The sequence below is a fragment of the Dermacentor andersoni genome, chromosome 8, assembly GCF_023375885.2.
Source record: "Dermacentor andersoni chromosome 8, qqDerAnde1_hic_scaffold, whole genome shotgun sequence".
In the NCBI taxonomy this organism is placed as follows: Eukaryota; Metazoa; Arthropoda; class Arachnida; order Ixodida; family Ixodidae; genus Dermacentor; species Dermacentor andersoni.
This window is the reverse complement of record NC_092821.1, coordinates 69,959,291-70,031,379: the sequence shown is the minus strand read 5'-3', so window position 1 is coordinate 70,031,379 and position 72,089 is coordinate 69,959,291. Positions and strand designations below refer to the sequence as shown.

General features: G+C 48.6%; 2 long non-coding RNA genes across 2 annotated transcripts; one reads left to right on the top strand and one right to left on the bottom strand.

Annotated features, from left to right (window-relative positions):
- Positions 1–13,985: 13,985 nt before the first annotated feature.
- On the bottom strand, positions 13,986–14,870 carry LOC126538870 (uncharacterized). Its single transcript, XR_008614107.2, has 3 exons — positions 14,592–14,870; positions 14,382–14,510; positions 13,986–14,070 (listed from the first exon to the last, which is right to left on the bottom strand). It is a non-coding gene; the product is annotated as an uncharacterized lncRNA (long non-coding RNA).
- A 23,579-nt stretch (positions 14,871–38,449) lies between these two features.
- LOC129386825 (uncharacterized) lies at positions 38,450–55,147 on the top strand. The gene is made up of 3 exons (XR_008614108.1): positions 38,450–38,552; positions 46,744–46,873; positions 54,949–55,147. It is a non-coding gene; the product is annotated as an uncharacterized lncRNA (long non-coding RNA).
- The last annotated feature ends 16,942 nt before the right edge of the window (positions 55,148–72,089 follow it).

Here is a 72,089-nt window from a genome sequence, read left to right as displayed (position 1 = left end):
GTTGATGCTGATCTATTTCCAGCGGAAACATTAGAGAGGTCATGGATTCACCTCCCGTCGCTCTGCAAGATGCTTTGCCACCAAGGGAAGCCTTCAAGGCGAATTCTACTACCGTGACTCAAGCGAACACTGCCTCGTCGGCGGACGCCGTCCATAACCCCCAGACTGCAGCCTCCAGCGACACAGCTATGGTCACATAGGCCATATCAGGGATGTGCAAGCGCCTGGAAGACGTCACGGTATCCTTCACTATCGTCCTTGGAAGTTCCAGAGTTTCATGACTTCGAGGACGATGCAATGTTGTCGGTACGCACAGTAAATTCATTGGTCCGTCGACACAACTGTGCTGCAGCGGCTCGTCTGCAGACTCCACTCCCTGCCGAACTCGGGAATGGGCAAGAGCGCCACCGAGTTCTCAAAGCTCATCGGGTCGTCGCCACAGTTTGTCTCCCTGCCGTACTACTCCAGTCTGCTCGACGTAAACATCGCGGTGCCTGGCGTCGCATCAAAGCGCCGAACTGCGGTGTGCGCCATGAGACAGGAGACCGCCTCCCTACTGCATGAGCGACTGGCAGGACGACTACTCATCTACACCGATGGCTCGGTGACACCGGACGGGTCTGGTGCTGCGGCTTGCACGGCACCGGACATCTCGGAAACGCGCTAGTGCCGACTGCGCTTTGCCGCGTCATCGACAGTGGCCGAACTCGCCGCCATCGATCTCGCTGCCGACCTTCTTTTGGAACATCCGAACATTGTGTCAGCGGCCATTCTCACTGACTCTCGTGCGGCGCTTTGCATGCTGGCCAGGTACTACGCCGGAGTGCCCCTTGTTGTTCGAGTTGGCTGCAAGCTGCGACACATCGTGAATCAAGGCTGCGACCTGGCGCTTCAATGGATACCCGCACACATCGGATTGCCAGGCAATGAGGAGGCTGACTCCCTCGCCAAGTCGGCGCACGGTGAGCGCTTTCCCCTCACCCGCTTGGTGACGAGCGTCGACGCGGCCAAGACAGCGGTTCTGCGGAGCGTCACTGCGCAACACACCGATCGGCGCGTCGCGGCGGGAACGCCCCCGCGCCTGCTCCCACGTGTGGGCCTCTCTCGGGCTGACTGCGCCTTCCTTCTCCGCCTGCGCATCGGCTGCTACAAAACAGCGGCGCGCACACACAGGCTCACGGGAACCGGCAGCCCCGTGTGTGGTAACTGCGACGACGTGGAGACACTGGAGCATCTTCTGCGTCACTGCCCGGCCTTCGGGACCGAGAGGGAGGCTCTGTACGCCTCCTACCGCCGATGTGGCTTGCCATCCACCACCCTGCAGTGCCTACTCTTCCCCAATGCTCCCAGTTCCATCACCAAGCGTGCATTTTCGGCACTGATAGAATTCTGTGAAGCAACACACCTCAGAGCGCGGCTGTAGGCCCCGCAAACGCTTAGCTACATTGTCGTTTTCTTTTTTTTTTTTGCTATTCCGGTCTCTCTCTGCTTTTTACTTCCGGTCACTATCTCCATCTTTTTCTCCCCATACCCCTTCCCCGTGCAGTGCTGTTGAGGTGTCCTCCTGTGAGAGACAGTTACGGCACTGCACTTATCTCTTCCATTTCTCTTTAAAAATCACTTCACACACACACACATGAAGATTTTTGCCGTTTGCCGAAAGCCGGCTTCATGATGGCGCCAAAGCATGCCACAGATATGACGGCTTTGCGTACCCTTCCTGGGACGAATGGAGTGCAGCTTTAGTGATTGCTTTAGGCCAGGTCCCTTCAGCCTATGACCTTCGCTTCTTGCGCATGCGCTCGCGCCGGTAGTCACCAAACGAAGAGATAATTCGCTACGTGTATGAAACGGTCAGGATTCTCGAAGACTGCAACAGCACCTGGTTCTATCCTACTGCTCGCCAGTATGTGGTCGATGGATTGCTCGGCTGTACGCATGCTGCCATCCTCTCTGCTCAGCTTCCGAGAGCTTACCCTATGTTTTCGCTCGGAAGGCAGCTGAACTGCAGCAGAGCATTCGCCGCCGTATTGCTGTTGGTGTGCTGAAGACTGGACGTTCACCGACGTTCTCCACACGACGCGGCTGCCACTCTTGTGGTCGTATTGGTCACAATGCCAAGAATTTCCCTCAGTCGCCCAATACCCGGCTTCGTTACCAGGGTTGCTAATCTCCCGTGTTACCATTCTTTGTGGAAGGGATAGGCGACCTGTTCGTGCTTGTGGATACTGGCGCTGAGCGGACGGCGCTACAAAAACATCCTTCTCCCAACACAATCCGCTCACGGACGCAACCGCCACTCCACGGAGTAGGAGTCAGTGCTATGCCATTGGGCGTTGCTCGACATTCATGTGCGGACGTCGTCCGGGATAAAATTTATCCCAGCAGTTCCCGTATTCGAGGGCCTCCCCGCGGACATATTTCTGGGGACGGCTTTCATGCCGTCCGACGACATTCCAGACACCATCGACCACAGTCGTGTTGAGTTCCACCCTTCTAAATCTTCGGCCTACGCCGCCACGGTCACATCCATGCCCGTTCCGGGACCGACAGTTGCGCTTCCTAATTTATCTGCCTTCTCCTCGGTACTCGCTCGCCACGCTGCATTACACCCGTAGTACGGCAGACCTTAATGAGAGCAGCATTCCGGGCAAGTTGGTAATCCATTACTGAAGTATTCATCATCACCATCATCATCAGCAGCAGCAGCATCATCATCCTGTTTTATGTCCACTGCAGGACGAAGGCTCTCTCCCTGATATCACCAATTACCCCTGTCCTGCGCCAACCGGTTTCAACTAGCGCCCGCGAATTCCCTAATTTCATCGCTCCACCTAGTAATGGTCCAACGGTTATCTAACCGGTGCATTACATGACCTGCCCCGTTCCATTTATGATCATGTGAGCTGAAGCGCAGATGATTGCAAAAGTGGGGGATAAGTGTGTTAGTTTCCCTTCACTGGCTCTCACAGAAAAATAACTAAGTTTCTTGGAGGCGGCATCACGCGACTCATAACTATGTTACACGAATGCGCGGTTCGTTTTCATGTAAGCGCATGCGCAGTCTATACTGCTTCACATGCATAAACCGCTTCAGTGGTACAATAAATGTAGTCGAAAGTTTGTGCTTGGTGTGTCTTCTTCTCTTACGTCCGTGTCCTTTTTGTTGCTCAATATTACTTCAGTAACGGCCGACCTCCCAATCGCAAATGTGCTGCTGTATCATATACCCACAGGTGACCACTCGCCGATGTGCGTGCCACTGTGGAGGCACGTAGAATGGGAGCGTACAGTGATCACGGAACGCGTGCGTGAAATGCTCGACGCGGCCATCATTCGGCCCTTTTCAAGCCCGTGAGCAGCGTCTGTCGTGCAGCGCCTGTCGTGTTAAAAAAGAATGGCCGTTGAGATATTGTGTCGACTACGGGCAGCCCAACATCTGTACGACGGCCGACGCGTACTCACTAACATGAATGGATGGCGCTATCAATTTAAGCGCGCGATACTTGGAAGTCAGCGTCGCGGAAAAAGGCAAGCGCAAGACAGCCTTTCGGGCTCCTTCATGATCGTACGAATTTAACCGCATGCCGTTTAGGTTGCGCACTGCTCCTAGTACCTTCCGCTGCGCCACGAATTGCGTGCTAGGACCTCTGAAGAACCAATCTTGTGTAGTATATTTGGACAACATCCTGGTCGTTGGCGCCATGCGGGAAGGACATCTGCGCAATTTGAACTAAGTACTACACAAGCTCTATGCGGCTGGTTTCCGGTTCAACAGGGCAAAGTGCCAGTTTGGTCTCTCCAAGATCTCATACCTTGTACACACTATCTCTCCAAATGGCATCCAGCGGATTCCGGAGAGCATTGATGCTGTGGCGCAGTATCCAACACCAACATGCCTGAAACAAGTTCAGTCGTTTGTGTATATGACTTCGTATTTACGCAGATTTATTCCCCACTTCGCATCGACCGCCATTCCCCTGACCGATTTACTGAAGAAGAGACTGCTTTGAATGGGGCACTCCACAAGAAATCGCTTTTCGAACGGCGAACTCACTGTCCTGCACTCAGTCACTTCAATGACGACTCGGCTACTGATGTGCACACCTATGCCAGCCAGATGGGTCTCGAGGCACTGCAAGTGCAACGTAACCTCGATGGCATCGAACGTATTGTCGCATATGCTGAGCCGGAAACTTTCAGATACCGAGCGCCACAACCACACCAATGAGCTGGAATGCCTAGCGGTGGCATGAAGTGTGGATAATGAATTCCGTCGCTATCTCTTTGCGTGCAAGTTCACAGTCGTGACCAGTACTGCATTAACATGGGTGTCTTCCAAGTAGCAGCACAAGCATAAGGTAGTCCGATGGATTATGACGCGGCGAGATTACGATATTTACGTGCCTCGCCGTGAAGAAGCACTAAACAATTACGCTGATGCTATCTCACAGAAACCCCTTCACCGCGTGTCCCAAAACGGAGAGAGTCGCATTTACTTCTCTCAACAGGGCTTCTCGAAAGCCCAACTGCAGGAGAAATACTTATAATCAATCTTTACCGCCTTATAATGCACTTAACGCAGAACCAACTAGCCGAACTTTCAGCTCTAAATGCAGCACTTTCGCATACTTGGGGCCCCTTTCGCCCTTATGATTTTTCTGTTAACCAGCGTCTTTGTGTCTACCTCGATTATGCGAGAGATGAGAGTGACGGAAAAACATCGACGCTTTTCTGCGCTCAGTGAAAGATCTACATTTAGCTTGTAGCATTCTGCCGGTTTCGCTCAGACTGGTGTATGTAACACGTATGTATTCAACTACTCATCAGGGACGTTAGAATGCGTTCTGACAGCACTCATGCAGAAAGCCAAAAGCCAGAACGGCGCGCCACTTCGCTCAGGTATTTGTGGAGGGACTTGACGGTACGTCTACTTGCCTTTGCTGTTTTTGCAGTAAAACGTATTAGGCGTCTCTGTAGGCCTTCCACTGATACCTGCCAGCCGGCCACGTGTGGATGCTCACGCGCGTAGATGACTTTAATATCGCATAAAACAGTATTCGCGACATGACATACAGTTTGTTCTGTGTGCTAATTAGGTGCAGCTTTATTGCACACTTTCGCACAACGAGCAGTATAAACCAAGATGTGGGTGGCGTGCTCCATGATGACCTCAATGGTCGTGTGGTCTACAAGAGATACGGGACGAAGGAGCAAACCAACAGATAAATAATTGAATGTTGCCTGTCGGTGTTATGCTGCACAAGTGAAGGACATGCTGCTCCAGATTGTTGATGCGTAACATAAAATAACAAAAATCAACGTATATAACATGAAATAAGCTACGTAAAAAAGATGAAGAGAAAGAAATGAGAGTATTTACGAACGAAAAGCACAAACGTGCCATAACTTAAAGGAAGGAAGGAAGGAAGAAGAAAGAAAGTAATAAGAAGTCCAGTTTTCTCTGTTTATCGATAGGAGCTGACATTACAAAACAGGTCGCTGAAGCATTAAAGAATTACGACGGCTTTCTGAACTGCCAGCCAGAAATAGAGACAAGGGTTTGTAAAGGAGAACATACTATTGGATTGTTGGGCCGAATGGGTAATAAAGGTACTGGAATTTAAGAAGCCTTATTGCTGATTATCGGTAAACCTTATACGAGCCGTATTCTTGAATCCCGTTGTGTTCATTTTAAAGAAAAGACCCAGTTTCATCCTAAAGGCGAAGCACCGTTTGCGATAGCAAATTAGTGGCCAGCTACACGAAGTAAGAATAGTAGGTTTATCGGCCGTATCAACTTGCAAACATAGGCATACTAACTAAATTAACAAGCATGGTGTCACGCGCGCACATGCACATATGAACACATCTCAATCGATGACCGCGGATGCTCGCTGTCAAAACACTACAGTGAGGAAGCGCGGCAGCAGCAGCGAGCTAGCGCATTGACCTTCGTGCTGCGTCTCCCATCGACGCGAAATAAGCCGCGAAAACGCAACAGGCGGCGGACTCTGTCCCCGTCACAGATGGTTTTAAAGATACGGCTGCCCGGAGCAGAACCACTTCCCCCTCCCTTTCCTTCCCGCGGAGCATTGCGCTCGACAGAAGACAGCGCGCTTCTTCCCCGCTTTCCTCCCTTGTGTGTGCGAGATTGAGCCGCGATCACCGTGCCATCCTCGCACGCTTTTACTCGCACATTCAGCGTACGCCCCGTAGTGACCACGTTATCGCCCTTCGACCTTATACGGAACATCATGGCGCAATGTCGTAATGGTTCCAGGACTTACATCTGGAAACGCGGTTGTTTGCTTGAAGTCAGGGGTACAATCAGGACTCGACGGCAACCAAAGGTCAGTGGAACGCCTCGCATTGGGCGCTCACGGGAAGACTACATTTGAAGCTGTGCAGGATGATATTGGCTGGACAATTTTTGAAGTGAGGGAAGCACAGACTATAACTGATCTCGAAGAACGACCGAGGAATACGAAAAAAAAGCTAATGGGCTGCTAGAGTGTCCAGGTATTTGTACAGGAAAACATTGACTCGCAGGGGAGGAAAGTAGCTAGGAAGCTTTACCAATAAGTACCAACAAGTAGGCGACCTAGTAAGCAACATGGCAACAAAGAACGTCAAACGCAAAGTCAGAGCGCGAGACAATCTCCTGGGTGGCGACAATGGAAAGGAAACCTGTTATGAGCAACTACCTAAGAGTTAAAAACGAAATAGCGAAAGCAGCAATTTAGGATAACACAAATGGCATATTTTTAATTTTTGAAGCGAGATAAGTACACTTTATAACGCGTAGTTGAAGAGCGAGGTACACCAAGGAAGAAGAAGCCTATGCTTGCGGCGGCAAAGCTACGGAAACGATGGAACATGTATTAGAATGTGAAGATATCTACCCATCTGTCTATTTAGCCTCCTCTGGCCTCCTTAAAGCTCTTGGGTTCAGCGACAGCAGGGAGAAAGTAAACATGTCCACCCATGATTGGTAAAAGGTGACTGGAAATTTGGTCGTAGAAAAGTAGGGAGACCACAAAAAAAGGAGACGTACATAAACAATATCCCAATAATGGTTCAGAAAGATTATTGCTGACAATGTTTTATGGATGTGCTTTTTTTTTAAAGATAGCTAGGACATCAGGCAAAGTAAGAACAAGAGCTTGGTGGCGCAGCCCACCGCCCCGTTCCAATAGGGACGCTTATTCGCACTTTCCAGCGACTATAGGGGGCGCGGAGAACGTTTCAATATGGCGGGGATAGAGGTGATCGAGCCGACCCGAAAGCGTGCGCGTCTCCAGGTGCAGGCGGCTCACGGGCCTCTAGTATCTCTAAGCGCGATCCTTGACCTTGTTAAGGAAACGCAGAGATGTGTTGTAGAAGGAGAGGCTGCGTTTAACGCTGGCCATATAATAGCTGCGGTATACAAGCGACGACAAGCGCGGCTGTCGAGGTCGAGTCACTATGCCTGCAGACAAGCGCCGTGAGAGGCCCCCCGCATACTATAAAAGTTCAAGTCTGCAATGAAACCGGCGCAGAAAGGTCAGTATTTCACCTTACGTTTCTTTAAGATATACGTGATGTACGAGAATAGACACCAAGCAGTTAATTGGTTGCGCTCGGATGTAAACAAAGCGCAGTACCCCTCATGCTGCTGCATAAAATAAACGTTGTGTGCATTGATGACGTTATGTGCATTCATGGCTCCCTGCATGGCTTATTTGTGGAATGCTTGTTAAAAATGCCAGGTAACACGGAAACATTTCAGTAGTGCCGATTTAGAAGCTATGAGCGAGACAATGAGGTGTGCCAGCGCGCCCCGTTTCCAGCATGATTAGCGTTTTCGCGTGCTCTACGGCGATTTTGCCAAAGTGCAACGCGTTAAATGCAATTTTTTTTTTTACTTACTTCTCGGGCTTAAACGCGCAACTTCGTCGTTCTAGTGTCATAAAAGCACCAATGTGTTGTTTTCGGCTTCCAGAATTCAATGTGCATGTGGGAGCCTACGCATTTACCCTGTAAATAATTAGCGCTGTTTTAAGGCCGTTTGCGTGCTTAACATTGGTTTGATTGTTTTCAGGGAGAATGCACGTGCAAGGCCGGTCTCTCTGGTGAATGCAAACATTTGTTTGCCACTTTGATATATTTGAACAGGTAAAACTTTATACATCATGTGTTTATTTATTTTCATTAGTTGGCTTGCCTGTAATGTGCACCAAGTGACAGTGAATGTGTTTACCTTATGTCGAACTAAGAGCCACATTGTAAAAGGCGAACATAGAAGTCAGTGGCAATGATGCCTTTTCAATGCCATCTGGGGCTTGTTGTTGCACTCGGAACTGAGTTTCAAGAACATGTTTCTACATAGCAATCAATTGAGTATGTGTTGCTTCAGTCACTTCAGGCGGGCATAGGCTGTATTAATAACCACAGAATGCCCAGAAATGTTTTAAACGTTCTGGGCTTTTTTATTTGTTTACTGTAGGATTTTGATTCTGAATCTGCTGTAAAATATTGTTGATGTAACTTACTAACACGGAAACAAAGGATGAAACAAAATGAAACCAATGTACACAAGCGCTAACTCAAAACTGAAATGGTTCCCGTCTGTCTCATTTTATTTCCGCACTACCAAGTTACATCATAGAATTCCAACTAGCCCCATCGCGACACTGTTAGGAAACATTTTCTTGAATCATATGAAAGATGCAGAAAAAAGCCAAAACGCAGAGTATTTCATCAAGGTATGTTTATTTTGATGTGCAGGACAAGTGCCACTTCCCTGGATTCATTGTCATGCACGGATGTGCAACAACAGTGGGGACGTGCCAGTGCCGCCAGCATCTACAAACCAAGGCCAATTAGTTTGTTTTGCCACGTCGAGCAGCTTCAACCAATAAGTGTCCCTGAAGATGTTCAAGCCCTGATTAGGAAAGAACGTATTGATGCAGTACCAAATTCTGCACTGGCAAAACACAAAACTCGTGCAAGAAAGTCAATCCCTTTCACTAGCAATTTGTACATAGTCCGCGCCATCGACACAATTTTCACACAAGGTTGCTACTTGAGAGAGCACACAAAATTTTCATTTTTTGAATCGGTGCTAGATGGTGAAAAAACAGTACTGAAAAGGTTTGCTCTTGAACATCTCAATGAAAATGAAAAGAGTTTCTATCTTCAAAATGTGTGCCTCTCCTATGCCAAAGCTAGGGAAATATGCCGCGAGACAACTGATCAGTCATCCACTCTGTGGCACAGCGAAAGAAAAAAAATAATTACTGGAAGCATCTGCAGAGAACTCTACACGTTTGAAGAAAGAGCTACACGCAGTTGGGAAGCAAAGCTGGACAGGCTGTACTGCAGGGAGCCTTTCAAGGGAAATGAAGCCACAATGTATGGAAAAGACAACGAGCCTCTTGCACTTGAAGAGTACGAGAAGACTCATAACGAAAGCGTGAGCAAGCTGGGACTCGTCGTCATTCCAGATGTTCCTTGACTTGGCTACAGCCCGGATGGAATAAGTGAGCAGAGGGGAACGAACATCTTGCTGGAAGTGAAGTGTCCTGTTCTAGGCAAGCACTCTAGCATACAAGGCCTTGTAAATGCTAAGAAGCTGGCATTTATTGTGTGTGATGGAGAAAATTATGCATTGAGACGTGCTCACAAGTATTATTCCCAGGTTCAACTGGGCATGCTCCTCCTTAACATGAATCTGTGTCGATTTATAGTATATTCGAAAGTCGAGAGCCTTGTCATTCATGTGCCGAAAGACACCGAGCATGTTCAGGCACTTGTAGACAGGCTGCAGTATGTCTACTTCAAAAGGGTACTACTTAAGCTTGTGCAGATTAGCAAGGCTTGAAAGTATGTTGGTGTTCATAGGTTTTTTTCCTTGTTGATCACTTCCATTCAGTGGGAGGGGGGATACATAGAAGGAAAGCTATTCAGTACTTTGTAATATTTACGAATTGCAATATATTAAAAATTAAATTATGGGGTTTTACGTGTCAAAACCACTTTCTGATTACGAGGCACGCCGTAGTGGAGGACTCAGGAAATTTCAACCACCTGGGGTTCTTTAACGTGCACGTAAATCTAAGTACACGGGTGCTTTCGCATTTCGCTTCCATCGAAATGCGGCCGCCGTGAATTGCAATATATGTAGCAGCAATTAAGCAATTGTTAATTTATATTTACTGTTCAATGTCTGCTAAGGAAAGTATAGCAAATTGTGAGAACTGAAATGGCAAGAGTTTTTGAAGCATCGAAGAAGCAAAATGAGGAGTTCAAGTTTGGTTCTAGGTTTTGCAGCATATGCATAAATGGCCACCTGCAAATTTTGCTTGTATTCTGTCATTTAGTGCTTTTGGATGTCTAGTCATGGAGTTTCGTTTTTTACTCTACAACCTGTGATGTTTTCTCTGCAAATGACACCTTTACAAGTGTCTACAGTGCACATGTTGCAAAAAAGAGAAGAAAGCTGTTGATCTTTCTTTTTTTTAAGCAACTATTTATTTTGCATTCTTCGGAAAGCTTGTCACACAGCAGCTCATAATTCCTGAAGAGCTTGTTTGCAGTCACTCTAAAGTACTTGAGCGAATATAAGTAGTTTCTTACTTGAAAATTAGTGCTTCTGTGTTTAGAACTGGTCCTTTGTACCTGATATATTTGGCTGCTTTTTTTTTTTACTTGTCAGTACACGCATCACACCTATAAACATACCACAATAAACATTCCTCCTGTAAATGTGTGTCTGTGTTTTGCTATCTGATATTCAATATTTACTATTTATTAGAAAATGTTGATATTCGCCCTCCTCTCAACTTTCATATGTCTCTTAACTGAATGTGTACACATCACTTCCATTTGTATAGGTTGTCTGAAAATAAATGTATGCCACACGCGAGGCTCTCGCATGCTCGTATATTTGCCACCTGCTCTCGGTTCACATTCTTCACGTCTTTGTGGTTGCAATGCCCACAAGTTCACAGCTGTGCTTAGTCACACATTGCAATGTACACGACAAAGTGATGAAAAAATAAAAAGAAATAACCATCACGCCTATTTGACCCAACAGCGCATACTATAGACAGTATGTATAATTGAACAGCTGATGATGTTGCACAAATTAAGTGGAAAATACACCAAAAGAGATTGTTCTGTTAAAGTAACATTAACATTCGCCAGTTTGTGTTCCGTTAACCATAGCAATATGTGTCTGATCAACACTGATAGGTTAGTGAGGGCTAGGATTCACCTCAATTTGAACAGGGAAAGATTAAAATTGGTCAAGAAGAAACAAGCCAATCTAGATGCAGTAAGGGTAAAAGCAGACCAATTCAGGCTGGTAGTTGCAAACAAATATGCAGCTTTAGAACAGAGATGAAGATGACATAGAGGTAATGAATGAAACCGTAACGAGGATGGCTTCAGAGGCAGCAATTGAAGTGGGAGGCAAGGCACCAAGGCAACCAGTAGGCAAGCTCTCCCAAGTAACAAAGGATCTAATAAAGAAGCGACAAAGAATGAAAGTGTCCCAAGAGATAAGATAGAATTTGCGAAACTGTCAAAACTGATCAACAAGGCGAAAATAAGTGATTCGAAATTATAACGCGATAAAGACTGAAAAAAGCCGTAAAAGATGGACGCAGCATGAAATCAGTGAAGGAAGCTTGGCGTAGGTCAAACCAAGATGTATGCACTAAAAGATAAGCAGGGTAATAGCACCAGCAATCTCGAAGTTAGAGTAAAAGCAGCAAAAGAATACAAATGGGTTGGAGCACATGTCAGATCCTGGCTAGAAGCTTACCATTATCATTAAAAAGAAAGGTGTACAATCAGCGCATTCTACCGGTGCTAACATAGGGGCAGAAACGTGAAGTCTGACAAAGAAGCTTGCGAACAAGTTGAGGAACGCGCAAAGAGCGATGGAACGAAGAATGTTAGGCATATAGTTAAGAGACAGGAAGATAGTGGTGTGGATCAGAGAGCAAACAGAGATACCGAATATACTTATTGACATTATTAGAAAAAATGGAGCTGGGCACATCATGTAATGCGTAGGTTAGAAAACCGGTAGACCATTAGGGTTGCAGAATGGGTGCGAAGAGAAAGGAAGCGCAGTCGAGTACGGGAGAAGTCTAGCTGGGGTGATGAAATTAAGAAATTCGCAGGCACTAGTTAAAATCGGCTGGCACAGGACAGGGATAATTGGAGGCCGCAGGGATAGACCTTCGTCCTGCAGTGGACATAAAATAGGATTGCAATGATGATGATGAATTGTGTCAGCTTTGCCAGCGTGCTTACTGAAATTTATCATCAGCCAGTATTAATGCGCACAAGTTAGTTAGCCCACACGCAACTGTGAACAGCTCATTGATATAAGGCAGCATTTCCCAGGACAGAGTTGAGTTGAAGAGCTTAAATATTTTAGCTCGTTGTATTGCTCGTTCTACATGAACCCGTGCCCTAGCAATATCAGCTGTCCTAAGGGCATCATTGCGGTCAAACTGGCAGTCATTTTTAGCAAAAGGTGGCCGAATTACGCCAATTGCACGGGCAGTGCACAAGTCATCAATGAAAAAACCCCTATCGACCATAATGTCATCTGTGAATGACTCGAACTTCTCCAATATTGCATACTCAGCTGTAATGGCTTTGTCTGAGGCTCGTCCACCAAATGCTTCACTGATGAATGTTATTGTGCCAGCTGGACTTACACATATGAGAAATTTTACAGTGTAAGTCGACTTGTATTGTGAATATGTCAGTAGCTGACATTTCACACAGCGAGACCTTTAAACTGGGATTTCTGTGCAATCTACAACACCTCGCACTCTCGGATACTGTTTAAAGTGCGAAGGCATATTGTTTAAAATTTCCTCCTTTGAAGGCCACTCAATGGCAGCTTACAGCACTGCAGCAACAAGAGGCAGTATGTGCACAAAATATCTGTGTATGGACGAAATGCTGCATTGAAAAAGTACACTGAGACAGGAAAATGACATAGCCTGTTTCAGAACTATGAACACCAAAATAACTCTGTCCCTCACAGAAGCTTCCATCCTATTTGCCGCCCCATACTTCTCTACGAGTGAAACAATCTTGTTTAGAAGTGCATGAGAAGGTACGCCAGTCAAAGGGTTTAGGTGAGCATCAGAAAGAAGCACGTCCGAAATCCTTAATTTTTTTGTGAAGTCCAGTGAGTTCACTTGAACGGATTTGTTTAGCTCAGGTGTGTGGCCCAGCTCTTGAAGTTCAACAAGTGCCCTTGCAGCGCCTTGTTCTGTAACGCAAGAAAAAATTTAGAGCGAAATTGGTACAGTTTTAAGCAAAAAGTTACCTGCTGTTGTTCGTGAGCAAGAGCTTGAAAGGGGGGGAAGCCAATCCTGCACAGGTGGGTCTGCAATACAATGATGGTGAACTAAATCCTTCATAAAACCATGTGAAGTGTCCTACAACACGGTGTATTCAGTCCTACGGCAAAATAAAACAAGATGCATTGCACTGGCTTGCCTTTGCTCTAAAATTCAAGAGCAGAGAGAGAAAGAATCAGATGCGAAAGGCGGGGAGGCTGGCAGGGAGGTTACCTGGAAGGTAAACATCCACTTTGCTAACCTGGTGCACAGGTGAAAGGGTAAGGGGGGTGCCGAAATATCACAAAGAAAAGCACAAAAAGTGAGAAAGATCATAGAAAAAAACACATTCACACACACAGAACACTATTGCATCAAAGTCACTCCAGTAGGTTACTTGCCTAAGGTGACATTAGAAAAGCCTTAGTCTCTTAAGAGTAGAACGTGTATTTATCTAGGTGCCCAAAATCTTTCGGCGATACCACTCTCGATATATTGCCCTTTACAGTTGCACAACCGGACTCGCCTTGTTTGGGTGAAACGGCAAACTTAAACCTGCGGTAACGCCTATGCATCATCAAAACTTGGGCGCGAGGGTCGGAAAAAAAATTATCACCATCGTATTCACTTTCTTCCAAATTATCAGGAAGCTCGCATGCGCAATCTTCATTAATGACCACTTCAGATACGTCGTCCTGTTGGCCCTCGTTTCCTGCAACATTGTTAGGTCAATAGAAGAGATGCTTTAAGACCAAGCAAAACAAATACAAAATCACAAACGCTTGCGCAGTACCTCCGATCGGTACGCAACTTTCACTACAGCCAAAAAAAGTAGCGAACGCCTTGCGCATTGACCGCCTGTTTGATTTTCACACAGAACGACTAAGAACAGATGCAGAATACGTTCCCTAGTGTGAAATGCTCACTACGCAGCGTCAGGCACCGTCGAGGAATATTTACCGAAACAGCGCGAGTGCAGGCAGAACATTTAATAAACGGTGACACTTGCGTACTTAAACTTACCTTGAGAATCTGTGGGGGGCTTTCTTCGGGGAGCCCTAGGCCTCACACTTGCTTCGTGGGAGCGCAGAGGGATCTTTTGCGAAGGCACGGCGTTTCTTTTCAGCCGCTTTCGTAAGGGCTTCAACCCGTCTTTAAGGCAAAATTTCACAATCAGCTCGCCACAAGAATACAATGAAATCATTGAGAGCATCGCAACAGTCAAGTACTCACCAAGGTGGCCCCAAAAGAAGTCGTCTTTGTTAAAATGATCGCTACATACGACCATTTCTTCGCTTACTTCCTTCCCGATGCGGAGCTTGATCGCCCACAACTTCCTCCGTTTTTTATCTTTTGGAAAGTGGTGCAGGCTCACTTTTCCGGAAATTGCACGATTTGTGCATTGCGGCACACTGCACATGCGGTTGCTCTTCGCTCGTCGACTGTTTTCTTCCATAACGAAGAGCACAAGTACGCCAACGCAGCTGCAGAAACCGCGTGAGCGAGAAATCCATCACCCCCTCCCGGCTTCCGAAAAGATCCGCGCGGCGGCGCTAGCGTTTCTGGAAAGCGCGAATAGCATCCATCCATCCAGCGCAGGGTGTTACGTTCGACCTGTGGGGGCTGACAATGTTCGGGGAAGCGATCGTCGAACTCTGCGCGACCCGCTGCGATGACTCACTTTGTGAAAACAAGAATGCGCCTCGTCAACAACCCGTTGGCGCCGGCATGTCTGCTGCGGCGACTCGCTTTGCATGGACGACAATACGCCGAGGCCCCAAGCGAGCGGTGCCGGGATGTCTGGACGCAGTCGGCAGACCAAGTATTGTTAGTGGATTCGCCGTCACCGTCACGCTTTATTTGAAGTGGTGGAACTCCTGGAGGAAGGTGTTTTGCGGCGCGGTCTCACGGGTCTTAGAAGTCGTCAGTCAATGGACAGCCGCGGAGGCCACTGTCTGCGGGGTCAACTCTGGGACCAAGAGGCGCCTGCTCAGGGCAAGACCCGTGTCTGCGAAAACCCTCTCATCTTGGTGTGGTCAGTGAAACCTGTGCGGAAGTGAGTGTGTAAACCCTCCCCCTTAAAGGCGGGTTGGCTACGATGACGTTGGACGCTCCGAATTGGTCGATGGTTGAACGGCCGTTCTCCCTCACATATGGATCTAGGGAGGACAGAGTGTTTATAAGCAGCCGTGGCGCGGCTGCTGAGTGTGCATTCTCTTTCAGTCACGCTAGACTGATGAACTGTAAAGTTTTCATGTAGATACTGTAAATAAATCCTATAGTCCTCGTTCTCGATGAGAACAAGTCCTTCCCCTTCAACAACGTCCTCAGCGTGGATGAGTTGGAAGAAGGCATGGGCCAGCTACCATCTATTTCATTCCCGACCCCAACCATTACAAGGGTCCCTCGATGCCACATGACGGCGACGCTGCTACAGTGGATTGATGGGTGGATGGATGGATGTAAAAGCGTCCCCTCTGGAACAGGGCGGTGGGTTGCGCCACCAAGCTCTTATTATACTGCCTAATGTCCTACCTACGTTATAAAAGAAAACAAAGCGCACGATGAATTCCCATAACCAAATTTTCTGAGCCCATATTGTGAACTTTGTTTCTGTGCGTCCCCGCTTTTTTTTTGTCCCTACTTTTCTTCCACCAATCTTCCGATCGCCTCTTACTAATCTCTATTGCGGACATGATTACTTCCCCCTACTCTCGCTGAACCCAATCGCTTCAAGGGGTCCAGTGGTGCATAAATCGAAAGCTGGGCAGATATCTTCACATTCCAATAAAACATGCTCCATCGTTTCCCTAGCTTTACCACAGCAAGCACATGCTTCTTCTTCGTTCTTATATCTGGCTTTGTAGGTGCGTGTTCTAAGGCATCTTTATCTCGCTTCGAAAAGTACAGAGCTTCCCTTTGAGTTATCATAAATTGTTTCTTCCCTGATTTCGTTTTTTCCTCCTAATTAGTTACTCATGGCAGGTTTCTTTTCCATTGACGCCACTCACGAGATTATTCCAGTTTCTCTGACTTTCCGCTTGACGTTTTTTGTTACTGTGTTGCTCGCCCTACAGGCCGCATAGTTGCTGGTAAGCGTCCTAGTTATTTTCCTCCACTCTGAATGAATGTTTTTTGTACAAATACCTTAACACTCTCCCCACACATTTACTTTTTTCATATTCCTGAGTCGTTCTTCTTAATCAATTTTATTGTGAGCTTCCCTCACTTCAAAATATGTCCAGCCCATGTCACCCTGCACAGCTTCATTTGTAGTCTTCCCGCGAGCGCCCAATGCCAGGCGTCCTACTGACCTTTCGTTGCCATCGAGTCCTGATTGTACCCCTGATTTCAAGCAAACAGCCGCACTTCCAAAAGTGAGTCCTGGAACCATTACACCTTTCCACATACCTCCGAGCACGTCGTGCCTATATTGTATCCCCATAGCGCCCTGTGCTTCATTATGGCTGCGCCTCACTTTCCCTTTACTGTTATTGTTCTTTCCTGTGTTTTATTATATCTATTACCTTCCTTTATCCATATACCAAGATACTTATAATCTTTTGCGCGAGGTATTTCTTGGCCCTGCATGGCCACTGTCTGTTCACTGTTCTCATTGAATACCATAACACCTGATTTTCTAATACTAAATTTCGAACCTAAATTGTTGCTTTCCCGTCCACAGATATTAGCCAGACGTTGCAAATCCCTTTGCTTGTTAGGTAGCAACACAATGTCGTCTGCATCAAATAAAATTTGTAGGTGCTAAATGGCTAGATGAGTAGGTGTGCCATCTGCCGGGCGTGAAGCGTAGGTCAGCGCTTTTCCGCTTGACGACGACAAACTGGGCGCTGCTGTCAGAGGACTGTCACACGCGGCGCGTGTCTTGTGCTGCTGCGTCCGTACTGCAGAGGGAATTCGGCCTGTTTATCACTGCATGTGAGCTAGAAAGCGAGAAACCGTCTTCACAGTAATAGTAGAGACAGTTACAGATGTACGATTGCAGCGGAGCTCCGTCACTTGGCGAAGGTAATGTGCTTGCCTTGTCCCTCAGCTGCTTGCTTCCCGGTTTGATAGGCAGAAATATGGAGCTCTTAACGCTTTTGGTGGGCGGGGGGGGGGGTGGCACGTTAAGGCTGAGTTTGAGTCCACGAAGACGATCATAAATTCTGCACTGAGGAAATATCGAATCATCAGTTCTTGCAAAAGGAGAACTAGAGTCGAAATTTGTTTTACGATTCTGTATGTTGGTGCTGTATGCGAACGCAATTCGCGCAGGGAGTATTGTTATATCACAAATTGCCTAACGAAAATGACTTGGTCTGAAGGAAAGTAAATTAGAATAGAATAAATGTTGAAGTAAAGTTTCGTTCGTTCTCTGTCCTCGCTTCACCGTTGGAACTTGAAGCTTCTCGGACGATGATCGGCAGTTGATCAAACGCAGGCAGGAAGCGATGAGGTCAGATGTACAAGAAATACTTATAGTTGAACTTTTCTATATACATGGCAGGTAAAACAAATACATTACAAACTTGAACAATTGAGGAACAAAGTCTCACTCTTCGACTGTCTCAATGACTGTTAGAGCCCAGACTCGTTTTAACGTACATAGTACGGAGCCTCACTGATCTATCAGCAATCCTGATTTCAGCCAAGTCTGAGGGACAGCATGTCGTCCCAATTTTTATAGCCCAAATATACAAAGAAAAAAAAGGCGGTAGGGCCGTTGGCCCGTCCCACAGGTTCAGTTGCCAATCAGAGTCAACCGTTTGTTAAGCCACAACCCACAGGGATGGGCTTATTCTTAAAAATAAACATATTGGAAAACAAAGCTCTTTTCCTTCTTCCCCAAAACTCCGTTGCCCTCTCGTTTCTACGTAGTTAGTGACGGGCTCAGCAAAACACGCCAGGCCCGACCAAGTTATCGCTAGACCGCCTCAAATCCCAACGGCGTCTAGGCCGCAAATGTCTCGGAAGCAGGGGCATCGACACCACGTAGTGCCGCTGTACTCAAAGTTTGGCCGTGTGGGAGACGGATGGCCCTCCTTGTCCTTCAAACTTATTGTCTACAAGACAAAGTTCTCCGAGTGCGTGTTTACAAGACGCCGCCGTCCGAATGCACTCTTCACGCGTGCACCGCATCCCTACAGCGTGCACTGTAAGCTGGCCTTCGACACCACACAGGCAGTCGCACCCAACAACAAGGCTGGCGATTGCGTTCCGGACGCGCGGCACGGGGTCAAGTGTGCTAAGCCCTTCTTAACCTCGGCGGCGCCTCCAATTAGTCAGGTACTCGGGCGCCATGCCCACAATACCGTATACAGCGGTCCCTTTCAAGGCTGGTCTGTGTGGACTCGTGTGACCGTCGACGGACTGCCAACACCCTGCGCACAATACCGACTTCCCGGAATCGGCGCTCGCCCTCCTGGCGCCTGCCGCGACGCGTCACCCAACACCGCGCGGTCCGTGACCCCACATAACACAGAAACGGTTGCCCCGCTGACATGGGGGGGGGAGTGCACCCCCTCTCTATACACACAGCACGTGGCCGATTCGGGACACTTAAGAACACGAACAATCAGAGCGACCTTACAGTTGATATTCGCACAACTAAACTACCTGGCTTTATTTTTTTGCCCTTATGGTTGCTATTTTAAATTAGACCTATTTTATTTTGCGTCGATCTGTATGCGTTTGGAACATAAATGAACAACTTCCTTTTGCCGATAGAAATAAACTTCTCTTTTAAAAATATTTCTTACCTTGTTTGATGATCTAAGATTAGCTCTGTGATCTGGGATGGGAGTAGCAGCTTGTAGCATACAAAATAAAAGTTTGGACTCATGATGGTCGTATAACCATATTCGAATGTAACAGGGTAATTCTGAGGTCGCACGTCTAAACCAGCAACGTGCAAAGCGTTTACACCGAACTATAGCCTGGAATTAAACAAGGCACTGCTCAAAGCGCTCACAATACATGCAGCGTAGCGTAAGCCAAGTTGTTCTTCACAAGGCAATGCAGGCGAGAAATGGATTAGCTTGACGATGCTGTTCGTAAGGTAAAGTTTGCGCTGCTCACAAGCCACCAGTTGAGAAGGCTTGAGGAGGACGAAGGAAGAAACTGCCAGTTCGAGCGCATGCTGCCGTAGTTTTTCTTCTCAACTGCGTCCGCTGCACTTGAAGCTGAAATTTATTCGGCTATGTGGCTGTTGATATTTGTCGGTGTACATGACAAAACATCTTCAAGTTTTTCACACAGAATAATTTTTTCGACCGTCTGCTCACTTCGGCGACCGTCGGTTCACCTTCTCATTTGTGTGCAAATACTCATTATTCCCCTGTTCAACACCCGTCATTTTCATTCACATCTTATCAGCTTGAAGCGCATGTGCATGTTTGGCTCACTGTGTCTTCAGGATTATTTCAGATACCAGAATCTCGTCGAAGTCTTACTCTTTCTTTTTGCATTAGTTTTCTTCACCTGAAGCGTCGGGTGCGAACAGTGCGATTATTAGCCGCAGATGCGCCTTCGTAATCTACACAATACGTTCAATGAAATGCTCCTCGAAGTTGCGCTCGCACGCGACTAGTGCAGTTCAAACATTTTCTCAGCACGGCGATGTGCAAGCTCACATTTCTCGGAAGGTTGTTGGGTCTCGTGGCGACATAATCGGTGATATCTGAGCGCCGCTCTTATTAAGGCTCAACCAGACGTACGCGTTCCAATGCGTCCGCACACGCCGCGCTGACTCGACGTCGCGTGGCGCCCGACGGAGGAAGAGGGCGCGCACCCAAACGATGCACGAGTGGCCGCGCGTAGCCGCGCGTCTCGTCGCGGCGGCGCAGTGCTGCTAGCTTGCCATGTTCAAGGCAGTCTAGCCTTCGCTTAACGGCCACGTTAAGCAATGTGTTACATATTAGACAGTTTTAGTTTAGCGTCAGCAACTATAGCGTACGCTATACGCTATAATATAGCGTACGCTAAGCAGCGCACGTTTTCTACAATTTTAGTTGACCGGCAATATCTTCGAATCTCGGAGGCCATATGCCGTTTTTGCGGCTATTTTGCGCCATTAGCGACAGGTGGCGCTGACATCTCGAATGTTTGTTTCGTTAGGCTTCGACTCGTTCGAAACGAGAAGCGATCTCGAAAACACCACGAGGTTATCCATAATACTCTGTCGTCGAAGCGGCCTGAGACTAAGCGAAAGCCGTTTACACAGTCATTTGCTACGAACGAAGTGCATTTTATAAAAGCAACGCCAAATTCAATTCGAAGCGGGCAGCCGGGACCGCCGCCATGTTTCCCGCAAGCTCCGCAAACCCCGCAACAACGCTAGGGTGACCCGGGCTTCCCTGAACGTCGCGCGAAGAGTCGTTTCGGAAGTGACGTTGGCTTGCCGTGGTCATGTGAGGTGTGTCATGCTACTGACGCGAGCGGCAGCTTCCGGCGCGGGCGCAAAAATTCTAGCGGTTGTAGGTCTCCACGCCGCCGCGCGCCGACACGCGAAACAGCCTCCGCGCCTGACGCCGTACGCGCCCAGGCGTGGTGCGGCGCGTGCGGGCGCATTGGAACGCGTACGTCTGGTTGAGCCTTTAGGCGCCCGTTCCTGCTTTGAGCTTCAGCGTCCCTAGGCGTCCCTCGTAACCAAGCGAACGAGTGGAGCGAAGGATGAAAGCGCTAACTCGGAGCGCAGCGGCATATAAAAGGCGGCGAGAGCAAAGACAGCGCGAGAAGGCAATAGGAGGAGGAGGGAGCAGCAAGAGCATGAGGAGGAAAACGGAAGCAGAGAATATATATGACGAAAGTGTGAGGAGGAAAGCGGAGTGCCGCACGAGACATGCTCAACGGCGACATCCGGGCATGCGGCGAGCGCTATATGGAAACAAAGCGCTGGCGTGGGCTTCGGACCCACTGCGCCGGCGCCGCTAGAGAATGCGCTCCGCGCGTGGCACGCGTTCCCGTGTTCGCGCTTTCTTGCTGAACAATGAGCGACGCAACCGGTGGAAATGCTTCGTCTGCCGCTGCTGCTAAACGAGGTGCCGGAGCAGAGGCTCAGCATCGCCACCGACCTGGACCCTGTCGTTCAGAATCAAATTCTTCGCCACAGTAAATCGCGAATGAAAAGCAACTAAAAAGCTGCGTTCAAAATTCCCATTCGCAACAGTTTTCTTCAGGTAAAGCGTCGGGTAGCACGGAAGAAACAGTGTGATCATTAGCCGCAGATGCACCTTCAAAATCTGCACAATACGCTCAATCAAATGTTCTTCGAAGTGGCGCAATCGTCGGTGAATTTATTTTAGCGCGTGGCTTGCGTGTTTGTACCCGAACTTAGAATTCGACGCAACGTAACGGTTCTCCTTCCGGCTAGTTTTATTTTGTGCAGGAACACTTTCTCTCTGTTTCCACACCTAAAACACTTCGTATTCACGGACATTACCCACAGTATTCACTGCGCTCCTTAAACAAGTAAATTACAGGAACTGAGAAAACTATCGCGACTGCGAGCACAGCGCACCGTGCCGTCAGCGTGTTAAGAGACGATATAAATGACCGCATTTGAATATGACTCATTGCCGCAAGAATTGCCACACTTCTACGCAATCTCTTAACATAATTTAACAACTTTCTTTCAGGTTTTATTGTTAAAACGAATTATTTTAAAAATTATGCAGATGCCACGCACTGTGGGAATCGATGTAAGCGAAGGTTTCTGTCTTGGTTGCTTTGATTGACCATAACTAGCGGTGATGTTAATGGCGAAAGCTTATCTCCTTCAACGTTTAATCTAACACGAGAGTGGTGATTTGATGTCAAACGTTACCTTGCGTGCACCACTGTTGTTTGTCTGCGCAGCACACAGAACACACAGGGAGAGGTGTTTTCTTGAGCCGTTGTTGTGCGCCATATTTCATAACCTCTGAGAGGGTTTACCATTGTCATTGCATCGCATGGCACATCGCATCGTGACAGAAGTATTAAACTTGAATAGGATTATGGGCCTATACGTGGCAAAACCACAATCGGATAATGAGGCACGCTGTAGTGGCGGACTCCGGATTAATTTTGACACCGCGATGTTCTATGACGTGTGCCAGAATCTTAAGTGCACGTGCGTTTTCTATTTTCACCCCTTCGAAATGCGACTGGCACGGTTGGGATTAAATCCGCGACTTCTAGTAATGCCATAGCCGCAAAGCTTGCGCGGCGGGCACAGAAGTGTTGAATTAACGGTTGACCACTTCCGTAGTGTCCCCGGACCCTGCGGTTCGCTTTAATTAATGCAGCTCTGCTTCTGCACGCCTTGCGTAATTTGTCCGCTTAACATCTTTGCATGTTGCTTATTTTCAGAAATAGCAGGAACGTACGGTACCGTACCTTGAACTTAAGCTTATCCAATTTCCACGCAACCGCTGTCGTATGGTAGTAGGGTTTCCTTGCCTTATCACATCACCTCTCCCCGCCCCCACCTTGTATGGCAACTGACTCTTCTCCTTCCTCTTTTCTACAGTTCTATTTACGTCCCCTCTGGACTCTCACGTTAGTAGAAAGGAAAGCGCTGCACATTCTGCAGCGCATAGAATTTCTTTCTCACGGACCAATGTCCTTTATTGATCAGATATTAACCTTTACAGAAATACTGTATGATATTTAATTGCCTCTCATCAAGCATTCTATTATTACATATATTATAATGTGTATGGCATTATTTCATAACATTATATAATCATTTGTGTAAAGGAATTGTCTTTTGCAGGAACGCTATTCTTTGAGATAAATCTCTAATGAACAGATGCGGCAGTTTCAGCTGCATTCCGTTTAGGAACACTTGGGTGCTGTTTAGGCGGCGCACTCCTGCGTGACATTCTCGCTGTCCCTCAGAAGTCGTGCCAATGAGGAAGTTCAATGCCAGGCATCGTGTTTCCGACATCACATTGTACGTTTGGCGTCTTCAGGATGTCTTCCTCTTTTGCGTCGTTGAGCTGGTCAGGCGAAATAAAAGTTTTAAAATACATGTAATAGAAGTTGTGCAGAACTAATAATGCCTTGCCGATGGATTCGAACCCTTCTGCGCGTACGTTGGCTTACCGTGGCAAACATTGCCCCTCGTGTATGTTGCGCATCGCGAGCCAAGAAGCCGTTGCCATTTAACCGCTAGGACGTACAACAAAGCGAATTTTCGTAAAAGAGAATTAGCTAAAGGCGGATCGAATACTTTTCATATATACACTGCATACATATACAAGTTGTCCCAACGATCATGCACGAAGATTTAAAAATATGCTAATGCCACGTAGCTGTACAGAAGCAATGCAGTGTTTGCCGTCGCTTGGAGATACTCAGATTATTTTTTGTATTCCGCCTAACTGCATAATTAGGCATATTTATTGAACTTCTTAAATATTATAATTAAATGAAAAGTGTCAGTGAGGAAATTGTAAACATGAAAAATTCCCGATACAACTTTCTGTTGCTGAATACGGGCTGCATAAGTGTTTTTCCGAGCGTGAAAGAGGCCCGCGAATACACAGAAAATTGCCGTGCTACTGGCCGCTTGAGGCACATCGTGTGTATTCGCGGGCTTCTTTCACGCTCGGAAAAACGCTTTTATGTAGCACGTATTCAGCAACAAAAAGCTGTGTCGGGCGTTTTCGATGTGGGCTCTACAATTTTTTCATTGAAACTGTTCAGGTAATTATAGTACTTGAGAAGGTGATCAATTAGTTAAGACTCAATATGTATTTCGGCGGAATGCAAAAGTAATCTTAATTAGTGAAGACTAAATATATATTACGGCGGAATGCAAAAATAATCTCAGTATGTCCAAGCGACGGCAAGCAATACCTTGGTTCTGTCCAGTTGCGTGGTATTTGAATATTTTTGAATATTGATGCATGATAGTTGGGACACCCAGAAATACATATTCCAGGCGGGGACAGGCCACTTGAAGCTTACCAGCTCATTTTGTTCGGCCTTGCGGAGAATACCTATGGATTGCCTGCTAAATACAATAAATATACTTGCAATATTTCCTTTTAATTATTCTGAGATTTGATTGCCAATTTATATATAGATCAGTTCCCAAGACCAGACAAATATTGCGATAGTAGGCGTATCTCAACGCATATGACCATATCTGTCCTAGTCCTTAAAAGAGCGCGACTGACTCTCCAAGCTTGATGCAAGCAGTCGGCCGCGCTATTTTCTTAGTCGTGCAAGTAGCACTTATTATTTCACACCTTAACCCGAGGACAAAAGTATGGTGGCGACAAATGCCATGATCAGATCAGCTCGTGATTGTTTTTCTCGTGAGAAAAGTAATTTCGTACTTCTGTTCCCGTAGTTTCGATTGCAGGGCTTCCAACATTCCAGCGCATTTGACGAGAGCACGAGATGGTACAAATACATGAACTATCAGCGTGGTGCCTTTTTTATATCTTTCTGCATCGGTGTCGCGTTGGCCGCAATCATTTTCTATGTTTTATCAAGACGTCTAACAGGCAGGGTTGTGGCTTGTATGTAGTTTTGGTTATCTCGGTATTCTGTGAGAAAAATATCGCGTTAGTCCTAATGCTTAGGTATTTACATAGCTGTTCGTCGTAATGCGAAATTATGGTAATGCGGACCACCAATTCTGCATGTGAACCTGTAGTGGACAGCAACCACTGTCGTTTTAAGTCGTTTTTTTTATACTAACCTTGACAAGTACGGTACTTTGTTTATTTTTCTGTTGCTGGCTATATTCACACCGTAACTGCATACGCCACCCAGAATTCCTCAGTCAATTTCACATGGCTTTGGGTGTAAGAGCACATGACATGTGTAGTCGCTTGCATACGGTGTTTGTTCTGTTGTTATACTCAAATATTTCGCGTTTTGAGTACAAACTTACTTGAAATGCTCGTCGAAGGAACTTGAAGCGATACCAGAGTACCAAGAAAGCCGGGCTTGTAAGTTTCAAATTCCTTTGTGCTTTCCTAGCGCCACCTGCAAGGGTAATATCAGACTAATAGAACCCGTTTATGATATGATTGTTGCAAGATATGATTGTCACTTCGAGCATTGAGGGATCTTAGTCGGATGCACTAATTCTACCCATGCTATCGACTGCCCAAATTTACAATTGACAGGTAAAATATCCAGAGCTACCGAGGTAAATATAAACTTGGCAATTTATTCAGACTCCACTAAAGCTAAAATATTAATGAGTGATTTTCTACTATAAAACGACGTAGCTTTCTGGTCAACCAATAAGAATGGACTTACTTGAACGTATTCCGTGCACAGAAACGAAGAGCGAAAACAGCGGATTAGCTGCGTCTGCAATGTATGGTTTTATAGATGCCATTTACCTACAACATATTTGATGTATGGGGCATCATAGGGAAATTCGGGGCCTTCGGTAATAGCCTGTAGCATACTTCTGACATGTATGGCACAAAATGCAATGGAACTACAAGAGAGCTGTATGAATGGATTGTTAATCCATGCAGATGGAGGCTGAGCTAACGATTATGATTTAGTTAGCGCGCTTGAGACAGCTCCGAAGCGCTGGTTAAACGAAGTCAACTTGGACAGAAAATGCATGTTTAAACAAAACTCCCGATCGAGTTACAGAGGTCCGGAAGACACAACGCACAATTTCTTAAATCGCGCTGTACGGTTGTTTTTCAAGCTTAATACTGCTATCCTCAGTTACTATTTCTTGGGCTCTTAGGTTATTTCTTAGGGCTTTGCGTTGAACTGTGTATCTAGCGACAGTACACGATCACTGACGCAAGACCTCTTGGCAAAACCAAGTCTATCTTAATCACCTTCATCAATGTGCAAGCGTTCCCGAAGCAGCTGAACTTCTATGGGTCTCTATATGCCTGCCACCATTTCAAGGCCAAAGTGGAGGCATGCCACAACTGCTGGAGGGCAGGGCACAGAGTGGACGTGTGTCCGCACCCCAAGAGCAACCGCTGCCCGTGGTGCGGAGCAGAGCATCAACTCGTCGAACCACCCACCTGTAACGTCAAGTGCATCCTCTGTGGAGAGGCGCACATCACGGGGTGCAAAAAGTGTAAGGTGCGGTTTGACCGCACCGGCAAGACCAAGTGTCCACCCGCCACCGGCAAGGTGGCTTTGATCGAGAAGAAGGCTACCCCTGACTCCACCCAACAACGCAACTCCCGCAGTCGCACGAGGCTGCTCACGGACCCCCAGAAGAAGTTGGCCAGGGCCTCTCGCTCCAGGACGCGGTCCAGGTCCCGATCCACCACCGGGCGCGGGCGGACCCGGAGCCGCTCTACCTCCTACCCTCCTCTACCTGGGGCGGAGATTCAGTCCACGAAACAGGCGAGCTGGGGGCCGCGGTCTCCGTCTCTCGAGCGGGAAAATAAGGAGCTCAGGGCCCAGCTTCAGAAACAAAGTGCCGAAATCGCCGAACTACGTGAACAAATTCAATCACTGCTTAAGCGCGACATGCATACGCGCAGAACCGACTCTCCTAATCCCCCACCCGCTGCTAGGGTCCCTCTGTCAGACCCCCTCTGCGGCGCAGGCATCTAACCTTCCGTCACAAGCAACGTCCCCCACCAGGAATCCTCCCCAGAATCGCCGTGCGCAGACTAACGGTAGCGGAGAAAATTCCCAAAACAGCACCATTTTCATGACAGACTTTGCAAACGCTATCCAAAGCATGCAACAAAGCCTCATGGCCATGCAGAAAGACAATGTTGCCTCGATGGCAAATATAGCTAATAGACTCACGGCGCTCGAGAAACGGCAGGGCACCCAGGAAGCAACCGTTTCTCAGATACAAACTTAGCTCAATGGGCTGCTAGCTTTAAATTCTACAACCTCGGCCTCCGTAGCCGAGTCCCTCCACAGTCATCATCATGGCAGCACGGCCTAACGGGGCCGTGGTATGGCAGTGGAACTGCCGGAGTTACAGGGCTAAGCGCAGCAACCACCAACTCCACCTACAGTCCCTGCCCACACATCACACGCCCACAATCATAGCACTTCAAGAAACACAAGGGCCCGCAAAACTCCTTAATTATACACCTTTCGACATAGCCAATGCCACCTCCAGCAGGGTAGCCACATTGGTACACCGAAATTATACAGCTACGCTCCATCCACTTGATATTCCGGACATTGATGGAGTGCTCATAGAACTCCTTCCCCAACACAGACACGACACCAGTCTGTTTGTGCTCAACATCTACAGCCCCCCCAAGGGCCCTGCCTCCCCACTAGTAACGGCGATACGTAAAACCTTAGACATTTGCGGAAGGAAACCATTAGTAATAGTGGGCGACTTCAACGCAAACCACAATGCCTGGGGATACAGAAAGAACTGCCGGAAGGGTACCACGCTATGGACGCTCATCCAAAATGAGGGGCTCTCGCTCCTCAACGATCTTAATTTTCCCACAAGGATAGGCAACAGTGTCCAACATAACACAAACCCGGACCTTACTCTCACTAAGCACATACCCAATGGTACATGGCTCAATACGCTAAACTCATTGGGCAGTGACCACTTCATCCTTAGCACCTACATCCCTACCCGTACGCTCTCCAAGACACAACGCCGCCAAGTCGCCATCACTGACTGGGACAGGTTTCGAAGGATTAGAGCAGCCGCACCTGAAACCATCGATAACCTGGACACGTGGGTGGAGCAACTAATGGCAGATACCACAAGGGCCACATCCCAGGTACCAACCGCGTCAGACTCAGAACTCGCAGACAGTAGGCCATTACACATGTGGGAGGCACACAACAGTTTACAGAAACGCTGGCTAGCCAATAAGCACAATCGCAAACTCAAAACCCGAATCGCAGCTCTTGTCAAGGAAATAGAAGAGCACGCAACACACCTAACACGCCAACAGTGGGGGCAGCTCTGCGACCGCATGAGTGCGAATTTAGGCCTAAAGGACACGTGGTCATTCCTGCGATGTCTGCTAAACCCCGAAAATAACAAGATCCAACAGCGCAAGAGTCTTTCACGGCTGCTGCACAGCAACCCAGCGGAAGACAAAGCACCACTGGACTCTCTGCAAACCCTATATCTGACGGACAGCACAAAGGTCCCCTTACCTCCTTACAACGGCCAGGACAATCCAGAACTAGATGCAGACATCACTGTCTGGGAAGTCCGCCCAGCCTTACATAAGCTCAGAACCACATCCGCTCCAGGGGAGGATAAAATCACGAACAAAGCCCTTCGAAACCTTGATGACAGGTCGATACAGGCGATAACCCAACTCTTTAACTCGCACTGGGCCGCAGGAACCCTCCCACCACAGTGGACCCATGCAAAGATAACCTTTATTCCCAAGCCAGGCAAGCCACTCGATCTAAAAAACCTACGTCCGATTTCACTCACTTCATGTCTAGGTAAGCTCTTCGAACATGTCATACTAGAAAGACTCCAACAGCATATGCAAACACATAATCTCTTCCCTCACACAATGATTGGCTTCCGCGGGCATCTATCCACGCGAGACGTCATGCTTCAGCTCTCTGAAGAAGTCCTGCACCCCCGGCATGCCAAACGCACAAGAGCCATACTAGCACTCGACCTGACCAAGGCCTTTGACAATGTGGAACATACCGCAGTGCTGAACGCCTTATCCGATCTACACGTAGGCGGGAGAACTCATGCCTATGTCACAGCCTTCCTACAGGCCACGACTGCGGTCCTTACTGTGGGAGAACTGACAACATCATCATCATCATCATCATCATCAGCCTGATTACGCCCACTGCAGGGCAAAGGCCTCTCCCATACTCCTCCAACTACCCCGGTCATGTACTAATTGTGGCCATGTTGATCCTCCAAACTTCCTAATCTCATCTGCCCACCTAACTTTCTGTCGCCCCCTGCTACGCTTCCCTTCCCTCGGAATCCAGTCGGTAACCCTTAATGACCATCGGTTATCTTCCCTCCTCATTACATGTCCTGCCCATGCCCATTTCTTTTTCTTGATTTCAACTAAGATGTCATTAACGCGCGTTTGTTCCCTCACCCAATCTGCTCTTTTCTTATCCCTTAACGTTACACCTATCATTCTTCTTTCCATAGCTCGTTGCGTCGTCCTCAATTTAAGTAGAACCCTTTTCGTAAGCCTCCAGGTTTCTGCCCCATACGTGAGTACTGGTAACTGACAACAGACAAGGTCCAACTGGGTAGCAGAGGCACACCGCAAGGGTAAGTGCTCTCGCCACTCCTCTTCAACCTTACTCTCATTCCCATGGCCAGAGACCTGGCAAATATTCCTAACCTCTCGCACTCCCTGTATGCAGATGATATTACCTTGTGGACCACTACAGGCAGCATAGGCGACATGGAGGCGACCTTACAAGCAGGGGCCGATGTGGTGGTGGAGCGGGCTATGGCAATAGGTCTCGCGTGCTCCCCCACCAAGTCGGAACTTCTTGTTCTTCACCCCCCGAAGAGTCGCACAGACCCAACTCCAAACCCCAGCATCCGTAATCCACATGAGGGCGTACTCCATTCCAGAGGTCACACAGCTACGAGTGCTTGGCATGGTCATGCAGAACAACGGCAGACATACGGCGACCTTGAACAAGCTCACCACCACAGTACATCACACTATGCGCCTGATTAAGCGGATAGCCAACAGGCACAATGGGATGAGAGAGCATGACTTGAGAAAGTTAGTACAGGCCTTTGTCATAAGCAGAGTACTATACTCGCTCCCATACCTACATCTCAACCGGGCGGAAATGGAAAAAGTGGATGCCCTTATACGTCAAGCGTATAAGACAGCACTTAACCTCCCCAGGCACACGCCAAACGAGCACCTCCTTCGCATGGGGGTACATAACACATTTGATGAGCTCACGGAAGCCCATCGCACAGCCCAAATTGAGAGGCTGTCCTCTACCACTACAGGTCGGCACATCCTGGACAAACTAGGACTAATCCCGACTTCCAAGGCCCATCAGACATGCCCTTTACCATCGGACATACAAAACTGCATCACTATTCTCCCCCTGCCTAAATATATGCACCCCATGCATCACGAGGCACGCAGGCAGACCAGGGCAAAAGCCCTCTACAAACAACACCAACACGACCACCTCACTGTGTGTGTCGACGCCGCTAGCTACCCACAGAAACCAGCCTATGCCGTAAGTGCAGTGTCACACCAACTTGGTTACATCACAGCTGCCACAATACAGGCGCGCACGTCCATAGAGGCGGAGGAGGCTGCCATAGCGCTGGCCATCACAACCACCGCTGCCGAGGTTATCCTTAGCGATTCCAAAACAGCAATCCGCAACTACTCGAAAGGCCGAGTTCATGAACCGGCACTGAAAATTCTCAATCATCAGACCCCCCTCAGACCAATTAAGCTCATCTGTGTGCCCGCACACGCAGGCCATCCAGGCAATAAGATGGCCCATTCTATCGCTCGAGTAGCCGTCAACCGAGCCACGCCGTCCGATGACCTGGATAACGCCAGAGACCGATTGGTCGAATATCACGAGATCACCCTCCAGTACCGCGAAATGCGGTTGAGATATCCTCCCCCAGATAAATGCTTAACAAAATTTCAACAAAGTACCTGGCGCCAGCTTCAGGCACAAACTTTTCTTTCTCCAGCTTTTCTCGCCGTGGTTCATCCAGGCCTATATCGACAGGAATGTACGCTCTGCGGTGCGCCTAGAGCTAACTTCCATCGCATAATGTTCTTATGCCCTGAGCTCCAGCCACCCTCTGAGGGGCAACTCGCCGACGTCGAGGGATAGGAGACCGCGGTGTCTAGCTCCAACCCAGCCGACCAAATGCGGCTGGTGGACTGGGCTCTGAGGGTCGCCGAGGGCCACAATCTCCCGGACACCCTACGCGCTCCTGAGCCCCCTCACAAGTAATGTTGTAAAAGGCTCAAGTAATAAATGTTTACCACCACCACCACTCGTTACGCCGGAGCTGGCACGCTAGCGAGGCAGTAGGTGTTCGTTTCCACCCGTTCTGCGCCGTCGAGACGCGCTCGTGACATGGCGTCGTGGCCAATGGCAAATTAGGTGTCATTTTGCACCTGCAGATGACAGACGCCGGCTTTTACGCTCAGTGGGTCATTTGATGCTTATCGCATCAAAATACTTGGGTGCCGTGTACTGGCCGCACTTTAAGGAAAAGCTGGAAGTCAAAATTAATCTGGATTCACCCACCACGGTGGTCCTCGTAATCAGATTCAGGTCTTGGCTCACAAAGCCCGCGAATTTTATATTTCGTTTTAGCAAATGAAATGTCATATATGCTCGCGATCTACTGCTCACACTTTTAAACAATGAGCGTTGCAGTCTGGCTTACCATATTCATTTCACCGCTGACGTTTTATTAAAGATCATACACACTAAAGAAGAATTAGAGGTAGAGTTTTGAAATTCAGCCGATATAATCCAGATAAGCGAACAAGTCGAGGGCCTGTTGTTGCTTGGCTGGAAATGCCTTGAGCTTTCTGGCGTCAACAAGTGCCAAAAGTTCACGATGCTCTAAGCTGAAAGTTTCCCTTTTGTGTAGTTCAACCTTTTCAGACGTCTTGAACGACGTCATAAAGTTTTTGAACGTCAGGAAGCTGCTTTATTTATTCAATTATAAACCTCGGCTGTGATGAAGACATTGCCAAAGAATGCACACACACTCGAGATACGTGACAATGTTCGCGCATTGATCTGCGATAGAGTTTTGGGGCATATTTGAGCCCATATGGCAATATCCAAAAGAGAAAGCGCAGCGAATACGAAGTCTTTAGCTTTTGTCATTCCGAGTGTAATGGCATAATGCCAGTTCAGTATCGAACAGGGTAAAATGTTTCCAAATATTGAGATTTGCAAACTTGTATTTCTTGTTTTTGTTAGAATGCGGTCGCGGTTTCGCGAAGGACTTTCTTCTGAATGTTTAGTCTTCGGTATGAAGTATAAGCATAAACACGGCGATCCGTCTTTCTTAGTAACGTAGCCAAAGGTTGTACCTATTCCGCCTAGATTTTTTCTCGATAGTTTAATTATTCTTCGTTTTCTTCCACAACACCTTAGCGTTAGCTTGGAGAGGCAGCGCAATTTCAAAGTGAATAGCTCTGATTAGCTCTTTCGGTTGTTTTCGTGTAGGTCGGTGGTACGAGGGCGTTGAGGGGAAGGGCGCGTGCTCACGCACAACCGAGTAGGGGGGAGGAACCGTAGGGGGAAGGAGGGGAATTTGTCGCTCGCTGCCTCGCTCGCTTGCTTGTTCGTCGCCCGTCTTGCGGGCCGACCAGCAAGTGTTCCATCGAACGCTGACGGCGTTGACGCCAACGCACCAAGTTGCACCAATAGACGTGTTCGTTCTCCAGGGCTGCCACGAAGGAACTTGGGGTTAGTAAGGGAAGGCGCCGAGGAAAAGGGTGCATATGCTCTCGGGTAACCGAGTTGCGGGGACAGGCGGCAGGAAGAATGGGGGTGAGGGGGGGTGGGGGGGCGGGGAGTGCTGTCGCTCGCTCATTCATTCGTCCGTTCGTTCGATCGTTTGGGCTATTCGCTCATGTTGATAATCATCGCCGATGGTTTCTGCACATTCTTTTATGGAAGTGGTATTATTAGCTTGGGGTTATCTTTGATTTCTCTGTTTACGCTTCAAGTGGACTGCTTCGCTCAAGCGCGTCCGAAAATTAGTTCACTATACCGTGACGCCTACAGGCCGCAGGCTGTTTTTGCCGAGCTTTTTTGGAATGACCTTTCACTGACCTCACGCCGTGCACCCGACGCGTTAGCTCAAGATTTAGACATGCTCTTTGGCCATGCAATGACGGAACATGCGAGTCGGTCACGATATATACCAAACTGAGAGTGCGGTTAGTAAGGGCAGAAGAAAGTCTGCACTCACTTATTAGTGGAAGTCCTGTGCCATCGGAAGTTGAGATATTTGCGTTGCCTTTTCTCTTTCCATTGTGAAAGGCAGACCAACGACTTCACCTAAAGGAGAATGACAACAGTTCGCGTGTCAACTTTAAAGGTGATGGCTTTGCCATGGCTGCTTTTCTCTTACACTCCTGAAATGTGCTGGAGCAATGTGAACTGAGATTGCTCAGAGCAACCGCCTAGTTTCGTGCAATGCCGAAACGTAGCCCGTTTGCTATCGTTCATTTTGCCGGAAGACGTAGACGATATGGTCAAACTGGTGAGTGGTTCTGCATGACTTAAATTTGTTCGGTGTTGGATGCTGTGGTGCTTTTGTGAAGGGCTACCCTCTTTGCATGCGAGATTGCGGTGGTCGAGCTCGCGCGCTTTTCGGTGCTTCCGTTTCTTTATAAATATTGCATTTCTTACGATGCGCGTTAGGTCTCAAAACTGGATCCACCATCCTGGTGTCCGCTGGTTCTCGTACATAACTAACTGTTGTTTGCAAATTTCAGACACCTTCCATGAACATATTTTTTCTTGCGGAAGCTTGGATTCACGAAAGAGTCGTTTGCGTAGCGTGTTGTCAAACGATGCGGTCTTCGATAGGTCAGTTTTCATACACATCAAGCTTTCATTTTGTGCTTAGAGTTTCAAGCCCGTCAAGAAGTCGCTGACCAGCTGTTTTGCTTGGAGTTGGACGGTCTTGGATAGAGCCGTCTCTTGGACGACATTGAATACACAGTAATTAGCGTCATTAGCGTCACCGGAACTTTGTCGGTTCACCACCGCGCGGCGCCTCGGGGGTTTCATTATTTGGAATTGATGATGATGCAAACAGTGAAGTACGCCGCAATGTGAGGCGCACATGTAAACTAGGATCACCTATGGCGAAAAAAAAAAAAAACAATACAGCAGCGCCTAACTCAAACCAGTAAGTTAACTTTTCCCTTGCACACAGGACATGCCGTTCCCTGAAGCCGCTAGGCCACGGCTCCGAAGCAATGCACCCGTGTAACAGCATGGGGATGCCCAGAATTTTTCATTTAATTCAGTAACTACGTTATGATGACAAGAATGTCGGCATATATATTCGGTCGTATGACAATAGGATATTACGATAGACTGAAAGTGGAAGCTTTTGTTGTTTGTATAAAGGCCGGAACTTTTCATATCACACGTAGTTTCTTAGCAAGTGCTTTTATCTGCGCAGAACTGCCTCTTATATCGGACGCTTTCCATTGACTTTCATACTTAAAAGTTTGCACGCCAACAAAATAAGCGCTCAACCCGAAAAACAGTAGCTCTGTATGTGAGACGTGCGGCTATGCGCGTAGAAACTTTTTCTTAATAGCTTTTTTCAATGATGTCCTTTGTGATTAATAATTGGCTGTAAAGACCGATGGCCCATAAAGATTGCGTCTTGCCGCCCCCTCACTGCAGGGGGGGGGGGGGGGGGGCGGGCTCTTCACACAACTGGCATATGTGTCATCGGCATTCTTATTATCATTACCAGGTATTCAACGTCCCCTGCAAAGCTAACCGAGCACTTTTCCATTCATCTCCAATTATCTCTGCCCTGTACGGGTCCGGTGACCCCATCCTGTGTCTACAAATTCCATAAACTCATCAACCGATTAATTACACTGCCGTCCCTGATTGCATTAATTGTCCCTTTTCCCAAGTTCGTCACTCTTACTAACCGTTATCTGATCTAGGCATTACACTACCTTCAAAGCTTCGCGTGTCTCCCGTATCCGCAATTATTCTATATCCTACATTAATTTCGTCTCTGATGAATTTCGCACTGCAGATAATTTTTGCCTGCCAGGGGTTATTTAACGAGGACCCAATGTATGCTACAACAGCATTTCTCCGTAGACGTAGACCATTTTCAAATGCTCTTTTTAACGATAACTGGTGATAACATGCGGGATGCAGTTTTGGTTGCATGATTTTGTACGTTGGGCCCTAGGCTCGTTTTGGCAGAATCAAAAGTGGTTGGAGTGTCTAGGCAGGCATTAAGAGATCACGAGCGGGAAATGACCGCATCCTTGAAGTGTACATTCATTGCATTTAGTCGTTACTAACATTAGCGGTAGAAAGTTCCTGGTTAACAAAGAAGCTGGAGAATAGGTTAAGGATCATGTAGCCAGCTATGGAACGAAGAATGTTGGTCTTACCATTATGAATCAAGAAGACGGCGGCGTGGATTACATAGAAAACTAGGGCAGCCGATATTTGAGTTGACATTAGAAGAGAGAAATCGTGCTACGCAGGTTATGTAATGCGCACGGTGGATACACAGTCGTTGACTAGAGTTGAAGAATGGGCGCCAAGCAAAGGAACGTGCAGTCGAAGACGGCAGATATTTAGTTGGTGGGATGAAATTAGGAAATGTGCAGGCGTAAGGGGGGGGGGGGGGGGGGGGGAGGGCGGCGTCAGTTGGAGCAAGGCAAAAATAGTTGGAGATCGCTGACATAGCCATTTGTCCTGCAGCGTACATTGTTGGATCAGGAGGACAATCCCAATTGCGTTCCCCCAGATATTGAATCTTGCTGTTGGGTGCGGGAGTTGGCCGAGGCTAAAGAGGATTTTCAGATGAAAACTGGAGGTTTATTTAGGTTATTTACAGTGAGAGTACAAAGAAATTAACAGTCATAAAGTCATTACGGGCCGGCAGCAACTCGGACGCTGCGGCCTGTGGCAAGAAGCTCGAAAGAGATTAATGAATGAATGCTCCGTTGCTGCTACCAGTCTCTGGCTTTTAACCCCCTCGATGTCAAGAAGTCACGTCACGTTCGGCCAATCGGCGAGCCCGCTCAGGTGGCGTCATTTTCGACCAATGGTAGGCGCCCGTGCGAATGTAAGTCACACCCGGCGCAGAGGGTCGCTCCTTGGGCTCCAATTGTCCGAGGGATTACTTGTCCGCGGTATTGCCTTCCTGGTCTGCAACTGCCGTCACAAAGGCGGACGTGGGGGGGGAGGATTGCTCCCAGGGTTTCAGGGTGAATTACGGCGGTCGTCGCCTCGCGGCTTGCAAGCGCTGTCACAATAGGCGGATGGGGGGAGACGGGTTGTCTTCGAGCGACCTTTCAGAGCTGCAAAGCAGCTTGGCTCAGGACCCACGTTACCTGGAACCGTGCCAGGCTCCCGCTACACTTTCGGGAAGAGTCAAGCAGTGGGATAATAGCCCCACATGTGGTGCACGAGGTGGGGCATGCCAACTTGTTTGGATGTGCCGTTCCTCGGGAACGTGGTAGATGTGCTTCTGCGCTCCTTAATTAGGTGTGACGCGATTCAATGTGGCCTGATGAACTCGAAGGAGGCTCAGGAAGAGGTCCCGTATCTAACAACATGTATAGGCTGATAATAATGTGATGCTCTATATAAAGACTTAATTTCCGCAAACCCTTCACTGATCTCGGTGTGCTTGCTGAGAAGCCGCGGCGTTAGGTACTCGCATTTACGAGGTACTGGCTGAAGTTACTCGCGGTGTGCTACTCGTAGCGCCCTGTTTAGGATCGCTCATTGCAATTGCCAGAAGAATATCGTAAGTGCGAGATATATCTCAAGGTTGTTTGGAGCAGTGTTACCTGAGTGTGGTAACTTCAAAAATTTCAGGCAAAAATGGCATATCTTCGGATATGTGTGCCCGTGCACAATTTACAATGGAAAGTCTTAAGACGCTCAGAGCTCGCGATGAAAAAGTAATGATCGCAAGTACGCAAGGTTGCGCGCGTCGCTGTGACTCCGTCTCTTCGCTTGTAGCACAATGCAACTGCTTTTGATGCGAAAGCGTCAAATGGCCCTTTGAACGAAAAAGCCGGCTCTGTCGTCTGTAGCAGCAAAACGGCACCTAAGCTGGCATTGCTGTTGAGTGCGACGCCTAGTCACGAGTGCATCTTGACGGAGTTCCCAAATGCTGCGACGCCACTTGACGAGCTGCGCCTCGTCGGAGTAGAGTGAGTGAAAGGGAACACTTGCTGGCCGCGCTAGCGCACCAGCTGTTGTGTGAGGGGAGGGGGCATCGCCGCGACGCCACGTAGCCCTCGCTCCCGGCAAGAGCGCTGCTGGACGGAGCAGAGCCAACGCCTCCTAGATAGCAGGCCAGTGCAGTGATTTATGGCGTGATGATACACTTTCAGCAAAATTGTACTATCAAGCGCGGCGTAACGAAAGCGGTGGCGTCAAAATCACCGCGGCTCCCTTAGGAGCATTCCCATTATATTCTATAGCAGCCAAGCAAGGTAGCATGGCGTCCTGGATTGATGTGCACATGCCTTGTGTGCTATATAGGTGGCGTTGACAGAGGGGGCAAAAGAGAACAGCTGTTGCGTGAGGGGAGAGGGCGTCGCCTCGTCGGTGACACGCGGTGTTGGCACCGCAGGCTTCTTCTGCTGTTTGCTGGCTCGGGCAGCAGGCTATGGTACCTTACTCGTAGCGTAAAACTCGAAGGAGCGCTGAGCGCCGCTCAAGAGGATATTAATGCTTTCGCATTCACAACTCATCAAAAGTGCTTTAGGTGCCCTCGGATTTTTCTTGAATACGAGAAGAGCTTGAATGAAAGTAACGGCGTTGATCTTTTAGAGGGCATCATTCATTCTTTAGGCGAAATAACCATGGTCAAGGGGAAACCAATATGAAATCTATAGAACTACGTTGCGTCGAACTGGCACGTGCTCGCCATGCACTGACAAAAAATAAATTTCGTTAAAAGACTGAACCACCTCTAGGGTGGTGTTCCACGAATAGAGACGCTTAGCTTGTGCACGGTCCAGCATGCGAGGCGACTGATGATAATTTATTAACTTTTTTGCGCAAGCGCCAGACATGACCAAGGAGCGCTAGGCAACATCTGCCCTGCAGATGAAACAGCACGCTGGTGACTATGAGGCGTCTAAGATTGCTGACGTGATGAAAAGCGCTGTCAATGGAATGGCAGAGGCGTTCAAATTTAATGATGGACGCGTTGAGACCGCCGGACAACCGTTGGGGTTGGTCAGGACGCTTACCCTCTGCTGTAGGTTCTGAAATTTCGCAAGAGTGGATGTTTTGTGGTGTTCCCACATTTTGCCACAAAGTCACTGCTACAAGAAAAAAAAAAATGCTACATTTCCCTAATCAGCTGTTGATGCAATGTAACCCGTTTCGTTTTGTCTGCATCTTTTTTCCTAGAAACCATTGTCAAGATGAAGTTGGCAGCAGCTATCGTGATCATCACGCTACACCATTCTTTTGCTACAGCTGTTTTCAGTAAAGTCGGCAAGCTCAAATTTCGAAATAGTAAGTCTGCTTCTAATGCTTCTCAACATGGCTGCATCAGCGTTAATTTGATTTCTATTTCAGGAGCGACGTGCCGGGTTACATAATTTCATTCAAAAACGTAGCGACATAAAAGTGTCTGGTCGTTCTTAAGTGCTATAGTGTTTAGTAACATTTAGACAGCCGTCGTGGGCTCAGAGTTTGGGGAATGTCCTGTTTGCGATAGTATGTTTTAACGCGCAATTTCTCTTTATCGTTATTGGACCGAGGCAGAGTCAAGGTGCGCACTCACCGTAATTGGGTGGTCCATATCAGTTGTAGTCTGGCCAGCTCAGAAGCCGGCTGCTGGTTGAGAGCACCAGCATGTACGCGCCTGAGATCGCGGCCGTGGCAGCCGCGGCGCGCGTGACGGGAAGAGCAGTGATCGACACTCGCTAATATAAGACAGTTTTAGCAGAGCGTTTGCTTGCGCTCCGCTCCGCACACGTTTCACGCGCACCGGTGCCTGCACAGAATGCATTGATTTCGCTTATCTAACAAGAGCGCCTTTCAGAGATGCCACTCACGTGCTCTCAGCTTGGCAGTAAAGCGATTACGAAAGAAACTACACGCTCCCTGACGCACCGCTAAATCAGGTTCCTAGCGGAACGTGGTCAGCGTCCCACGTTCCGCTGCCGCTATGTGTGCTGTGCGCACGCGCGTCAGTGTTCCCGGTAGCGTTTTTCTGAGCGGCTGCCTGCCAATTGATGTGATAGGCCGGTCTGAGCGGAGCGGACCGTAAACGCTCTGCTAAAACTCTCTATAGTTATAGCTTGTCCGGTATTCCGGTACCGTTTGTGGATTCGCGGGTTAGAGCGGGCGTAAACGGCTGCATTGGTGGTGCCATCTGGGAAACCAAACAAACACAAAGCTACTGTTACGGTTTCTAAGTATATTTTACTTGTCTGCTGGTGTAAATTCTCGGCAGGGGTGTAATCGTGAACACGTTGCCTTGTTAAATGATTTTTTTTTTACAGGAACACTTAAGGTGGTGGTGATAAACTTCATTGAAAGGGGGAAGGGTAAAGGGGGACGTGGCTGAGGGATTGGGCTCAAGTAAGGCCCTGGGCCTTCTTGGCCTTCCGCACCCTGTCCACCAGCTCAAGCTGTCGGTCGACGTTCCCGGAACTGAGCCAGGCTGTCCAGTCAGTCTCGCTGCTGACGGGGGGATGAGAGAACGGGAGCGAGGTGCATTCCCACATTATGTGTGTGAGTGTTCCTGTTTCTGAACAGAGCCTACATTGGTCGCTTTCCTTGACCCCTGTGATTTTGTTTATGTACTTTGGGTGTGGGTATGTGTTTGTCTGAAGTCGCCGAAACGCGACCGCTTGCGTTTTGTCGAGTTGCTTGGCCGGTGGTGGGAGCGCGCGACGCCTCAAGCGATACCTATGGTCTATTTCATGATAAGTCTCGCAGGGTTTCTCGTGTCTCTCCTTCTCATTCACGCCGTGCGCATCCGCGGAAGAGGCTCGGCGCGCGAGATCTCGGGACAAACTGTGAGCCCACGCGTTGCCCGGCACAGCCGCATGAGCTGGGGTCCACACGAGGGTTTTCAAGCCGCTCAGGGGGCGTCGTGTGAGGACATGGTAAGCCTGTTAGGAAATTATACCGCGGAAGAAATCGCCGATGACCTGCTTGCTGTCGCTGATGACGGTATTCGCTTCCGCATGTATGGCCATGGCAATCGCGGTTTCCTCCGCTTCCACCACTTGGCCAGCCGTAATTGTTGTGTGTTCTATCAATCCTCCGTTGTGATACACTACCACCGCGGTCATGAGGGTGCCTGGCTGCGTCTGTGTAGACTCCTCCATCTTGCGAGCCGTAGAGTCGCCAAATGGCTTCACTAGGGGCCAGCCGACGGTCCTGATGGAACTCGGGGTCCATGTTGCGGGGTAGAGGTGGGGCATAAATATGCCCCCTGACCTTTCGCGGAATCGTCATGTGCTCTGTAACCTCGGGGATAGCCTCGAGACTGAGCTTCCGCAGGACTGTGCGGCCAGCCGGAGTTAGCGAGAGACGACGGACTTGGGCTGTGTGGTGGGCGTCCAAGAGCTCCTCGATCGTGTTGCGCATGCCTAAGGCTTCCAGCCTTGCGGTGGCCGCGTGGTCCGGAAGGCCCAGGATTGCCTTTGTGCTTCGTCTGATCATTGTGTTTAATTTGGCTAAGACCGTGGCTGCGAGTTTGACATATGGTGTCGAGTAAATGGTTCTGCTGGTTATGTATGCCTGCACAATTCGAAGGAGTTCGCCCTAGCCCATGCCGTGGTGCCGATTAGCCACCCGGCGAATGAGCTGTACTGTGCAGTTGGTCGCCCTCTGGAGTTTCTTTAACATGAGCCCGCAGGGCAGCGTGTTCTGAAAGTCTAGCCCCAATATTTTGATACTGGGGCGCTCCGGGATGGTAAGTTCTCCGACCTCAAGTTCAAGGAAGCGCCTTCTCCGTGGTAATCCCCTGGGACAGCTACTTCTGCCGGGCTTGATCAGGAGGTATTCGGACTTTTCCGGTGAGCACGTCAGGCCTCTCGACTCCGCATAAGCTTGTACGACGTAGATGCCGCGTTGCATGATCTCTTGAAGAGGTTGTGGATCATCCGCCGCTGCCCATAACGTCACATCGTCAGCGTAGAGGCTGTGGTGAAGCCCGGGGATAGAGCACAGCAGTTCCGGGAGCCCGCGCATCGCCGTGTTAAAGAGAAAAGGGGAGATGACTGATCCCTGCGGCGTGCCTCGGCTCCCCAGCTCTATAATGTCAGTTTCATGTTCGCCGACTTTGATCCGGCACTTCCGGTCGGTGAGAAAGCTTCGGACGTATTGGTATGCTCCGTTTCCGACACCCAGTTGGGTCAGGCCCTCGAGCACCGCTGCATGGGCGACATTGTCGAAGGCCTTCTTCAGGTCGAGGCCCAGGAGGCACCGGAATCGGCGAGCGTCTGCCGGACTTTCGGGTTGCATCACCTGCCTTTTTAACTGAAGGAGTACATCTTGGGAGAACAGGTGTGGCCTGAAACCAAACATAGAGTGGGCGAACTCGTCCCCATCTTCTACGTGCTCATTTAGACGATCTAGGACCACGTGCTCCATCAGTTTGCCGACGCATGATGTAAGTGAAATCGGCCTGAGGTTGTCCGCATTGAGTGGTTTGCCTGGTTTTGGTACAAAGACGATCGTGGATGTATTCCACTCTTCCGGGATGGCGCCCGTCTTCCAGCATTCGTTCATAAACTCGGTGAGCTGTTCCATTGCGGCCTCGTCCAGGTTGCGTAGGATCTTGTTGGTAACGCGGTCCGAACGCGGTCCGGCGCCGAGTTCGTCCGCAGCTTGAAGGCGGCGGCCGATACCTCAGCGAGCGTAAAGTCTGAGTCTATGTGCGCGTTCGGCTGGCCGTGGTAGGCCGCATCTAACGGTGTCTTGAGTTGCGGGGCGATGTACTTGTCTCACATCTCGGCCAGGAACGCCCCCGGGGTCCTGAGCATGCCTGAGGATTAACTTGGCCATGTTTCTTCCGCCTTCGGCACTGGTGGTGTCCGGGTCCAGGAGGTGGCGTAGGAGGCTAGGAGGCGCCACGTCCGGGCTGCCCTGAGGCGTCCCCTCATGTGATCACATATTTGGTACCATTGCTGCCGGGTGACCTCGGTCGCGTGATCGGAGATCTCTGCGTCAAGTCGAGATTGTTTCCTTTAGGGCTTGGTTATCTTTCCCCTGCTGTCGCCAACGCCGGAGCATGCTCGATCTTGCCTGCCACATCTGCGGCAGTCTGCTGTCGACGTTGGAAGTTTCCGGGGCGTCTTCTGGGTCAAGATGTTCCGTATGCTCGTCCACGTCGCCCAGGAGTTGGCTCGTCCAGGATGAGATATTGGCGATGGAACTCTCACTGGCTCGCATTCTTCTGGACTCGCGGAATTTGTCCCAGTTTGTAAGCGAGAAGCGATGCTTCCGGCGACGCTTGCCACGTGCATAGATTTCCGTGTGAAGAATACAGTGGTCGCTTCCCAGAGTTTCGCCGATGTTCGTCCAGGCGTAGTTTTGCGAGTGGACGACGAACGTCAGGTCCGGGTTAGTGTCTACCTGACCTAGGCTGCCGATTCTGGTGCGGGCGGTAGTATCGTTGATTAGCGTGAGGCCCAACTTGCGCGGCTTCTGCTAGATGTCTACCCCTGTGGGTGTCGCCCAGGTATCCCTACAGAGTATGACCGGCGTTAAAGTCCCCAACGATGAGCAGGGGGCAGTCGCAGCTGACTTTGAGGGCCGAGCGAAAAGGCGCATCGAGCTTCGGGTTTGCATGCGGAGCGACGTATGCGTTTAGGACGAATAGGCTGGGATCTGACGTGCGCGTCGGGATGATCTCCACGAACATGTAGGGGATGCCCGAGGGGGGAGTTACGATGTCGCGGAGCGCCGTCACCTGTTCTCGGCGAACGAGCGTAGTGACTTTCTTGGAGTTGTTACGGCAGTGGAAAGCCCGGTAAAAGGAGAGGCCGGCTTCCATGTTCACTTCTTCTAGCGCTATGATATCAGGTTTGTAGGATTCTTGCTGTGCCGTGTTATTAACATGCTGGTGAAGGTTGGCCTTTTTCTTTTTGAATCTGCGGCAGTTGCACTGCCAAACGTGATAGGTGCTATTGGTTGTTACAGCCATCTTCATTGTTGGGGAGTGTGTGGACGGCCAGGTCCAGGCGGGTAGGGCGGAGGACCGCCGCTGCGCTGACGGATGCCGCCTGAGGGACGACCGCGGGGTGAGGGAGAGTCTGCTCCGGCTGGACGGAGCATAAGGAACACTTAAGGAACATGAAATTTGTCTGTAAGGCATTGCGGTTAGATGAAACGTAGGAAGTTGTCGCGACCAGTGTCCAGTAAGCCGGTATTACGCAAACAACATTGTGTATACCGGTATGCCGGACATGCTAACCTCTAATAATGATTCAGTGAAAACCTTCCAAGGCGGTTTCTAAGCCGTAAGGACAAGCGAGTGACAACTGGCCGCCACTCCATCCTGAAGCATACTGAAACGGTAGGAGGAATCGGGAAATCGAATTGAAATTGAAATTGATTTATTATAGATTACAGGTTATAAAAAGAATAATATACAGAAGGAGGTATTTATAAGTATGCGTTTTCAAAAGCAACGGGGAGCACTATATAAAAATCATATATAAGGAAACATGGAAGAAAGTAAGTATTGGAGAACCCGAAACAAGATTAGGAGTTACAATAAATCTGACGAAGGAAATTATACAATCGCAAAGACCAAATGCAGCAAAGCTAAATGAACTAAACGAAATTGCTGGTAACGGACAAAAAATTATACCCGAATATGCAATACAAGCAATACCAACAGAAAAAGGAACTTAAATAAACTCAAGATAAAGGAAGAAAGGAACTGAAGATAACGCGAACGATACTGCGAAGTCAACAATGCACTACACGGCCCTCATACTTTCCACACACATCACACACCATAGACGGATATCGGAAGTATGGAACCACATGGGACCTTCGGCGTGGCTCATTCTGAGGAACTGGAAGTGATCCATAGAAGCCACAGAGTCCACAGCATAACAAATATTAGGAAGCGAAAAGCGGGCATACTGCAATAGATGACTGTGCGTCTGTACTCAGCCGCGAAATATGAAGGCGGTCGCTTGTTCAATACTTGGCTAGTGCAACTACTGCGAGTAGCGTGGAAACGTGGGAGTAGCAAATAGAATTTACCACTTTCGCACAAGCATTGCCCTTGAATAGGGAAAGGTATGTTCGTGAAAGCAGGGAATCACATTTAGCAGAAGCAGGCGTCGATACCTGATGGTTCGCGCCAGCGCAGCTATGAGCGGCACATATTTCGTTATGTCAACTGCTACGTAGAGCACTGCACGGGCCCCGGCCAGCCCGAAAGCCCGGGCCGAGACCGGCTCACAAGCCCGGGCCCGACCCGGCCCGACAACGCGGGCCCGACCCGGCTCGGGTCGGGTAAGCTGTCTATTGCGGGCCCGGGCCTACGCCAGTCCCATAATAGGCACGGGTCTCAGTCAGGCCTGTAATAGGCCGGGTATGCTATTGGTGACTTTTCAAAACTACCTACTATAAGTAGGAAAAGCTTTATTTAGTCAGTGTTAGCTGGCGTGCTTAGGCGTGGTTTTTTTCAGGCGGGCCAGATGGCCGTCAATCAATGTTTGATGTTAACCTATTCAGCTCGTTCTATGGCCTGGAGTGGCCAGGCTAGAGTGGCCAGCATATGGCCAGGCTGGAACTGCGCAGCGTCGCCTTTCATGCTTCAGGTGAGCGAGAGGCCATAAGGTTAGGAGGAGGTCTGTCCTCCTCGCAGTCCCATAATATGTGATTCAGTGTTGCTAGTTCCCCACAGAATCTGCAGACTGGGCTCAGCCGTGGGGACACAGGAAAAAAAAATCTCTAGAAAATGTCCTGTGCCGCGGGTGGTATCTTCACAATTACCGAGAATTGGACCATGCTTCCCTTACGCTCAAGGGCTAACGGGCCGAACCGGGCCGGGCCAGGTCGGGCCGGGCCCAAATCTTTCGGGTCCTGGCCGGCTATAGGTCAGGTTTGAAAGTACCGAGTCGGGCTCAGGCGGGCCGCCGCATAGCACTTTCAGGCTCAGGCCATACCCGGGCCTGAAAAAAACAGTCCGTGCAGTGCTTCACTGCTACAGCCGTAAGCTGCAGAAATGCTACCATTCCACGTACTGGCATCATCTACGCTTTCTGCCACTACGTGTGCATGCTAAGCGTCCGCCTGTATTTGACAGTTATTGTCACAAACGCCACAACCTTGTTTCACCAGTTTGAAGAATATCTAAAGGAACCTGTACAGCTTACTTCGGCCAAGTTCATCGGCGCTACCGTGAATTTGGAGACTTGCATACGACAAAGTTGCCGAAGAGACATTATCGAGGCGTCGTCAAAATTGATGTCACTGGCGTGAGAACCAACGCGCATCTATTAACAGCATGGAGCCAACATGCTCAACAAGGAGTTAAATCAGTTCAGACAGAACTTTTGCCAAACGACATACGAACGTCAGGAATAGGTCACCGCACACGCAGGCAAGTACGTGAGATGATCTGGCACAATTCCAGCAGAAAACTCGGATTTCCGGTATTATTATTTCCTATAAAAATGACGAAAACAGCCGAATAGGTTGTTAGTAGCCACTTAATACACACGATGGTATTGAGGCCTGTGATTACTATCTGCCAGAGGGCGAGCTGCATTCGTTTTACTTGCCAAATTAGTAGGAGTGGGTATGATGCACATTCTTGATTCCCGATCTTTACGTCTGGGAATATGAGTATACCAATAAGCATCATTTACTCTTTTTTTGATGAATTTACATAGAAAGGCACTAGCAAGCCGTGGCTGCTCTCGTACGCGGCATCGCCTATAATATACTTGCATAATATAATAATAACTTAATAATAGCTTAATAATAATATAATATACTTGCGTTGCATAAAGAGGTGAACCACGTATACATGACTCTTTTTGTTAAAATACTGGCTGACGTCCACTAAAGTTTCGCAGAGACTTAGCACTTTGCACGAACGTGCGGAGGCGCCACTCAAAACATGTTGATCGCACTGCGACAGAACGGTGGCGCCATCTGCAACAGCTGCGATGAACAATGCGTTTGGGCCATAGATATGCTACATGGCGCCAGCGCACCGTTGCAAGGAAATCGAAGATTTTTCATTTCAAGTCAGTTCAGTTTATTTTATAACAACGTTACTGGATGGACTTATAGGTGAAAAGCGGAAATAATCGCTTGACGAGATCCATAATCCCCCATTAAGCAGTGAGGGACGACACGGGAAACAGTGCAAGAAGGAAAATGAAAAAAGGGCGATAAAGCATTCATTTTAGCACCAACAAGTAGAAATAAGTGGCAATTGAGTGGCATCGTCACAGACAGCGACAATTCTGGTATTATTGTGGCCGAAACTAGTATGCAATGCCCCGAAAACGTCTTCTTAAACTAAGTATCATGCACAATGACACATGTATGTGAAGTTTGAGCAGACATCAGCCAGTGGTTTAGCAGTAGGAGCCGTGTATAGCTGGTGCTACTGTCTACACAACACGCAGTTATATGATCTACAACGAGGGCAAACATTAGGTCTTGGACCTTATATGCAAGAAGTGTTTCCGGCATTCTTTTCCAGGAACATGCATCTACACTCTGGGAGATCCACGAAATCCATACAAATTGGGAAACAGTGTTGAGCTGAGGTTACAGCATCCTTGTATAAGCGTCTACTGTAACATCACTTCTCGTTCACTGACCGTATTAGGGTGAGTATATATACGTATCTGTTACTCTTGAGCTCGCGCATTATTTATTGAGGCGGTAAAAGGGGTTGTGTTGCACGTCGTTGTATAGGGTTCGAATGGGTCCCCGAGGCGGCACCTCGGAAAACCCAAACAAAGAAAGAGCCGTTCGTCGCGGCAGAACACACAATACATTAAATCAACTCGGGACGGAAGTACAGTTAATGAACACTTAATGAAATCTAAGTAAGAGAATGAAACACACATTATCCCAGAACAATCAATGTGGCGGGCGGCGTAGCACACCGCGAGAGGGAACATGCAGTATTATCAGACCTAAAGAAGTTCTCTGTTGGCGTACTGCAGGCGAGGCGATCAAGTGGTGAAGTTCTCACCAAGGCAGTGGTGGAGTTTAGTTATGGGTCACTCATGGTTGGGTCAAGGTTCAGGAGACGGCGGTACTGCATCGAAGTCGGGAAGAAGATTTGGCAGGGGTAGTGACGTCCTGGAAGGTGTGCTGTCAGCTAGCTAGAGCGTGTAGCCCGACCGCTTGCCTCCTGCTCACGAGCGCTGGAGCCCACAGGCGTTGTGGTTCACCGTCTGGTCGCCGTGGTCTGGAGGTTTGATGGCTCGTGCCCGCATCCCGACAGCAGTCTTCAACGCCCAGTCCCGTGCTGCCGGCGCTGCCATGAGTAATTATTTTAGAACTCCTGCGATCTGAGCGTGATCTGGCCGGAACACCAGACACCCCTCACCGCGTCCTATCAAACCGAACATGTGGAAGTCCGCCCCCTGTGCCACCGAGGGCCGCAGCCGCTCCTGGTGGTGGCGTCAACGTCATCGCGTCATTGTCACCCACGCCGGCAGCGTCCTTCTCCAACGGCGGCGCTGGGAGCTCCAACAGCACACAGAAGGCCGCGCCGTCCCTAGGTCCCACGCCAGGCCCAACCACGGCGACAGAGAAGACGCAAACGGAAGCACTCCTCAGCGTACGCCAGAGGTGCAGCTCGTACCGCGGAGATGGTCACACACCAGGCTGGGATAGGAGACGCTACTGCCGGGGGAACTGGCACCGCTCGCCTTCCCCACAACAATGGTCCGTCCCAGAACGCAGCCGGGGTCCCACATCACGGGCGCCAATGTGGACACGGCGCAATTTCGCAGTCCACGCCAGTAAACTCAAGTGCTGGGCGGCCGGACCCAAGAGCGCCAATTGCGGCTCGTGCCGCTGATCGCGCGTTCGTCTTCTTCCACGCTTGCTCCGATACTGTTCATTATGCCGGCGTTCCCATGCAGCCCCTTCCTCTGCGAAGGCACTGACGGCGCTCACCCACGGTGGCTTGCAGCGACAGCATGGCATCCCCGCCGGCGGACAAACCTTGCAGCCTGCTGCAAAGAACGAGGAACGGCGGAGCAAGCAAAAACCCAGAAGTCCTAAACCTGGATGGCATCCCGGACGCACGCCACACGACGCGGCGGCACACCAGATGGTTCCGCCTTCAAGTTCTCGAGGTGTTGCAGGAACCCGAAGGCCCTAAACTATTCCCGGACGCACACAAAGTCTATTTTTCTTCCCCGACCTCATTCTAACCAGTGCGCACAGCAGGTCGCCAGAAGATCTAGCTGCTCGCTCACTGCCATGTCACCGCACAGACATCGCATTGAACGGCACCACGCAGCTAACAGCAGGGCAGCGTCGCGGAATATGCCGGAACACCGACACCACTAAGTCCTTCCGAGTCCGTTGTGAGGAAGTCAAGACCCTGTACCCCCGCGGTGGGCAGCGGTTCCCGGAGGTGGTGTTGGCGCTAACGCGTTAATGTCACCTACGCCGGCAGTGCCCATTCCCAACGGCAGCGCTGGGAGCTGTAGCAGTGCACATGATTTTAAACTGAACAGCGCGTAATTTAACAGGACAAGCAGGGAGACACGACACGGACGAGCACTGTTCTGTTTAAAATGGCTTACCAACTCGTCCAATCTTCCGTTTTAATGAGTGCACAGGAGATCTCCCGAACCCCGGAACCCATGCGAGGCCCTATGGCGGTGCCAGAGGAGCAGGCAGAGTCGCTCCTCAGCGAGCGTCACAGGTGCATGTCGCACCACGGGTATGGTCACGCGCTAAGCCAGGGCAGAAAGAACTACTGGCTGCGAAGCAGGCTCCGCCCCCTCTTCTTCACGACGATGGTCCGTCCCGGAACGCAGTCGGGTGCGTTACGGGTGCGAATGTGAGCTAGGAAACGGGCGTCGCCGGCCTCCCTCACAACGATGGTCTGACCTGGAACGCAGCCGGGGCCCCACGTTAGGGGCGCGAATGTGGTCGCGACACGATCCCACAGTCGACGCCAGCAAGCCCGTCTTGGCAGACCACGCCCAAAAGCGCCCAGCCGTGCCTCACGCCCTTGCTCGCGCGTTCGTCGCCGTCGTCTTTTATCGCTAGTGTTTATGTATGTTTCCATCTATGCATCTATGTATTTATTTATCTGTGTACGTTTCTATCTAACCACTTTCCCACCTACCTGGGTAGATGGGTAGTAAATGGCGAACTGGGTTAAAAACGAACAATCGAACCAACTTTTCTCACTGAGTATTTTGCGATGTGTACATACATACCGCTCTTCATCGAACATCTTTCACGCCGACATGAGCCATTATTTGTAGATGCGGGGCTGGTTAGGTACCGCTGCTCGAAGAAACGCTTTGACGCCGACTTGGAGTACTGGGTATGTGCCACTCGGTCTGTGTCAGTCTGCAATGAACCTCTTTGATGCAAACTTGAGAAATGGATATTTGCCAATAGGTGTTTGCCACTTTACAATGAACGTAAATCGGGCGGAATTGGGCTGCTAGGTATGTGTCCCTGTGAATGCGCCGCCATGCAATGGCGAATATGATCTCTTAAATTCCTCCTCTGCTGAGCGGCACTGAACCAACGTCAGAAGGATTCCTCTAGAACAGCAACGTGACGCATTAACAGGCTACGGTACAAATGCACTCGATATGTGCCGCTTTTCAACGAACGCGCTCCACGCCAATGTTTTAGCGAGCTATGCCACGAATGCACTAGCTATGCGGCACTTTTCAATGAATCTCTCACAAACTTGGGCTACTGAGTATATGCGACTGAGTGTGCAGCAAGCGAGGGAACAATTGTGAGCGTTCGCAGACAATGGCGCGCCACGCTTCTCGTCGCTGATGCTAAGTGTGGATTTGCAACATTGCCACTAGGTGGCGCAGCGTGTCCAACAAGAATAAAGCCCCTGAAACTTCGTAAAGTAGTGCCACTCTCCTCCTCCGCGTTCACTCCTCCTCGTTTCTCCTCTCTTTCACGCTCCCTCCTCGACCATGGCGCCGCCTACGTTGCTCGAGCGCAGCAGACGACCTTTCGCAGAGTGAATGCACGCATAGCAAGGCAGTGCTCTTTAGGCGTTCACGTTGGCTTTCCAGCTCCGCGTAACTTCGTGTACAGCATAGAATTTCTAGTCGGATGCTTATACAAATTCGGTAACGGCAGCTTTTGTTTCATTTTTTGATAACTATTTCTTAAAAAAAGTATCTGAAGGAGTATTAACGCTGTGCGTTGACGACTGCGAATGTATCGCGTGCCCTACAATTAGGTACGCAACATTTGTCAAGGGCGTGTCGCAAGATCTTGTTGCGAATGGTTGTAAATAACACGTTTACCATCGAATGACAACCTCTTGGCTTCCAGCAAGCCCTCAGCCTAAAGAATCCGCGCCGCCCTTACCATGTGAATTCGCGGCGCGTATCAGCTATGACGTACAAAGGCTGACGGAGATCACTGCTCTGGAGGTTCGAAAGTGTATTACAAGCTACAATGCCGCCAACGTGCGTGCTTGCCAATCTAAGCGCGCGCAAAGCCTCAGAGGTGGGCGATGGTGCTATTATGTTTCTCGTGTCTCAACGCCGACAGAAATACCGCGGCCGATCATCGAGTCGGGACTGTGCGTAGCCAAGAAAATAAAATGAGTTTTTTAGCATTCGTGCGCGAAGCGGGAGCGCGATAACAATGCTTGACTCAATCTCAAACAAGACCACTGTGGCCTTCAGTAATTTTTTCAGGTTAATGACTTATCACGAATAACACTTCATCGTGCGTTGGTTCGTCCGTTTACTAAGTGACGTACTTGTCGCAGACCGAGTTGCAGAGGTGCATGCATTCAGGACGGTTGTACTCCCTTCGAAGTAACATTTGCGAGACATGACTTTATTAGTGAAGTCATGATCGCGCAAAGAATCCCCCCGCCATGACGCGGCCGAAATTGCGGCAAGTGAAACGATGTTTTATCCATAGGTTAAAATGATATGAAACGGCATTCGAGTTGCAAGTCAACAGTTTATTTTCACATAGATGCATTACAGATTTGCCTTTGCAGTCACAAGTCCGTGTGCACCATTTATTGTCTCATTGCGTAAATAAACGCACCAGCCTAAGAGTCCTACAGCAAGCGCGTCTCAATTAGGCATAGTGACTGTAGAAACTAATAGTGGCATAGACGAGCAAGCGAACGACTGTATGAGCGCGCGAACTAAACGAGCGAGCAAACGACTAAACGAGCGTGCGAACGAACGAGCAAACAACTAAGCACGAACGACGACTAAACCTGCCAGGGAACGGGCGGGCGACCGCACGTTTTCTTTGCGAGTGCTCCACCGCCGCATCTTAAGCTTCGCACACTTTAAAGCGCACGCGAATTAGCACATACGTCTCAATTACATATGATGCGGTCGCTCGACGACGAACGCACCGCGTAACACGGTTTCGGGAGAGCACGCGCGCTTTTCATCGGTGCCTCTGTATCACAAATCCACCGGGCGACCGCCAACGAGGAACACGAACAAATGTGGCAAACAAAGCTAGTCTATCTAAAGAAGGCTAGTAAGTAACCACAAAAGGCAGAGAGTTGCTCTCCTGAGGCGTTTTCATGATCGAGACTGAAATTTTATCAAAAGGACTGCGCTGAATCTTAAAAATTTCGTAATCACGTTATCGCACGCAACCTCGCGTGCCCGCGAACTCAAGCCGGTTGGGGTTCAATACGATTAAGCGCACCAAATGTGACTAACACGACCACGTAGTGCGCATATAAGCAAAGCGGACGTTGCGTAAAAATCATGTTAAAGCGTGCGTACAAATGACAACATGCACAGTGAACTGTGCAATATCTACTACGTTATTGCCCGCGCACAATACGCAAGCCTGGCACATACAATACTCTGAGAGAGCCACAACTTACATCACATAGTCGCGCGGAGGAAGTTGGTCGGAAGTTGTCCCTCCCGATTCGGTGAAGCCATGTCTTTCTCCTTAACGCGTTGCGCTTACCGGACGGTATCGCGAACATATTCTTGCCTTTGCTAAAACTATATTGGCATCCAAACGCGCAGCAGGTCATGGTAACAGAAAATGACGTGAAGCGACGTCGCACTTGCCACAAAACATCCTTCAAGGCGTTCACAAGATCAAAACACAGAATAGGAACGGAAGGAATGCCGCCAACAAGCGCCGCTTCTCGAGCAAAGATGGCACTGAAGCGCGACTGTAAACAAGCGAAGCCGGTGCAAGGGGCCACGTGATGCCATTAGGCCAATAGCGACGCGGCGTCGGCTTCGGGCAGAGCGCTCGAGGAGGGGGCGGCATTCTTCAAAGCGTGGCACTACTTTACGAAGTTTAAGGGGCTTTAAACAAGAAGAGCGAGAGAGAATCCCGGTTGCTGTGTGAGGCTGTTTTCAGGCGCCACGTATCTCGGAGGCCACGCGCAGGAGGCTTTGCGGGGGCGGCACTAGATGGCGCCGAGTGTTCTTATGGAAGCGCGAAAGAGGAGTCCCGCTGCAGTACACGCCTCATACATAGCTCTTTCCGACGGAGGCAATACATTGTGTCGCGATATTGATTCAATGCTAACGCGTCGAAAGACATCGTGACGTGGGTTCTCCCGCAATCTTTTCTTCTCCTGTAGTCCTTGTGTCTTTCCAGGTTTCGTGAAAAAGTTCGAGTCCCACAGGGGCGTTTGCGTTCGTTGTCTCCTACATACCGCCTGGGTTACCACGACGTGAACAGACCATGCTGTACCGTCTGTGGCTAGGCGTTGCGTATACGAACTCGTATGCTTTCCTAAATGGAATGGCCCACAGCCCCCCGTACGACACAGGCAACAGTGATGAGACGCTCGCACATATTATCTCTGTCTGCCCAGAGACAAGTGATGTGCAGAGTACTGGACCAATTGGACAATCGTCCACTTTCAGAACTCAAAGCTTTAGGTCAGCGCTCCCAAAGAACATCCGCGCTGAAGGCCTTACTCGCGTTATTACGGTTATTGCGGTCTACGGGGCTTCACGATTGAATTTAAGAACGCTGCCCCCTACCGCTCTATAGCGTACGCGGTTTGTTCGTGCTCGTCTCTCTTTCTCTCGATCTCCCCCTTCCACTCTATTTCTCTTTTTATCCCACTTAATCCTTTCCCCCGTGCAGGGAAGCCAACCGGAACTACCTCTGGTTAACCTTCCTGCCTTTCTATTCATCCTTTTCTCTCTCACCTAGGACACTGGTCTAGACGGGCTTCGGCACTCAAGGCCGATGGGCTTTGCTGAAGTTTTTAAGGACATGCGAATTGTGCGACCGTCTTTGAGTGTTGTAGCGCGTAGTATCGCGTTACTGTGTGAATTTTTCGGTTTCCTTTTTTTCCCCTCTTCTTCTTCTTTCTCCTTTTATTCCCTCTGCATCTTTCCCCGTTACAGGGTAGCCAGCTGGTACTTACACTAGCTAACCTTCCTGTCTTTCCTCCCCTTTGTCTCCACCCGTTTTCTCTCACCAGGATTGGTTATCTTACAGGGTAGCCAGCTGGTACTTACACTAGCTAACCTTCCTGTCTTTCCTCCCCTTTGTCTCCACCCGTTTTCTCTCACCAGGATTGGTTATCTTCAGAACGCCACATTTCGAAATGATTCATTCTTTGATGATCCGTGAATTCGACGACGTCACTCTTCGACGTCGACACTGGATTCAAGTCCACTCGCATTTTCTTTGTTTTCATGTTTTCATTTCACAATTCATAGCAGTTGGTTTCGTGCACTACACTCATCACAGTGGGAAGGCGATTGACAACATAAGCTTCGATCTCACCGCAACATTTGAGCATCTTACAACGAAGCTGTATATGACTAAGATCTCGGTATTATTAGGATCCCGTGATCTGTAGAGAAAACTCATCAGAGACACGGGCCCTTGACGCTATCGCGTTAATATCATAAGTTATTCCATTAAGGGGTCAGCATGCTTTCGACATGCCTATGCAACTACATTTATGTACAGGTTTTATGCCCTGAATACAATTTTATTATCTAGAGCAAGGATGCACTCACACGCAATGATTTGGCGGTCAACATGCAGTGGTTATCGAAGCGAATGCCGTTATATATAACGTATACATGGCTTGCCTTATGCGGACTGACGGAAGCAAAATTCTGGCGGGCTAGGCAAGGAAAGCTCCATTTTAATGATTTTTGTCGGTATCTAGTGGCTTGCCGTAACACTACCACAGATGGTTGTTATTTCGCTGTACGCCGATGAAATTTGGATCTTTGCTTCCGGCGCGACGCGGCATCGTTCGCGCGCAAGTGTCTGAAGAGTGGCAGCATGTATACCCTTGCCGACAAGGTTGACTCTATCTGCGACAAAATGAGCATAATTGACATAAAACCGCCAACTGATACTTTTCAAACTGTCTTCAGTCGAAGGCCAGTCAGTTGCGTATAGGAAGAACTCAAGGTTCTTCAACGTTATCATTCTTCGCGAATATACATAAAGTTACCACATTTTTTTACCTGAAGAAAACACTGATTAGAATTGATCATATGTTTAAATTCGTTGCTGGAAAGCCCTGGGAAGCAATCCGTGCGATGAATGGTACCGCTTTATGCAACGTTTTTACTGGGATTTCCAAGCTACAGCCCCCGTCTCTTTTCCAACGCATGCATGGTGGTGGCGGTGATGTTCACAGCGTCCACAAAGGCGATATTTACTTGATGCGGCACTTTACACTTTGCTGACCGCTTGATTTTTGTACTTTTCGCAGGTGTCCTCCGCCCCAAAACTACAAAAATGAAGACACAAATCCATATTGGCCAAACTGCTGCAAGAAAAAGAACTGAGCTATTGTGGTCTCAAAGCGCATACGTTACTTCTGAGTCATCTGAAACTAATCTAGTGGTGTACTACGATTTGATTTTTGAAATAATGCGAAAGTTGGACGAATGTACAATAAAGCCGCCGTTGTTTCGAGCTGAATTTGTTTAAAAGCCGAATGAATGATTTCATCCTTACTTGACAGGTGCCATACTCGATCTTACCATCCGTGTCACATTGCCGACTTGGTTTGAGAAATCTGAAGCATTCTGAGTGAAGTAATTTGTAAGGAGTGTGAAGGGTTCAACTGGAGAGTCATATCTGTCGTTGTAACGTCAAGGGTAATCAACGCAACATGCATTTCTAAGCTCAAAAGGGCGCAACTGCTTCCTAGAAATCTCGGTTGCTATCGAAGGATATGCATATGTTTTTCTAAGGTTACTCCTCAAATTATCGTATAATTAAGTAGGCAACGGTTCTTCTGCAGGGACTTGAGCTGCGTGATCATCAGAAATGTAGGCACGTAGATCTCCCATATAGCTCTCCTAAAATGGGCGGGGTGGTATCAAAGACCATAAGTCCGACCCACCGTGTCGAGTTAGTGGAATTCGCTCACTAAGCTTTTCTACGTGACATTCAATCGTGTAAGCGGAGGGCTTACGTAATACAGGAGGTAAATATGCAGAAGCCGTGGCTAACATTTGACCAGGGAAGCGGATCTTTGTCTCTCGTCTTTTGGTTGAAGCAGATGTGCATGCTGCGTCATTGTTCACATGTCGACGTAGCCGTCCCGCCTTTGCATCCTGACAGAGCTAGGAAGCTATCTCTATCTTGGCTTCACCGTGTATAGAACTGCACTGCCGGGATAGAACACATGCTGGAACAAGTGCGCAGCCTTCAGTAGTGTTACACTAGAGGCAACGCCGAGAGTGTTCTCTCAAGGCACACCGGCCGCCATGATTTACTACGGTATATGCCCCCTCCGCCCGTTTTCCCTCTCCAGAGACAAACCACCGATCACAGCCTGGAGACCAGCCCGATTGTACAAAGAACGCTTCGTTTTAGAACGGCTTCTCCATTTTATTACCTTCGTGATCTGTAATGCGAGAAGATTTGGGGCATTTTGTCATTCGATGATCTCTAGATAAGCCCCGCGAATAATCAATGTATTTGTTCTGCTGGAGGTAAAGCATGGAATAAATAATTACGCCGGATGAAGTGTGCTAAAAGCGCGTAAATGACGTGCTTTAGGGCGCAATAAATCTGATCTCGCCAAAGAATTGATAAATTAGCATGCGTAAGTATTGTTTCCTGTTAGAGAAGCAATTCACTAAAATTTTCTGGTAGAAGAATAGGACGGTTTACCCAACAATGTAGGTGTCAAAATCGAATGTTTCACTGTTTTTTATCAGCCTGGCTAACACTAGCTGTGGCCGCCTATACACTGAATTGCTTCGAAAACAAAGTCTTTGCGCTTGGCATATAGAAAAGGTTTAGCCTGTGATACAACTTACTGCTAGGATACTCTTGTAAAACATGAACACTGCGGCATTTGCGGGTAAGCGTTGAACCATACAGTAGCTAGGCTCTCGGACCAAATATGCACCTGTACAATATCTTCGGATAAATTTTTCTTGGTCATGTTGGTTCATACAAGAACACTAGTGTACGTGTATTGGAAAAATGTTGAAAGATCCCACGTGTTCAGAATCTGGATCAGAATCGGTTTTTATTGAGACGATTAAATAAAAAGATTACAAGTTGTTAATATACAGAAGGAGGTCCCTAAGTCAAAGACTACAATGGGACCTCCTTTACAAAGTAAACGTAATAAAACAAAAATACAGCAGTTTCAACAAATCGTTCACATAGAAAAATTACAGGTTTTAGTATGAATAGCATGATAGAAGAATTACATGTGCATAAATGTCATGAAAAAAAGCACACCACAATCTCGTTGACAACTGATAAAGTAACAGCGTAGGTGACGTGACGAACACAATAGAATTTGCTAACTCAAATGTATATGTGAGGCAGAAACAGAAACCTAATGGTATGACAATGAAAAATAAACGAAGGCACCCTGAAAGAATGCTTGTGAGTATGAAATAGGCATCAGTATTCGAAAGAATGTAATCTTTAGGTTGTTTCTGGAATTCGTGAATTTTAAGTGTTTTTATGTATAATGGTAGTGTGTTCTAGAATGCGATAGATGAAAAATGGACGCTGTTTGCCATAATTAGTATGTATTTTGTGTAAAATGAAGTTCCTATTTATTGCAAACCTGGTAATATTAGTATTTCATAGAGAAGATTGTAGTATCGAGCTATCGTATCGTGCGTAATTGATATGACGGAACAAAAAGGTACGTAGGTTAAATTTAACGAGTTGTGTGACTGTAAGAATGTAATTACTTCGTTAAGGATATGAGGCGTTGTTGTTATATGGGCTGAATCTAATTATCCTAATAGCCTGATTCTGTAGGATTTGCAATGAGTTTAAATGGGTTACGCAAGTGTTTCGCCAGCAACTAACGCAGTAGTTAATGTGGGACTGAATAAATTAAAAGTAGAATGATAGTAATATTTGATGGTCAAATATGTTTCGTGCTTTTAGAAGTACCCTAATCCTGTAGGTAATATTCTGTTTTAGTTTGGTTAAGTGTTCAATAAATTGAATATGTCTGCCTACTTCTATGCCAAGATAATTACACGAGAAACTTGCAGGGACAAGACTTGCACCCCAAAAGATAGGAGGAATGGAGTGAAGTGTTCGTTGTTAATCTGGAGCATTCCACTACGGCTTCTCTCATAACCAACTATGCAGTTTTAGGCCGTTTACCCTACAAAAAGAAACATTTTTGCACACAACAAGAGACAAATCTCGGCCGGGTTGCTCTCTGTCACTCGACGTCGAGGCTTCCGCCAGCCACGGGCAACATGATCTCTTTCTACAGTTCCCGCATGGGGCCCGAAAGGATCGGTAGACTTCGGCTTGCCAGTGAGGCCTTATGCCCTTCAAAAGCAAAACAAGGCTTAGATCATAGTTAACCTCAATCATTGATGAAACGCGGCCTATCTCAATCTTGAAGAACAGCCGAAAATAGTCGAAATACGAGGGCGAATGACGAAGTCGTTACCTATATTTTTAGCCACATTACTGCTGTAAATGCCAAGCCAACATATTCATTTCCAGCGGTGGACCTATCTTGGACCGGCCCGGCTTTACCTGGCGGTAGCTCCACGGCACGGTACTGCTGTCAGTTGCTTAAGATGGCGGTTGTGTTTCACACGTCCACTGCGTACGAGCAACGAAGTGTGATTCGTTTTCTGTGGAGCAAGGGCTCATAAAAATCCACAGGGAAATGCAGCCCACATTTGGGGATAGGTGTCGCGCTTTGAGAACTCTGAGGAGGTTGTGTTGTGAATTTCCAAAAGGCCGTGAAGGCTTGCACGAAAATTAGCGTTCGGGGAGGCCGCGTGCGTCGCTTAGTGACATTTCCCACGTGGATGCAATCGTGAAAGCGGAACGGCGCGTGCACCTCAAGGACATTTCCCGGGAGCATTGCATTTCGTGTGGGAGTGCTTACGACATCGTTCACGGGCCCTTAGGATACAAGAATCTTGCATGCCGCTGGGTGCTTAAGTGGTTGGATTACATGACGAAAGACAAGCGAATGATTGCTTCACTGAATCGTCTGCAACGGTATGCCGAGGAGAGTGAAAGTTTCGCGGGCCGCATTGTTACTCGCGGGGAAACGTGGATACTGCATTTCACGCCGGAATCAAAGTAGCAGAGCACGGTGTGGATATATCCAAGTTCGCCTGTGACTAAAAAATCCGTTTAGTACCATCTGTTGGGAAAGTGTTGGTAATGGTCTTCTGGGATCATCGAAGACGGCTCTTGCTGGAATTCATGCCACAAGGTGCAACCATCAATTTCAAATCTGCTGGCTCCAATCAGGCGAAAACATCCAAGGATTTTCAATCTGGACAGCGCGGTTCTCCTCCATGACAATGCGAGGCCACATGTGGTATTCTGAACAGCCGACAAGCTCCGGTCATTTGACTGCGTGAGTCTTGACCACCCACCATACAGTCCGTACCTCGCCCCTAGTATTTCCACGTTTTAGACCACGGCGCCAGTGGTTACTGGCAGCTGTTCGTAGACACAACCGTGCAGGCTGGGCAGGCTAACGTGTTAATATCTCCTTCCGGTCTCATTAAACGTTAGACATTTTCCTCAGCCACGGCTGGTTACATGCTACTGTCCAGACTCCACACACGTAATCTCTTGAATTTTGGTGCTGGCAATCAGATGGCAGAACTCACTTGCGGCGCTAGATGCTTCGGGTACTGAGTAAGCACCACCCACAGACGCACTTCGGTCATGAGCAGGGCGCCGGACGTGACAACCTTCCGCACGTAGAATCACAATCGGGCCCCACATTGGCGGTGACTAAATTACAGTGCACGTCGTTATAAGGAAACAAAACGACGAAAGCTTCCTGTCCTTGTCTTGGTGTGTGCCTTAAGTCGCAGTAACATGGAACACCAACTAGCTTCGCTTCTAATCGCATTGGCGCCAGTGTGAGGAAGCCGCAGTCCCAAAGTGCAGACTAACAGGCCGTAACCTGTTGTTGTCTCTGTTAATTCTAGCATATACCCACTGTGTGGGATTGGCCGTGCGACAGGCGGTCAGAGAAAAAAAAAAACGAACACGAAGACGGGAGCTAACACACACACACACACACACACACACACACACACACACACACACACACACGCACGCACGCACGCACACACACACACACACACACACACACACAGATATATATATATATATATATATATATATAAACAAAATATGGTGTGTGAGATGATATGAGGAAGTTAACACCAGGACTTGAAGGTAAACTTTATGAATAAGTTTAGAAGATTAATCAATTTGATTCTGTAAGAAACTTTAGCACTGCCACGCAAACACTTCCGTGACTGAAACCAAGTATAGAGGCTCCAAAAGACAGGGTCGCAGCTACTTACTAATTCATACCAACTCCATGTAGTGAAATTTGCATTAATATTTTCTCTTATTATAGCGAAGCGTGTACAGGACAATAAAGAAATGATCTATTGTATCTACCTCACCACAGAATGAGCACAGCGGCGAGGGAACCACTGAGGACTTGTGTTGACAGAAATGCAACATAGGTATGCGATGGCGCAGCTTCGTGATGGACACTTACATTTTCTGTGTCTTTTGGCAAGACTCTCTGCCCGAGCGATATAAAACATGTTGGTAATCCGTGGAGTTAGTCAGTGAGGAGTCTGACGCTGCTTGCATGATGACATGCCTACGAAACCAAGTAGCTGTGGCATAACCACACAAACGACGATATGGATGAATCGGGCCGCGTTGGCTAAGGAATGTGCGATTTCATTTAAAATTTAAAAATAGTTCTTTGTGGCCAGGTACCCAAACTAAGCGGACGCTTCTGAAGTACACAGGTATCAATGAATGAAACGCCCTCATAACGTGAATATCGTCAGAAGCAGTTAGTGGTGAACACAAAGATAAAAATCTGCAACAACATATTACCACAGTAAAAAGAAACCCGACATTATCCTGCTGCAAGAAGCGGCGACGGTGACCCCCACCCTCCCTGGGTATCGCGCTCACGTTAGCCAGGCGGAGGGACGGGTCGTCTGCACGTTCGTCCGCAAAGGGCTCACGTTCATCGAGCACCAACTCACACTGCCGCAGCAGGGTGGAATACGCCTTCACCGAAATCATCCCAAGCAAACAACGGAAAGGCAGCCTGTTCATCGCCAACATCTACAGTAACCCCAAGCACCAAACACAGAAATTCAAGACCCTACTACACACAGCCAGCACCCAAGCCAGAGACAACACGTTGCTGATCGGAGGGGACTTCAACGCCGCCCATCGAGCGTGGGGTTATGTGAAGGACACGGCCAAGGGACGGGACTTATTACAGGATACCCTGGACCACAAATGTGTCCTACTTACGGGCCCCGCGCATCCTACCCGCATCGGCAACTCCGTAGCACGAGACACCACACCAGACCTTACGTTCATAAAAAATGACCACACAGGCAAAGTAACATGGCACAACACGGGCGTCGACCTGGGCAGTGACCACTACATCCTCGAAATTACGATACCCAACCAATCACGGAGAAATGCCATTATACATAAGTGGACGGACTGGGACGAATTCCGTAAGGGGCGCCTCACCACAGCACAAGACATCACAGAGATCGAAACCTGGACGGCGGAACTCCGCGATGCAGTGCGCTCAGCCACAAAGACCATAGAAACAGACGAGGACGTCATCATCATGGACAGCCGCCTGGCCCATCTGATAGAGGCCAAACGTTCGATACAGGCGCGTTGGAAGCAGCACCGGCTGAATCGCAAATTGAGGAAGAAGGTGGCTGACTTAAATAGGGCCATTGAGCAACATTGCAGGCTCCTGTGCCGTCAACAGTGGAACGAGATCTGCAACCGAGCTGACAGGGAATTGCATCGCAGTTGTACATGGAATATATTTCGGCACCTCCTAGACGAAACAAAGACCAAGTCAAACCAGCGCGACCGCCTGGCCCGCCTCATGCACACCATCACACAACAACAAGGAAAAGACGCTGTTATCAGGAGCCTGGAAGCCAAGTATCTGCCAGACACGCCAACGGAAACCCACTCGCCGTACGGGGGGCTGCCCAACGCGTGGCTCGACCGAGACATTACCATATCAGAGGTACGGGTAGCGCTGCACGAGCTCAACACCCGCTCAGCAGCCGGCCCAGATCTCGTTACTAACAAGATGCTACGCAACCTGGACGACGCTTCGATAGAGGCCCTAACCGATTACTTCAATGAATGCTGGCATTCGGGCAAGCTCCCCCGACAGTGGAAAACGGCAAGAACGATCCTGATTCCGAAACCGGGAAAACCACTGGACATCGGCAACCTGCGTCCCATCTCGCTGACGTCCTGCGTGGGCAAGGTGCTGGAGCACGTGGTCGGCAGCCGGTGGCAGGAATACCTAGAGAAGGAAGGCCTCTATCCTGACACGATGATCGGCTTCCGGCGCAGATTCAGCACACAAGATGCCATGTTACAACTCAAACAAGAAATCGTCGACAACAAGACACAAGACAGCAAAGTAATTCTGGGTCTCGATTTACAAAGTGCATTCGACAAAGTCAAACACTCAGCCATATTAGGACAAGTATCAAGACTCAACATGGGGGTAACGAGCTACAATTATATTCAAGACTTCTTGACCAACCGCACGGTAGAACTGCACGCCGGAGACCTCAAGCTCCCCGAACACAAGCTCGGCAGTACGGGTACTCCACAGGGTTCGGTCATATCGCCGTTGCTCTTTAACCTCGTCATGATCGGGGTAGCGAGAGCAGTAACGGGGACCGGCGTCCGGCATACGATCTACGCCGACGACATTACCCTGTGGGCGGCCGGCGGCACCGACGCCAGCATCGAGCAACAGCTGCAAGCGGCGGTTACCGCCATCGAGCAGCGCCTTGATGGCACAGGCCTAATGTGCTCGCCCGCCAAATCCGAGCTGTTTGTCGTCACACCGCTTCGACCGGGACGGAAGCGCGCTCCTCTTCGGGCGTGTGATCACATCAAAATTGTGACTGCATCGGGGCAACGCATCCCCGAAGTTCCCAAGATCAGGGTCCTAGGCCTGCTGCTCAACAAGAGCGGCCGCAACGACGAGAGCATCAACAAGCTTACCACCAAGGAAATGGACGCCATCCGGCTCATACATCGAGTCTCTACACGACGGGCGGGCATGCGTGAGGAGGGTCTCGTGCGCCTTGTCCAGTCGTTCGTGATCAGTCACATCGCCTACGTTGCGCCCTACCTTAACTGGCACGTCACTGACAGGACCAAGATCAACACGCTGATCAGACGGGCTTACAAGACAGGCTGGGTTTAATGGAGACCACGAGTACGGCTCGGCTCTTGCAGCTCGGCGTCCATAACACCCTAGAAGAAATAGCCGAGGCGCAGCTCACCGCGCAATTCGAGCGCCTCTCTACCACCAAGACGGGCCGCAGTATACTGACGTCCCTGGGTTACAACCCCCCAAGCTCCCAGCCGGCAACCGTGCGAGATCACAGATGCGAGATCACCCACATTTACGTGGACCCCATCCCGAAGAACATGCACCCAGAATACAACCAAGAACGGCGGCAGGCGCGGGCCAAGGCCCTCACCGAGCAACACGCCCAAGACCCGCACGCCCGGTACGTGGACGCCGCGGAATACAAGCGGGAAGGTTTCGCGGCAGTGGTCGTTGCGGCGGCTACCGGCACCAAGACAACGGCAGCGAGCGTGCGGTGCACGAACGCCACAGACGCCGAGGAGGTTGCCATGGCTCTGGCGATCACCGAGGCCGAGTGTCGCACCGTGCTCAGCGACTCGAGGAATGCCGTGCGCAACTTTGCCAAGGGGCGAATATGCGCGCCGGCGGCCGCCATCATCGGCAAGCTCCAACTTCAAGACCGCGGCAGCACCGTCCGTATCAAGTGGTTCCCTGCGCACGCCGGCGAGTGTGCATCCTCACCGAACCACAACGAGACGGCCCATTCGGCGGCGCGAGCGCTTACCTTCCGCGCCCCCGAGAGTGACCGTTCCGTGTGGTGGTTCGAAACCAAAGACAGATTGACTAGTTATGCCGAAGTAACCAAGTGTTACCGCTTAGCTCGACGGACAATGCCGCCTCCCCACCCGGCACTCAGTCGGGAGGAGGGCGTAATCCTAAGACAAATACAGACCGCGTCACTCCTCGCCCCCGCAATGCTGCACATGCTTCACCCAGAGCTCTATCCGAGTGGGCTGTGCGGTGTTTGTGCAGCGGGTCCGGCGGACCAATGGGACATCATGTGGGACTATGCCAGGTTCCCGACGGCAGCTACCTCCAGGACTTACCCGCCAGAACTTCAAAGTGCACTGCAGTCTGCAGACAAGGACTCACAACTATGGGCCGTCCAGCAGGCCCGGGGTGCGCTCGAAAAGCACAAGCCTCATGACCCACTGCAAACGGGCCCAACTGGGCTAGTGCAGAGTAGGGTATAACCCCGCGTCGACGCTTGGCCAGCGTCACGACTCGTTAAATCGTCGTTCGCCGGCACTTTATTAAAGTTATTCCTATCCTATCCTTTATTTTTCACAGCTGATGTAATCGGTGGATCTAAACTGCGCAGGACCACGGCTGCCATGAATTCAGCCAGAAAGACGGGTATAGTATCCGGCAGCCGCAGAGACATACTTCCAGTCTAGCGTTGGGTAAGAAATACGAACACCACACTTTTCTTCCAACTTTGAAGCATCCGTCGCAATAATGGCGTTTTTCGGTAGACTCTGCGGATGGCATTGAGGAACACTTTCTAAAATACTGAAGCGTGCACTTATCAGTTTTCCGGGGACTGCATTTGACCCGCTCATAGCTGGATGTTGTCGCTCAGCGCATGACGCGCAGGCATTATTTGGAACTGACTAGAATGTCATCTGTGATTATATCTGTTGTGCACGTTCTCCCGAACCTGGTGTAATCAGATTGTATGGCGGACAGGAATTCTGAATTCTTTTCTGGAAGACATGCGGGCACTAGCTATTACGCTGGAACCTTCGACGCGTGACGTATAAAAGTCGACGCGCTTGACCCGCAGATCAGATGTTCAATGATCGCAATCTTTGCTCTCCACTAGCGTTGTGCTTGAGTGTTACATGTTTTTCCTGGGCACGAGTTTTCCCAATAAAGAGTTAAATTTGTAATTCACAGTTTCACACTGTGTCGTACTTCACTGTCACTGCAACGTGACAACCTGGTAAGGAAGTAACTTAGCGTTACTAGAAAAACTGTCATCAAAGTGGATATTATTCCAATCAAAGGTGTCAGAAATATTAAGTACATCGCAAATACGTACGTTCAACGGGTACAGTAAATGTTGCACGAATGTAATTTTCGGAGTATGTAAGCAGGACCAATTCACACACAGAAATAACGCTGGCTTGACGAAAACAAGATGTTTCAGTTCTTCTTATCGGTGACTCATAAATTTATAAGAACCTTTGCACAGCCACAGACTCGAACCTCCACGAAAGAGAATGAACTCTAGACAAAGCACAAAGTTTGCAAAATAGACATTTTGCAAACTTTGAAAAATAGACATAACTTAGACATTTGCTCCATGAGAATGACACGAAATCTAGTTGGAGAACAGCAGTAGCATGACTCGTCCATCGTGATCGTCAGGACACAACGGAGGAAGCCATTCTGGATCGGCTTGCAGCTAAGTTTTGACTACTTAAGTATAGCAATGAGAGTACAGACCAGCCTGAATATACAGGGGAAGATTGTGAGCCTACGGATCAAGACTTCACAGAAAGCGAAGTTCGCGCAGCCCTGTAAGACCTCAACAGTTGATCCTCTGCCGGTCCAGATGTCATTTCCAATAGGCTGTTGAAAAATCTGGAAGATGATTCTGTAAAATATCTAATCAACGAACTTTGGAAAAACGGTGATTATCCGAAGGAATGGAGAATTGCTAACACAATTTTTATCCCCAACCCAAGTAAGCAACTCAGTCTAGATAACATAAGACCCATATCGTTAACATCGTGTCTGGGCAAAACCATGAGGCATGTCGTACTCAATAGACTTATTAAGTTTGTAGAGAACAGACATGTTCTTCTGGATAACCTGATTGGTTTCCGTCCTTTCGACACAAGATGCAATGCATTTAATCAAACATCACCTCATTCTTGCTAACCCGATACATACGAGAGCTCTCCTAGGCCTAGATGTAGAAAAGGCCTTTGATCGCATCAAACACAGGGCCATATTGGATACTCCAATTGACAACCCTTGAACTTGGGAATCGTGGGACACCACAAGGGTCTGTCCTATCTCCCATGTTATTTATTTTGGCAATGCCAAAGTGACTCGAGGTCTCGCGCAGATTGAGGGTATTCCCTTTACAATATATGCAGATGATGTAACAATCTGGAGTGCTGAAGGTAATATGGGACAAACAGAGACCAAACTACAGGAAATCATTTATGTGGTGGAACAATACTTGAGGGTATGGGACTGAACTGCTCTGCTAAAAAATCAGAACTATTGGTACTACGGAGCAGTAAGCGTGGGCGCAAGCCGAACGGATATATCCCGGAGGAAGAACCCCGCATTGACATATACGCAAAGAATGGAGAACCAATCAGGCAGGTGGTGAATATTAGTGCTAGGACTTCTTCTGACAGCGAATGGATCTAATTGCAGGATGATACAACGTATCTCTACCAAGTCAGAAGTAGTCATTAGTCTTCTGCGTAGAATTACCAGCAAGCATAATGGGGCTAGGAGAAGACACTGCCATAATATTGGTACATGCATTCGCCTTTTGCACCTTCTAGTACGTGGCAGGCATGCTACAATGAACACAGGCTGATAAGAACAAGCTAAACGCTTTAATCGGACGACTCATAAAGACTGCACTAGGACTTTCCATCAGCACGGCCAATGATAGCTTATTGCGCCTAGGGCTACATAAAACACTAGAAGAAATAGCTGAGGCTCAACAGGTGGCCCACCAGGAGAGACTAATGGGGACGCGACCTGGGAGGGCGCTACTTGAACAAATAGACGTAGAAATTAACAACTACATCAACAAAGGAGAACTATCAACAGAATTGCAAGCGGAACTGCGAAAAACAATTAAGACGACCCCGTTCCCTAAGAACATGCACCCGACACATAACCTCGAGAGACGGAAGGCAAGGGCCAAGGCACTCCTTCAAGACATAGATCAACGTAAGCTGTAGGCGGTGTTCATTGACGCTGCCTGGGTTAAAAATAAGGATGCGTATACCTCCGTTGTTGTAGACACTCAACATACGGGATGCCATCACCATCTATACCAAAAACCCAACAGTAGCAGAACAAGTAGCAATTTACATATTTACAGCAACTCCAGTACAGCCATACGCAACTTTACTAACGGATATGTGACACGGATAGCAACAAGGTTACTAGAGCAGGTCAACAGTGAGAGGAACGAAATCCGCTGGTTTCCTGCACATCTGGGGGTGGTGGACGAAACTCGGAGAAACCTGAGTTGGCAAATGAAGCAGCACGAGGGCTTCCTAGCCGTGCTCTTCAAGACCGAGCAACTTACACTTCACCCGGCGAACAAAGGGATCGGTTATTAATATATAACGAAATCACGAAGCACTATCATTTAAACAGAAGGGAATGCCCAATGCCACACGGTAAGCTCTGCAGAGCCCAAGCGGTCACATTACGTTTGCTACAGACAAAGACATACCAAAGTCCAGATTTTATTAACAGGATCTATCCGGAGAGGGAAACTCAAACCGATTGCAATAAGTGCAATGGAATCATTACTCTTCACAACATGCTTTGGCAGTGCCCCGCGGTCTTCACAGACTGTGACAAGGAACAAGAATGGTGGCGGCAAATGCTACACAGTGAATCACTCTCTGACCGATTACGGGCAGTCCAGAAGCCCCGCGATGTGGCTGAAGGGCTCGGCCTGACAGTCCCAATGTGGGAGCGGCCCGCGTCAGCCTAGGGTTGACCTTCAGCACCCAATAAAGTTCTTCATACCATACAAAAAAGTATACGAAGGCAATACTGCAGTGTATTAGAAATTCCTCTCAGAGTCACCTTCTAAAGGCTTCATTCCAAAAGGCAGGCAAACTGGGAAGGTCATTCCGCTCTACAAGTCAGGTGATAAAACTTCTCCTCTGAACTACCGTCCCATGAATCTCTAACCAGTGTTCCTTGCAAAATCTTCCGTCACGTCATATATTTTCAGATTATGGGTTTCGTTGACACTAACAATTTCTTCCACCCATCCCAGTACGAGTTCCGCAAGAGATGTGCGTACTAAACACAACTAGCCAAGTTCCTCAATGATTTACATGCTGATTTGGTCAATAATCTTCAGGTTGACGCTATTTTTCTGAATTATGCTAAAGAATTTTAATAAAGTTCCACATCCGCGGTTAATAAACCTCTGTTAAGCCCACATCCTAACGTAGTAAACTGGATCAATGAATTCCTAACAAATCACTCTCAGTCACCATAAATAACCAGTCCTCCAATACTCTTTCTGTAACATCAGGCGTCCCACAAGGCTCCGTTCTTGCCCCTCTTTTGTTTTTGATGTATATCAACGACCTGCCGCTGCATGTATCTCGCGAAAGTCGAACGTTTGCTGGCGACTGCGTTATCTACTGTCGAGTACCCAACAATACTCATCAAAAAGCCCTCGAATAGGATTTTAACCACATCAAAAAATGGCGTGAAAATTGGCTCACGGTCCATAACCCTAGCAAATGCAAGCTCGTTTTCATTACTTGCCGACACAAGATTCATGCTGTTAGCCTGTAGAATCCGTATCGTCTGTCAGATACTTAGGCATCACATTATCTAATGACCTAACATGTAATACACAGGTCACTAACGTGATATCAGCTAACAAAACAATGGGATTTCTTAAAAATCATCTTCGCCTCGCCCCACATCACCTGAGATCGCTTGCTTACAAGTCACTCGTTCGATCTAAACTAGAATATGCATCCAACATATGGAACCCGCATCTTGTTTACATCGTAAACGATCTAGGAGGAGTGCAAATTCGAGCTGCAATGTTTATTCACTCATTCTTATTCTCTATAACGTCAGTGTTTCACCTCTGAAAACTAAATCTGCATTATTGCCTGTCTCAGTTCGCCGTCGCATATCCACTCTTACTGTAGCACAAGTTCTGTTATTGATCACTCAATTGTGCACCTTGCATCATGCAAGCATCGTACATTTGAAACCGCACGGACCACACCCTTCAAGTGTTTCATCCGCGTGCGCGAATTGTTACCTTTTTAGCTTCCTTCTTTCCACGTGCTGCTAAAGATTGGAATGGCTTTCCCCAACATATCGTCGACATCACCTGTTCATCAGCATTCGCTGAAAATTTAAATAACCTGTTTTGTATAATATTAACATGTGGCATTGTTCATGTTTTTTTTTTTGCTGATTTCACCGCTTATTTAATACCCCGTCAAGGGTATTTAAGGAAATAAAATGAAATCAAACCTTAGACAAAGACGCAGATGTGCGCTTTGTAGTAACAAACTTGCAGTACCACAGAAGAAAAAAAAATACGGATTGTGGTTTCGCTGTATCAAGAGAAACACGATGCCAACTTGGATTCACATTTTCTATATTAATATCACTGAAATACACACCTAATCTGTCTCGAATCTAGTTTTTTGTGCATTTTGTGCCATTCGAAAGGTAAAATGGGAGCTACGCGCACCGAAGATATACGAAGCCACCTATGAGTGGGCCTGTATCGTATGTTTCCGCGTGTAGCTCGCACTGTGGTTCACAAAGGCGTTGGCTATGGGGACTCCCATCGAAATACATGACATTAAAGAAAATGTTTCTCTCGGCAACAACCGCGAGACATTTGTTGAAATTTGTTGAAGCTAAAGGAAAAGTTATGATCTAGTTACTTCTGCAAGCGGATTTTTTATTTACGCCATCAATATTGGGGTATAAATTTTTGAAAACTAATATTCCAAAAAACTCAAAATGTCATGTTTAAACTCTGTTACCCCGCAGAGAAAGGCATTATCACAATTCTGTCAACACCGCTTAATGATATCATGGAGAAAATTGATGTAATACACGCGCCTCTGGAACATACCACCAATTTGTGAGTGGGACTTTTGCACACGCCTTGTAGACATTGTAGCAAATTCACGTAACCTGCAAATGATTATACGAAGTTTGTACGCTTTAGATCTTCTCAAAGATGCAGTCTACAGAAATGCGATATGTGTTTTTGGTGGCGAGTTAGCGATTTCTAAACTTCGTGCGTCAGTTTTTTTTTTCCCAAGCATACAGGTTTGGGGCAATTAAAGAAGATCTTATGCCCCAAATCGAAAGTTCGCTCCTTACAGTCACCAGAATTTAATGTCGTCTCACAAATGGAACAAAAACAGTTCATTCAAATCGGTCCAGTGGCTGGCTAATAAAATCAGCTTCGCGTTTTACATCTATTTGAGTGGAGGAAATGGAGTTGGCCTCGAGCTAAAGTTTCCTCATAACTACAACTGGAAACTTTCATTGATAACATAACATATCGCGCACACACACAAATGCGGCATGAGATTATCGGGTGACATTTTTCACCATAATAAACGCTCCGCATCGCCCATCAGTGCCACTGGAGATTTGTTTTGTGAAGTTCAACACGCAGCGTTTTTTGTTACTTTGGGTATCACGCAGAAAGTCGATAGCTGAGAGTTCGAAATCACAAAAGAACATCCTATAAACAAATCTGCGAACAAAATACTTGTCTAGGAACAGGGCGCTACACGGGTGTTTCATGAAAAAGTGTTCTCGTCTACGGCAAAGCGGCAGCTAGTGCTTCTAGCAGGGGCCAATGCTTCTTTGGCGTACACGAGCCCTTGTAGTCGTCAAGGTCGAGGTCCCACACGCCCACGCAGAATCCCTGGTCGACGACCACGTTGCCTCGACGCCTGCGCAGCAATTCGATCGCTCGCTGTACTTTATCCGCGATCGACCAAGGGTCCTCGTATGACACCCACGTCTGGTTCACCCTGCGGATACGAAAAGGTTTCACGCAACAGAAAGCCCTTGCGCTTATCTTGTAATATAACACCTCGAGGGCTGCTTTAGGTAAAAAACCTGCACCATAATAAAGTCATTTATCTTTTCTGGCGCTATATGCTCCTCGATAACATAGTTACAACACTGAAATATAAATACAAATAATATCGATTCAATAAAAGTGATGATAACACAATGTCTTCCGCCGTCTATGTCGTAAAATAAAGTCGCAGTTTCGCCCGAAACGCGAAGCATCGATTGCGATAGCAAATCAGTAGACAGCTGGTGTTGCTCAGTGGCTATGGTAGTCGGCTGCTAAGCACGAGATCGCGGGATCAAATACCCAGCGACGGCGGCCGCATCTTGATGGGGGAGAAATGGGAAAATACCCGTGTGCTTAAATTTAGGCGCACGTTAAAAAACCCCAAGTGGTTCAAGTTATTCCGCAATCCCCCACTACGGCACGTCTGATAATCAGATCATGGTTTTGGCATTAAGAACCCATAATTTATTGCGATGAAAGTATAGTAGTTCTAAACATAGCCACCCTAACTAAGTTAACAAGCAAGGTGTCACGCGCGCACGAGCAAACCCGCAGGCATCTTACTCTATGACCGCGGAAACTCTTCGACGCAACACTACCCTGAGGAGGCGCGGCGGAAGCAGCTAGCGAATCGACCTTCGTGCTGCCTCTCGCAACAACGCAAACTAAGCCACGAAAACGCAGTGGTGGTGGACTCTGCCCCGTCGCAGATGGCTTTCAATATACAGCGGTCCGTGCGTGTGCGCGCCGGCCGCTGCATTTCGCGCACCCTCCAAAAGTCTTGCGCGCGATGGAAGACGGCGCGCTTCCTCCTCGCTTTCCTACCTTGCGCGCGCGAGATGAAGCCGCGATGATCGGCTCACTTTCGTGCGCTTTCTCTCGCACATACGGACCGCGGAGTGGATGTTATCGCCCTTGGATTTTATACGGTAACTCACGGCGACGGCAGAAATGTGCCTGGAGTGTCCATACAATTGCCATCGCAATAGAAAGAAGAAATATAGCTTCCTCTGCACTCAACCAGTTATTCACAAGGTCTCAAACTACCTATGTGCGGTGGGCTGGTCAATAGCTAAATACCACTCCTGCTCACGGTGACCTGAGCAATGACGCGTGAATTTGGCCCAGTGCGCTCACCGTTGCATGGAAACAAGCGCTAGCTACTAAGACAAGTATAGTCGCTTAGGCTTGAATTTACCGAGGTTGTCGACGCAGCAGATAATGATATTTGCGGCAGCGATCGCTCCTTTGCGTAGCGCAGTTGCTAAGGAAGATGTGAATAAATTCCCTGATTTCAAGAATAGATTTTGTTTGGTTTAACAAGCTA